The following is a 70,673-nucleotide window of genomic DNA, read 5'->3' on the forward strand; positions in this document are numbered from 1 at the left end:
GTAATGCACGCCGTGAACGCTGTTGTGCAGCGCCGACAACGTACAGGAGGCGATTGTGGTGAAGTGCTTTCTCAGAAATAAGAGAATGGGCCTGACGCGGGGTCACTATCCCGAATCAGCGACAATTTCAAGTGATTAGAGAGGGTTCGGATCGTCCGGCGCGGATGCAAGTTGCCTGAGGTGGATTAGCCATGACGAGCAGCACCCCGTATGAGACGACGATGGATCTGGTATGAGTGATGTACGAGAAGGCAAGATCCACCAAGACCTATCTCGGATCCACCCTTACCTGGATTTACTTAGATGGATATGGGATATACTATGTACCAGTGAATCGAGTGTGGATCCTATGAAGGAATGGTGGTAGGTGTCATCTGAAGGTGGATCTAGTAGCCACGACTAACGAGAAGTCAAGATCCACCGCGAGGTGTCCCAGATCCCATACTTCCAAGTCCGGATTCAAAGGGGTGAGGATCCCATACGGAGTGACCTGGATCCAGGATATGGGGACGGTGGATGCAGTGGATCTCGAACTTTCGTGGGACAATGGAGATCACAGACGGTCGCAAGACAATGTTGGATGATTGGAGAGCTCAGACCCATGACGAGTGTACACTTACAGTGAAGTGGATCCAAGCAACCTGGATCCGGATGAGTGTACCCATAATAGGGTGACCATAATGATTATGCCATGGATCCAGTGGATCTGAAGATAATACAGCTGGGATGATGGGTCAAGGAAAGAAAGGACATGCAGCCGAGCCTGGTAAGGGATTCAACAAGTAAACGACATAGAAGGTAGAAATCCAGGCAGGTATAGGTTTAAGTATCAATACAGTCTTCAATTTGCAAAGTAACACGCAAGTGCCTTCCTGTCCTCAAGAATCGGAACTACATTGGCCGTACGAGCTCCGTGAAGGAATTGCGAATCTAGTGTTGGTAGTGATAACTGGATAATACATTGACCAGATCCTACAACCTAGTGAGCTTTCCTGTACACGTGCAGATCCGACAGGTTAACCGAATTTACTACTTGGTCGGCTACACCCTAGAGGCTCTCAACTCTCAAGATCTCGTCACAGGAGGCGGCAAGTCCGACGCAAAGGAAACGCAAAGGCAAGGGACACACCCGCAAGGCAACCCTACGGCCAGATCCACGATCTAGGCCCTGGATCCATAAGCTCGAATATTCGCTTAGGACTCGGAACCAACCACGGACGCAGAGTGAAGATTTTCCACTGCTGCTCCACCCCATCCCCACGTCTCGCCAAGACACTCACGCTTCACCACTTGAACACTTCGGAAGTTACCGAGAGAGCAAGATCCCGCCCTACCGACGGGTACACAAGATGAGGAAAGGTCAGCAGAACACGGATCATCGGGGGACCCCCTCCGTTAGTCGGTGTCTGGGCGCAGTTGGTAAGTTGAATCCAGCAATCTCGCAGATTTTACTTGTCCCGCTACACCACAAAAGGGCGGATCTAGCCCATATCCAGGTGCACGCTGAAAGGGTGGATTCAGCCCAGATCCAGGTGTACGCTGAAAGGGCGGATCCAGCCCAGATCCAGGTGTACACTGAAAGGGTGGGTCTAGCCCAGATCCAGATGTACGCCGGTAGACTCTGACTGGATTCTTCAACCAACAAGAGAATGTTACAGACATATTCAAGTAAGGAAGCGTGGATTAAAATAGCTTATGCAAAAAGGCTAGCTCGACCCAGTTTCCAGTCGCTAGTTACTACTACGAAACGAATCCATGAAGACTGAAACTGGGGGCGTGGCGTGAAAGAACGATATGGATCAAGTGGTCTTGGGCTGAACATTGAAGAACTTGCCCACCAGACGCTGGATCTGGTGTCCTGGGTGTTGGCTCAGATCTCCCCGAAACTGGATGCGCCAAGGCTCAGCTTCATCAATCGCTTGCAGGGCCTCCAGCAGGTTCGTGGGCTCTGGGCGGTGAAGGTTGGGATCCTCCAAGTTGGCTTGACGGGATACAGATCCCGGAAACCAAGTTACCTTATCCCCGCGTCGGAAAAGGTGCAAGAAGGATGGATCCAATAAAACATCCACGTCACACCAACCGTCCTGGATCGCCAACACGAGGATCACGAGAACTTTCTTCCAAGCGCGACCGGCATGGCTACGTCTGTTACCACGCTGCTTGTTGAAGTTAAACAACCAGGTCGAACCCCGCAGTTGGGTGCGCGAGATAGGGAACCGGTGGGTGCCTTGGTCCCGCTACACCACAAGAGCCAGCAGTGAGTGAACCTAGAACTGCTAGAGCGAGTCTAGTACAACGGCAAAAACATGCGAAGCGTGACGAGGAGCTGCCTAGTACGGACAATGCGGTGGAGTACGTGGAAGCAAACGACGGGTGTTGGCAGCTACGATGGCAGTGGCAGGAGCTCGCAAATGTATCAAGTTGGACAGTTGTGCAAGGTTCACCATCGCAGGGACACAATGGATGCAGTATGATGACAAATTGGTAGACAACGCACCCGTTGACTAAGGCAAGGGCATTGGCGGCTTCCTCTTGGATATCATCGGAGTCTGGCGATTTAAGATGAACAGCGCCTTTGGCGAGAAGGTCACACTAGACGCGTGTATTGTGTCGGGTCGTGTGGAGGAATTCCTCCTCGGCGTCGCCTTTATGAAGAAGTACGGTGCGGTTATGGACTTCGTGAACAGTGAGCTACGCTATCGAGATGAAGGGCAATCCGTGATCATTCCGTTCAGGACCTGTGACGACATCGATGGAGCACGAGTGACAATCGTACGAATGGCACGAAAGACGCAGATCGAAAATAATTCAGTAACGCCGGTGGAAGTGGCGGTGTCCGCAAAAGACGGAGAACAGGGCATATTCATTCCGACGGTATACACAGGATCGGTGTTGCTGGCAGCGACAGTAACGACGATATGCAGTGGACGTGCATGAGTTTCCGCTGTTAATACGAATATGAAGCCAACGAGGCTGCCGAATAAGAAGCAATTCGGCGCGTGGATACCTATCAGTAGCGAGATGACAATATTAGCGATGGACGGTGCACTGGATGCGAAGAAGATGAGAGTGTAGCTCGACGAGGTGGGTGACACGGAGACACCGTTGGATGATGAAAGCCAAGTGAGCTGTGGATCCGAGGAGCCAGCAGCATGAGAACTAATAATGACGTTACAACGTGCCTACCGTCAATTAGCGAAAAATACAGGTGATTGTCCACCTGCAACTGCATTGGAAATGTACCGTCACATTGACACGGGGGACTCCGCACAGATTATGCTGAAGATAGGGCGTCAGGCGCAAACAGAGGACGCGGTTGTAGAAGAAAACGTGCATAAAATGCTGGGTGCAGGTGTTATTGAGGAAGGAAACTGTGCTAGGGGTTTTTCGGTGGTGCTTGTCCGAAAGAAAGATGGCAAAGTGAGGCTCTGTGTGGATTACTGGGCTCTCAATAAAGTCGCTTAGAAAGGCGTGTACCCTCTTCCAAGAATCGACGAAACGTTGGAAGCCTTGTGTGGTGCATTACTCTTCACTACTCTTGACCTGTGAGCTGGGTACTGGCAGATCTTAGCTGCGCCGGAGGATCGTGACAAAACTGCCTTCACGACCAAAAGAGGACTGTATAGGTTTGTTCGTATGCCATTTGGCTTAACGAATGCTCCTTCAGCATTTCAGCGAATGATGAACGGTGTTCTGCGTGGGTTGACGTGGGTAACATGCTTAGTTTACTTCGACGACATAGTAATTTTCACACGCGGGGGGATAGAGCAATATGTGCTGGGGTTGGCATGTGTCTTCGAGCGATTGTCAGCTGCGGGATTGACGATCAAACTGAAGAAGTGCAAGTTTGCGGCCAAAACAATGGAATATTTGGGCCGTCAATTGAGTTGTGACGGGGTACGACCACTATAGAGGCTAGTGATGGTCGTACAGGAGTTTCCTACACCTACAGATACAATAGAAGCGAAGCGATTTGTCCACTTAGCGGGGTATTTCAGAAGGTTTGTGCAAGGGTTTGGGACTCTCATGGCTACAATTACTAAGTTATTGAGGAAGAATGCGGAATGGGAATGGTATGGGGTCACGCACAAGAATCGGCGTACGGAAGGCTGGAGAAGATGCTTACGACAAGACCCTAACTCCTATATCCTGACTTCAGTCAACCATTCAGGGTAACAACAGATGCAAGCCAAACAGGACTTGGTGCGTGTCTTATGCAAGACCGTGGAGACGGCTGGCAGTCAGTTGGGTATGCAAGCAAAGTGAACAATGTAGCGGAAAGCAAGTATGGTATTACGGAGCTGGAGTGCTTAGCGTTGGTATGGGCAATAAAACTGTTTCGACCTTATCTCTACGAAAGACGGTTCACAATTATTACAGATCACTCAGCTTTGAAATGGCTGATGACCAGTCCAAACCTGACCGGCAAGTTACATCGCTGGGCACTCACTCTACATGAATTCGACTTCGAAGTTCAGTACCGACCTGGCAGCACGAATGTGGTTGCTGGCGCGCTTTCGAGAGCGCCTTTGGCTAAAAGGGTATTAGCGGTAGTAGGAAGAAGACGACGGTCGCGGCGACGTGCCGATGCCCACATGACAGATGCAACAAGGCACCGACCAGTCAAAGCAGCAGAGGAAGTTCAAGCAAAGAAACGCCGTCAGAATCAACAGGGGTGACAGATGCCACAACGACCTCAAATATCGAGTCCTTGCCAGTTGCAGAAACGCATAAGGGCCAGACAGACAAAGGCGACGGCGGGAACAACAATGCAAAGAAAGCGGTAGACGCGAACCAAGCTGCTACGGAGACGAGTAGTGTGGTGTCAGGAGCTGATGTCGACAAAAGGGGTGGAACGACCAGCGTAGGGGCGACTTATGGTGCTAGTATGATGACTACGGGTGGTACGTCGATACTGGCAACTAGGACGTCGTGGCGCAGTATACAGAGACGAATACTATAGCGCCAGTGACCCCGTGCAGTAGCACGACGAAGTGAGGAAGCCAGACGCCAAAGTGATGCGAATGATGTTGCGGACGTCGTGAAAGCGAGTGACACGATGTGTATTCCGAAGGACGTGACAGTAGATGAAGCACGACGATGTACAGTGAGGGCCATGAATAAAGAAGTCGACAATGGCGGCGGCGTAACTACGGGAACCAAAATCAACGGTGGTATTGCACAGGAATTACCAGTAGCTAGAGCGGTGAGTGAACCGAAAGCCGTAAGGACGCGAAGGAGAGGGCCAACGAATGAACGGGGAGTTGAGGTCGGCAGTGAACGACCGGCACTCGAATCACCATTAAATACCAGGAAGACCAAGGGGGAGACGACAACAGTATCTGCTAGAGACGGGTAAGGAAGAAAAGAAGTGGTGGGTTAAAGAAGCTAACCCCCTCAAATGCGGCCTCCTGGAAAGGAGCAAACCAAGCCAGCAACGATATCCAGCACATGTGGCAGCAGGCCTACAAATAACGTTAAGAGCGATAGCCCGAGCGTGTTCTGTGAGTACTGCAAAAAGAAGAATCACACCAAGGATGTGTGCCGCAAGAAAGCCCGCGACATCATGGCACCAGATGCTGATTCGTAAAAAACGGCCAGGCTCGGTAGGTTGGCAACCTACCGGGCAGCAAACTGTGGGAGATTTCGGCAGTCAGTCTTCTGCAGTGCCATCTTCTGCTGGTAGGCGAAAGTCAAGCAAACGAGAGCGGCTGGCTTACCAAACAGGCAAACTATACTGCTACTTGGACCAAGCGGCGCAGATTGGTTCGCGGTCCGTCCGATACGTCATTGACAGTGGATCATCCTTCAACGCTATTTCACCGTGGCTCGCACAAAACCTGAGCCTGGAAGTCACGTTGTGCTAGAAGCAATTGTCGGTGACCGTAGGCAATAACAAGCGCGTCAAGATATATCCGCGAAAAGCGACGCTGTCTATCAATATGGATTTTTTTTACCGTACAAGACACCTATGTACATCATGCCTATCCCAGAAGGAAAGGACGTACTCCTGGGTGGTCATGTATAGAAGAAGTTAACCCGGACATAGATTGGCCCACACGAACGATCTCTTCTTGGGGTCCGAGGTAGCCTCCAATCGCCTTCCGACAGTGCGTTCGAAATACGCCCGCGCGAGAGATGGGCGATTTCGCTCTCGCACTTCCAGACCCAACCAAACGCGCCGCGACGACTCGATTAAGTACTTCTACATATATAAAGATTACGTCCCTAGGTGTGGACCTACGCGTGTTGTGTCGGGGAAGTGGCTAAAGCGGCTGCTGCGTGCATCCGACAACGAGTTCTGCTTCATCATACAGCACGAAGCTACCGACAAAGCTGAGCGACAAAATACAGGACTGAGATGCGTTGAAAGGGCATCCCGCTGAAACACTTCTGCTCAAATACAAGGACCATGTAGTTCATGCTCAACTTCCCGAAGTTCCTCCGACGCGCGAAAATGCCATCAAGGCTGAAATCGAGCTCGTTGACGACGCTCCTGTGACCCAGAAGCAGTTTCGTCTAAGCAAAGACATGAAAGCGGTTATTTGTGGCTGAACTCAAGAGATGCTCGACGCAGGCATATTTCGCAGGTCGAAATTACCGCTCTCAGCGCCTACCTTCTGTGTGAAGAAGGCCGTAGGCTGGCGTATCGTCCACGATTTTCGCGGGATTAAGGCTAAGATTCGGTTGCCTGCTACTCTCCTTCCCCGGAAGAGAGATATTTACGCCGCCATGCGAGCCCGCAAAATGTTATCAGCAATGCATTTATTGTGGTGTTACTTTCAAGCTCAACTCCGCAAGCAAGACGCTCTCTACTCAGCATTTTTCACGCCCGATGGGCTGTTCGAGTACTTGGTGACGCCAATGGGTCTCTCCTGTAGCCCCGCAACGTTCAATCGGCTTATTCAAAACGTCTTTGCTAACCAACGTGCTTTCTGCAAAGATGATTTGTTTGTTTTTACGCCTTTCGACGACGTGGACGAGCACTTGGTAGCGTTGGAACAACCTCGAGCGATGCAACAAATACTGATATCTGCCGAGCTCGACGTGCCATCAACACAGCCCAGAAACCACTGGCAGCGTCCAAACAACAAAACCAATAGTAACTCTTCCGATCCGTGAGTAAATCATCCACGAGAGCCATTGCGTACTCCAGCAAGGTCGTAATAGCATTTACTGACTTGTAACCAATGCATAATCGAATATCCACTCCGAGTACAATCACGACCGGTGAAGTCCACGGACTGCTCGAACACGCAAATAAGCCTGCTCGAAGCAATCCCTTTAGCAACTTTTACAACTGTTCAAGGGAACGTACATGAGGTATCCGACGAGCATTTTGTTTGATCAGTACATGCCCTTGCGCATGCATGTCACATACTCCACCATACGCAGGAGGCGGCAGCGCGTTTCCACTCAAAATCCTTATTGACTCGTAGCTGCGCAGTATCTTCACCAACCTGGATGACTGATCTGCTGTATGACACCTTGCGCTCATGTTAGAAGCATCGTAGTTGAGATCCGTCGGGTCCACTTCAGTGAGATCGGGTAAAACGGCGAGTTAAGGGCGTTAATGCTGTAAAAGCCCCACCACCAAGAATGTCGAAATCGGCTCCGTTACGTTCAAATTCATCTGGCTCATTGAACTCAATATCATTACCTTCTTCGTCTCTCACCGATACTACAGCTAAATAACGCATGCTTCACGTTTCCACCTAGGTGTTAACCATAAAGGTCGATTCGAAGCTGACATCGACTTCGGCGGACGGTGGTTTATCCGATATCGCCGAGCTCATATTGTCGTCTGTGGAGGTATTGTCTTCGTCAGAGCGCTCGTGCACTCCATCGATGCCCAACACATCCGATCCAGCTCCAGCGATACCACCCCTCGGGTTCGTTTGGTTCAAAGCTGAGTTCGCCAATTTAGTCAACTCAGCGGTATCGACCGCTGCGTTCGGATTGACCAAATGTGGGTTCCCGACTTCATTTGTTGCGGTGCTGTACACGCGGACACAACCTTCTGTCGGTACCATATTGTGACAGCTCGATTACGCCCCGTTGCCGGCGGATCGTATATTGTCCGTGCTTCCTGCGGTGGACTACCAGTAGTTCAATCTGTAGAGTAGCTCGTCTCAATGCAACTCATACATTCTGTGGGGCCCTCGCAAAGGTGTCGGAGCTCTCGTTCCTATTTTATTTACTTCTCTCCTCAATTCATGTGACTCTGGCCTGTTGTGACTAGCCGTCGCGAACTCGCTCTCGGTGGCGTGCTGTCACTCACCTGACGCACCCTCTCAGCTTTAGCCCTATTGCCACGGTTCTTCCCTGGGCCTTCTTTCCCGGAATACACCGCTACTCAGTCTTATTCTTACACTCCTGCCTCGCCACGTGTCCGTAGCTTGTCGAGTGTCCACTCTTCGTGCTCCTGTCCTTCTAATCCGCCACCCGTGCAACTCTGTCCACGCAAAGCACCGACGGTTCGGGTCCCACTAAACCTTGCTAACTAAAGCCATTTGGGGTTCACGCCTCTGACGTCTATCCTACGGCTCGCAGCCACACAGTAACTCGGAGGGTCCTCTCCTCCTCGTCTAGTCGCCCTTCGCTGTCGCTGATACCCGCGTCCACCAGTGCACCGACCGATGATCGCCCGTCCAGTCGCACCTCTCCCGTCTCCTTCTTTCTTCTTGTGTGGATCCTCTGACCGCTTCGTGCACCCCACTCACTGCCTCGCACTTCTCCGTACTCACCGTTGTTTCGTTTCTGTGCTCGACTGCACAAATCTCAAAGTGAGTGTCAATCTGGCTCTGCTCTCCGTCCTCACGTCGCTTTCCTTCTGCACGTCGGGTTCCTGTTGCGATCTTTGGTCGCTCCGGATTGGCTCGTAACTCCCACGCTTCGCTTCTGGATACAAGATCGCGTTTGTGCGGTCTCCGCTCGCCACACCCACTGACGCCATGTAGTCGCTCACTTCACTGTCGCACCCACTATCTGTCGCGTGCTCTCTACTGCTTGACACCTCGGTAATCAACGTTAATGCCCTAGTACACGTCTTCCCCGTCCACAGAGTCTTCCACGACTCTGTCGCGGCTAAACAGCTCCTTGTATTGCTGTAGAACTAGGTCCGGCATCAACTTCTTGTCGTTCATCAAGCCCACCCGCCGATCGTGCTGGTCGCAACTCGTACTCAAGGACGTACTGTCCAGCTCTGTTCCTTCTCCACCAAGACGCCACTCGACTGCTCTTCTGCCGCTTGGTCGTCCACTGCGCTTCGGTCTCTTTGCTTACTTGGTACTGCAACGCTTGCTTGCCCAGATGCCGGCGCTGCTCATACTGCTTTATCTGCCACCGCGGCATCTCCCCCTTGCTCCCCATCATCTTCGTATGTCAGTTGGTCTTCGATATCCTCAGCCACTCGCCTGAGTAGTGTTGTAGGGAAGTGATAGGTCACTAGGGACGATACGTGGGCAATGTACCGCTCTTTCTCATCAGCTGTGTCTTCTCTTTCGATCAGGAAGTTGTCGTATCCTGCCGACTCAATAACTCGCATTGGCCTATTCACTAGTGTATGAATTTAGACGCGTTTGGTCCGCTTGGAGACCGAAACATCCAAACCCGGTCTCCTGGTTTTATCGTTCGTTTCGTTCGAGTTTTCCTATTGTAGTACTCTGCCTGCCGTTGCTGCTCCTTCGTTCTTGGCCGCTCAGCACACTCACTACTGTGTTTCATCGCTGCCTACAGTCTCCTGAGTTACGCTGTAAGCTCTCCCGCTCTCGTACGTCTGTGCTGCGTTAGTAATTCGTTCGGACTGCGAAGTTTTCTGCCCATCATTAACTCATTCGGCGACGGTTTGACTGTCGTGTGTTGCGCAGAGTTATACGCGTACGTCATTAAGTCGACCCATGTGTCCCAGTCACGTTGGGCTTCACTGCTCAGGTACGTAGTGACTCCGTGCGATGAAAGCTCTTAGCGAATCCTACCATCTGCGGTCTGTACGACACGGGGTTGATCTGTTGCGCCTGTAGAAGTTCTATCAGCTGCTCAATCACCAAGCCTGCTAGCGCTGGGGCTCCGTCTGTCAACAGCTCACGAAATGGTCCGAACTTGAGTAATACTTGTTGCATAATAAACTTGGCCACATTTTCTGCCGTGTGTTGCTTTACTGTAGCTGCCACCGCGGACCGAGTCACATACTCGACTGCAGCTATGACATAACGGTGCCCTCCGTCAGCGTGGGTAGTGGGCCTGGTACATCTAGCGCCCACCGATCTCCAACGTCACCTCCGTTAATACTTCTCATAGGCAGGATTACCTCACTTGGTCTTTTTTTTCTGCTGCCGCATTCTTGACAGCATCTCACTCATTTTTGCACCTCTTGCATTAGGTCAGACCACCAATATACTTCTGCAATTTTTGCGTAAGTATGTGTTGCTCAAAGGTGCCCAGCCCACAAACGGACTTCGATCCAGTCCAAGACCTAGTCAACGGCCTCGACGGTGACGTGTTTGCTAATGGAGAACCTGACCAATCTAATCGGGTCCCAGTATTCAAGCGGAGGTCATTCTTCGATGATATTTGTTTCGGGGGAGAGGCGTTTGACGCCTGCTTGGAGACGCTGACCGACTACTAACCCGGTTCACTGAGTGTCGGATTTGCGCCAGCTTTACCAATAGTATTTTCGTCCAACCCAAGGTCGTTTTTCTGTCGCACAAGATTACGCCGAGTGGCATACGCGCCGATACGAAGAAGATGGCTGCGATCGCCGAGTTCTCCTTCCCGAAATCAGAGACAGGGATGCAAGCCTTACTCGGTGCACTCAACTACTACGGTCGATTCATCCAGAACTTGGCTGTTTATGGAGCGGTACTCTACCAACCTAAGGAGACGGGCTTTGGTCCTGGGGGTGACTTGACGTCAGCAGAAGCGTTCTTCGCCGAGCTCAAAAATCGGGTAGCGGATGCTCCAATTCTTCGTCATTTCGACTCGGCGAAAGAAGTCCATATAATGTTGTACGCTAAAGACTAGGCACTGATCAGCACTATGATGCAGCCGCACGACGACAAGCTACACCCAGTTTGCTTTTGCGGGCGTGTACTCAAGGAGAACGAGCTCAGCTATCATCCTGCTGAGAAAGAAGTGGTCGCGCTGTTGCAGCTACGCAAGATATGCTACACTCTCTTGGCAGGGAAGACGCTTCACGTCTACACCCGCTTTTCAACGCTGGAGTGAGTGTTTAAGGCTAAATCGTTATAGGGTCGCGCAGTCGGTTTCGCAGTGATGCTGTCATTCCACGATTTGAAGGTGAAGCGGGTACGCGAACGTGATGTAGACTTCGCCCGGCTGCTCCAAGCGTCGATAACACCGTTTATCGATCTCGATGAGTCCTTAAGGCACCTCGTGTCTCCCTCCAAGAACTCTACGACAGTCAGAATGGACCCGGAGCTGCTGTACGCCCGGATACCAGCCGACTTCGCGGGATATGTATTTTCCTTCGATGGATCGGCGAAGACAGCCAAGTGTGGCGGGTAGAAAAGTTATTCGTGAATCCTGTGGCGCCTTCCGAATTGGGACATTGAGATCGCTGCGAGTGCGTACCTGTCGTCCACCACGGTCAACATCGCCGAGTATACCGGCATGAACAATGGGGTCTTGGCGGCGATTGGCCGAGGGATAACTGACTTAATTATCGTGGGAGACTCCCGGCTTGCAATCCAGCAATCCATGGGGGTGATAGCATGCAAGAAGGAGACGTTGCAAGTGGAGTTAGCACGACACATGGATCACACTAAGCGACTCAACTCGGTCCGGTATCGACACATAGCGCGACACTCTAACACAGCGGCTGATTCTCTCGCTACAGAAGCACTCGAAGCAAAGGCCGGACGGGTAATTCTCGGGACGGATCGGAAGACAGAGCTGAGAACTATTAACCGGGTGGCTGAAGTGCTGTATGCCACAGAAAACCCAGTGGAAGCCCCGATCGCCCACGGCAGTCACTCGTAGCCGAGTACGCCGAATTCGCTTTGAGGACGCGCTTGATGAAGGCTCAACGAGAGCTCGAACGGGAAGCCGGGATCATGAAGCTATATCATCTGAACCCGGAGAATCTGCATTTGAAAAGCGGTGGAGATGAATTCGGACAGGGCAACAGGGCGTCGACTCGGCGGACCGACCGTACGACTTCGAACGCTGAAGCAGGGTTACAAGATGAGTCAGCTCAGGCAGCTCCAAACGCCAACGACATGGATTCAGGGATAGTACAGACTGAGCGGAGACGACGAATCGCGAAGGCACAAGACGAAGAACTCGGGTGGGCCGATCTGAAGGCATACCTGAGAGGTGAATTTGAGGACCTTACGCACCGCCGAGCTCAGAATGCCGGCAAGGTTGCCGAAGTCTTCGTACTCAGTGAAGACGGTCTGATATACCGCCGAGATGAGATGCGCCGACGAGGCTATCTCGACGAACCGGACCTCTCATTGAGATTGGTGATCCCGTCAGCTATGATCGACGAAATATTACACAGCTGTCATAATTCAATCGAAGGAGGTCATCAAGGTATCGTCAGAACGTATCACAGGGTCAAGTCTGACTATTGCTGGATCGGTCTTTACGGTGACGTGGTGAAACATGTTAGGGCCTACGAAGACTGCAGTACCAGTAAGAGTAAGTCACAGCTGAGAGGTTACTCGCCTAAGAATATGGTGTCAGACCGTCCATTTCAGGTCGTGTCAATGGATTACGTGATTCCCCTACATCGAACTCGGCGGGGCAATACTGCGCTACTGATGTTCCAGGATCACTTCACGGGGTTCGTTATTGCTGAAGCTATGAGCGACACCGGGGCACTCGAAGCGACCAAGGTGTTTGAGGAATGTGTCTTCAGGCGGTTCAGAGCTCTATCACTGATACGACATGATCGAGATCCAAGGTTCATGAGCGAAGTGTTCCAAAAGTTCTCCGAGATGATGCAGTCCAGATCGAGGGCTGCGCTTAGTTACCGACCAAGCCAACGGTCAACAAGAGAGGTCGGTGAAGACAATGGTTCAGACTATACGGGTCTACGTAGAAGACCCTCTCCAGGTCGACTGATCCGACATCGCCGTGAAGATGGTACACGCTATCAACAATTCAAGAGACTCGACTCGGCGAGAGCCTCCTTTCTATCTAATGCATGGCTGGGATGCCAGGTCTACGCTCAAGGCTATGACGAGCTCAATACGACAGGGACAGGGACGCTCGGGTAACGCGGCGGATGCCGTCGAGTGGCGCCGAGAAGAAAAATGACAATGAAGTAGCCCTACGTCTAGCAGCCGAGTTCCAAGTGCGAGAAACAGCTAAGCGAGCTCGAGAACACAATGAAACACTGAGCAAGAAGGAGAAAAGATCCATTCCCAACGCAGCAAACGACAAGGCCGGAGTTGTAGAACCAGGCGATGAATCCGCTGAATCCTTGTTCAAAGAAGGAGACCAAGTCTGGTTGTTTATGGAGTGAGTCAAGTCGGGTCTGCAAAGAAGTAATCGCATTGATGACATGGACCATTCAAAGTGAAGAAGAAGGTGGAAGAATCTGCTTATGAACTGGAGCTGCCCGACAAGAGCGGATTTAGGTTCTACCCAGTGGTCCATGTATCGCGTTCACCGAGCTCGAAGAGACTCAGCGGTTTGATTTTGACGAGGAATAGCTGGAGCCCGACGCAAGTGCGAACCAATATGAAGTCGAAGTCAATCTCGACGATGCGTTGCCACTATCCACGAGTACGTCACGGTCACAGCGCAAGTTTAAGGCTAAGTAAGTCGGGTACGATGAGCCTACATGGGAGCCACTGTCGAATTTGTCCTGTGGAGGTCTCCTGTTTGACTATCTACGACAGAAGAAACGTGAAAACCGTCTGCAAATGGTGCAAGCTGTAGATGAGGATTAACAGTTATTGCACCAAATGTTACACCAACTTGCCGGACGACACAGGTTGAGCTGAGATGGAATGCTACTGCGTCGAACTTGCGTATACTGAATAAATTACGAGATGGATTCATGAACGATACCTACGGTGACGCTCAGTCGAAAATCTACAAAGAAGGCGACCCAGATTCCAATTGAGGCGAAATCGACGGAGACAACTGCGGGGAATTCGACGGACGCGACGATTGAAGGGTTGCGGCGGAATCGGTGTAGAAATCGCTCCCTGGGAAACCGGTGGAGGAGATGCAACATCTGCGGTCGTAGCGAGGATTATCATCGCCGAGCTCGCCAAGGCGACTGACGCCGAGGAAGACGGAGTCGGAACCTGCGCACCAAAACCCGACTCAGCTGACTTAGGGTGAGGCGGATCTACCCCACCTGGAAGAGGGGTGCAGAACAAAGACATACTCGGGGACGCACCGCGTAGGTTGGGACCATCGTCCGCCGAGTCGTCATCGGACGCGCTTTCGCTCTCCGAGCCGAGCTCACCCATGGTAGATCCCGCGAAGATGTGAATACCTTGGCGATTCAACCGAGGTGGGGCGCCCTGGGCGAATTGTGGAGGTGCTTGCTCAACCAAGTCGAAGTGTTCTTCGATAGCATCATCAACAACCTGGGGGTCCATACCGCGCGGAGTGAAATCCAAGAAGTACACGTTCCGAGCACGGAAACACGTATTGTACGGGTGAACAGCTGGGTTCGTCAGCTACCAACTAATCTCACCAGGGCTCGGCTAGATCCACGTCGTGCGCACACGGAATCCAATCACAGCTGACCGGGACTCACAAGCGGTTAACCGGAGAATAGTGAGGAATGGACGGATCAAAGTAAACCTCAGCATCCACAAGAGGAGCAGGCTGACCGCTGAGTTTCTGAGTGACCGCCGAGTAGAGCTGGTCGTAGACAGCGACAATCAATGACCGTATCGTGTCACTACGGCGCTTGCGCTTGAGTTTGTACACCATCCATAGCTCGTGCACTTCTGCGAGCTGAGCTGTCGTAGCTGTCGGATTCAAATCAGGGTGGATTCCCATCAACACGCTTGACTCGACGATCCAGTGGCGACGCTCGTAGAGGGCGACGAAGAAACGTGTCACTTGTTCAGACAAAGTGACTGCCCCGCCGAGTCCAAAGGACTGTCGCTACGAAGCTTCACCCACATATCTCCAAGAACCTGCATCACGGTACGAGGTCGAGCCTGCGAAGCCAGGCACCGCCTAGCTTCCTCCAGTACCGACGGGGAAAAGAAGAAGGGAAGCTCGGGAAACATCCGACGAAGGCGCTGACAGGGATGACTCGGATCGAAGACAGCCATGAAAGCTCGAATTCCTTTAAGAGAGCACGGTGTAGGCGGTACCCGACGCTTACCACCGACGAGTTCCAGCTGAGCCCCGCCGGTCAATGTGGCCAGTAACGTGTTCCAACAACGTGTGGGGTCGACATGCATAAACGGCACTTCGAGGATTTTGGCCATGTGAAGCGTCAAGCGAGAATCCGTGAAAACTCCTTGCGAAGCCCGGATCCGCAACGTCGCCAATGGGAGAGTGAGAGCGCGTGGTAGAGTAGCTCGAGCTAGTCGTTTGATACGCAACACAGGCGAGCTCGGCCGAGACGGAGCAGATACCACAAGGGCGACACTCGGCGAAGAAGCATCCAACGGAGATTGAGCCGGAGCCATGTCGGGTGTTGGCACTGACTGTCGATGCTTGTGGGGTCGGTGCTTCTTGTGATGTTTCTTGGGCTCCTTCGACTGGGAACCAGTATGACTCGACGAGGCATGACGCCTGCGGTGCTGGTGTTTCCCAGAAGCCGACGCTGGGGTGGAAGGTACCGCTCCGTCATCAGAACCAATTGATCGATGTTGCGAAGTACGACGATAACTCGGCGGCGAAGATTTATCACTCATCTCATCGTCGGAGCCGAATATTTTCGCATGATAGCTTCTCTGCTTGGCAGCAAAATTGACACCCTCTTCCGCCAAGTCAGAACCTGAAAGGCTACCCGTCGAGCTCTCCGACAGAGAACTGGGATCCGAGCGCAACCCAGCTGCAAAACACGCCGAGCCGGCGGACGGTGCAGAGCCTTTATCAGGCCCAAGGACCTCGTCGTCAGAAGCGTCAAGGTCCTCAAACAGCTGGGCGGTCATCGTGCTGGCAGTCGCAGCAGACCTCTGGACGAGGCGCCCAGAAGGTGACGTCAGCGCAGCCGAGCTCGCAGGGGAAGACGGTCTGGGAATACTGGCAGCCGAAGTCACAAGGTCCGTCGGTGTGGTAGACACACTAATACCTCGGGACAGAGCGACCTCAGCCGCGACGTGGGTGACCAAGAACCCGACGACAACCGAGTGTGCACAGCTCCCGTTGACGCGAAGCTTGGAGGAGCCCTCGACTGGGGAAACCCGGCTGAGCTGGGAGACTTCGAGACATGCATACGAACCCTCGCAACCGTGACAGGTCGAACAGCCAATCCATCTGAGGTCGGACTCGGCGCTCGGGTCACCTTAGGACAGGGCAGATCCGGAAGAAGATAGACCAAAACTCAACGGCAGTGAAGCCGTGACGTTGGAAGAGGCCACCGACGATGGTTGAGTGGCCGTGACTGATGACGTCGACAGATTACCAGAAGGCGGAAGCTCTGTGAGAGTCGACGAACCAGACGCAGGGACCGTGTCGTCATCAGGCATAGGCATGTCAAACTCAGCCTCGCTCGAAGCTTCAGCCTCACCTTCCGAGCGAGTGGAGACGGCTGGTTGTGTAGGAGAACTCAACTGAAGACGACGAACCTTCTTCTGCCGAGTCCGGCGTCGAGACTTAGCAGAACGAGATCTCTCTCCGTCGGACACGGCCTCCTGAGGAGAGCTCGAGCATAAGAGAGCACCGACGGCGTCGTGTCCCTCATCCCCTGGAAGTGGACAAGCATACGGCTGAGGCGGAGGCGGAGGCGGTGTCGGCGAACGGTGACGAGGACCAGCAGCAGTGGGAGAGTTCGGGTTCGCGTAACACCGAAGGCGCTGCGTAGGTGTCACGTCGGCCGACGGAGCACGACGAAGCTGAGCGAGTGTTGGCGTGGGCTGACTCACAACCGTCGCTGAGCTCGCAAGAACCGCAGCCGAGTTCACCGAAGGAGTCATAGAAGAAGCCGGAAGCTCTGAAGACGCAGAGCTCAGTGGTTGAACACTGGGGGCAACAGCCGGCCCAGCAGCATAAACCGGAAGCACCGCTGGGAAGTTCCGACGAGGATGGACTATCACCTCTAGATGTCAGGACTCGCCAGCAGGGATGCTGAGAACTTCGGAGAAGCGAGACTCCAAGATGCGACACAACCGGTGTAATGGGCCCAACTCCAATTACATAAGTAGGTAGATATTTCTTTAGTTATTACATAAGTAGGTAAAGTGGCACACGGGTAGCGTGTGCTAAGGTGTCATGATCTGATTGGTTGATAGTGAGGAGCCAGACTCACTTATTGACCAATCAGGTATAGACATGTGTTTGAGTGGTTCACACGAGGCCAGGGGTAGCCGCCCTGGTCCTAAATAAATCAGAGTTGAATTTGACACAAACCTAAGACTTGGTTTTACTATTGCAAGCTTCCTCCACACTATAGTGTAAGCTAGTGACGGTATCTCTTACCCCGTTACAGCCGGGCGTTCAGACGAAGGTGGGACGGATCGAGTCCAGGAACGTCCAACCCGATGCCAGCAGCAGCAGCCGTGCGAGGGTCATGCATCGGAAGAGTACCGTTTTGCCGGGTGATCCGCTTCTGCCGCAAAATCACTGCTCGCGGGCCAGCGAACCAAGTGAGCGTGCCGCAATGTTTGATTGCCGGTCGAGCTGTACATCTGCTCCGACTCCCGCAGCTGCTCAAAATGTTTAACAGCAATGCTCTGAAGAGTTGTATACGCTGCGTCCTTCTCGGTGATAGTCTAGAGGAGAGTTGCGATCTCGGCGTTTCGATCCAAGACTTACTGATGGTGGCGCCGGGCCTGATTCAACGCAGCCTCAACCTTGCCTTGATCCGCTTCGACAGCCCGAGCGAGTTTTGCTTCACTTAGAGCTACGGCCTTTTGTAGTGAGGCGAGGTGATTAACAGACTGCGTGGCAGCGACCTCCAGCCGAGACACCTGCAGCCTTGCCGACGATATTTGCGTTGACAGGTCAACGTTGTCAAGAGCTAGGGTGTCCAATCGCCGAGTCAACGCGCGATTCTCGACTCTGGCGGTCTGAAGGTCATCTCTGAGGTCCCCGATGACCTGAGAGTAATCAAGAGCAGTGTAGTGACCGCTCAAGCGTTCCAGCAGCTCATCAGCTGTAGAAGCGTGCAGGACCGCTCGTAGCTGTGCAAGATCAGAGGGTCCCACGGGGCGAGTGAACCCGTAGGCCATGAGCCTCGCCAAGAAGGTCAATTCTTCTCGGCATTCGTTCCCTTGCTGATTGACCAGTGTCGCGAGGGAGTCAAGACTCACTGGGGCAGCCGAGCTCGACTGATTACTGGCGTCCGAAGTGGTGTCGCCCGGCAAGATCGACGGACCAGGAAGGCGCGCGCGAGAAGACCCCGCCGACTCCACATCAGACTCATGGGAAGTTGTCAGGTCGACCAACCCGGCATCGTGCCGGCCGCTGACCCCACGAGTACCAACGTGGTGAGGAATCGACTCAGCGAACGCGCCTTCACCTCGACGGGGACTCGATGGAGAAGAGTTATGCCGTGGGATGTCCTGAAGAAGCAGACGAGGAGTGTGAGGAGCAGCCAGGTGAGCAATAACACAGCCGGCGTAAGTACCGAAGAAGGTGGTGGAGGACCGCGAGACCTCATTAGCCGAGTATGGACCAACGGTGCAGATCCAAATGAAGGAGTAAAACACTCACCAGCTCGGCTCGTATCATAACCGGGGCAGTTGTGGTGTAGGGATTTTCAGATTCGGCCATACATCAACCTACTTTAGACCAAGAATCGGATTGGCCTGGTAACCCAGAGCTTAGGAACAAAGGATCACGGTAAGTACTCGGCGATCTGTCCGGATGCTGATATCCGGATAGCCACTGAGGTCAACGGTCGCCGGAAGGGTCGGTAGGGATCCGAAACGACCACATTTCACTAGATATTGTATTGGAAGCGTATGATTTAATAGGGGGACCGAAAGGGGCCCACCCCGAAGATAACGGAGCAGAATTTTCTAGTCCAAGGCACGTGTACACTCTTCCGGTAAGTCCCTGCATAAGGCTGGATTATGCCTGCCGTTGATACCATAGCTTGTAGGATATTGACTGGTAGCGCCAAGAGATTATGTCGGTCCGGGTAGGACAAAAGTCTTGCTACGCGCGAAAGAAAGCCCCGCGAACTTGGCGGGCCGGTACGTCGGATAGCCCGGGTGCCGTGACACTAGCTGAGCAGCCTCTGCGCTCGATGACCTGTAAAAGCGCTCGCGCGATGTCGTCCATCATTTAGTGGAGGCACAGGGTTTCTGAACGAGCTCTGCCGAGCCAAACTCGGCGGAGCCTCGGAAGTACTCTGGCTTGGTTAGTCGGAGCTCAGTGGAAGCGAGCTACTCGTCTGTCCCGGCTGGGCCGAACCGCGAGGGGGCCACCCTCTGCGCAGGTCATACAAGCGCCGACCTAACTCGGCTATTTGTTGTGGTTTGTGTAAGGAATCCACATCTGACGGTATTTGTGTGTTCTACTATATCACATTCTGTTGAAATAACCATCGCTTGACCACCTCAGGCAGCTCGATGTCGACTTGAGACAAAAGATGTAGGAACTTTGAGGTGTACTCCTGCTGCGACTTTTTAGGATTAAGCTCGTACATCTTCGTGAGCGTCTTGAGCTTGAAATCCTTGTCACGATAGCGTGAGCGGGTACGCTCCTTGAAGACTTGCCAAGTTAGAGGGGTTGTCCCTTGCAAAAGCTTGACATTTCTGTACCAGGCTGGCGCATCAACGCCAAGATTGTCGGAGACCATGTCCGCGAAATTCGATGAGTTATTATGCATTTCTTCTTGGAACTCCGTATAATATCTCTACCTTCTACGTGTATACCTGCTAAATCCCCTATTGAAGATCCACAGCTCAAGGTCGTCGTCGTCACTACTCTCGTAGCGCGGGGGATCCGATTTCTTCCGTGTCGGCCTGGGGCGTGACTGAGCTTGTAAGATTTGTTCTTGAGTTTACGCCGTCTGGGCCAGCATTTGGCTCATTTGCGTTGACTGCTGCTGCGTGGTTTGGAGTGCAAACTGCAGCATCTGCGCCAGCATGTCTGGTGTAACGGTAGATTGCACCGTCGAACCTTGCGTCGCGGGCCCTGGTGCTTGTGGAGCGGACTATGCGGCTCCTGCTGTCGTCTGGGGAGGAGCTTGGGCAGTCGGTGGCACGTCCCATCTGGTTCCTTAGGGATTAGTTCGCGGGTGTTGATGCGGGCGGTCTTCAGAAGTTTCCGAATCCATCACTGACGGCAGTGTTCGCCTAATAGTTAATTACTGTCATGAACTCCGCCGATTTTGGAGCTCGGTTGATCCTTAGGTGGCGAGTTTAAGGACTAATAGATTCAATGGCCTTGCTCGCATCTTGCTAGTTGCGGCTACTATTAGGAGTTCCTTGGAACTTGGGTGAAGAGACTGGCTGATGTTGCGGATACTGGCTGGAAGTTGCAGGTAGCCGCTGACTCAGAAATAATTCACTATGGCTGAGTCATAGGTGCTGTCACACTTTAAGAACGATACCTTAGCCGATGCAAAGGTTTAACCTTTTTGATCCCCATGCATTCCCTATTAAAACTTTCGATACTTAAAGCGATGCATAGCGATTCCAATCTATACTTTCACGGACGTTTCTAGTGGTTATCCTGATCTCCTCATACAAGATTCCTTAGACTGGCTACCGTCGACGACATCCAGTAGCTTCCCTACGAGCGAAAACCTTAACAACTCAGCCCCTGGATACAATAACCTGTTCGCAAGATCAAATGTGAAGGCTGCTAAGATAGAAAAGAAACGCAGCTGATAAGCCAGGTATTACCTATTGAAATTTATATTCAATTTTAAAAATTTGGCAGTCTCTATAGTACTATTTACTGCTGGTTTGACTGTGGTGAGTGAATGGTCCATTTTTATGGTACATCCAGCGATAGGAATCCCCTTAAATAGGCATAAATAGCAGTCTCCCGACGCTATGACTACCGAGGGGGTTGTCTGCTTATAAGCACCGTACTACGTAATCCTTCTGGTGAGGTGCTTGGCTCGGACATGTTAGTAAGGACGCAAATAGCTCACTAGATGCACGAGATGCTAAGGAACATTTACGTAGGCTCCTTGTTCTCTTTTGGTGCCAACTCGAGGAGTTTCGCCAATTTAAATGGCATGTTAAAATAATCTGGTCCAACGTTCAATGACGAGTACTTAAGTACATGTACTGTACATGTACAGTAGTAAGTTGTGTGTGACCCAGCGTGGGAAGGCCAGTTGAAGCGAAAGCCAGATAATCAGGCGATATATTGTCTAAGCTCGCCACAGCAGCTGGACTCGGCACGTCGACCATGATCTGCTGCGGATTCCTGACTCAATTCGAGTCTTTCATCTCGCGAGCTGACCTGGCTAAAGTGCCGATTTATGCGCGAGGAAGCATGTCCACCAAGAGCGATGGCGGTTGAGACCTACGTGGCTGAATTTTCGTCTCTCCACAGTCGATTCCGAGCACTGCTGAGTATGCACCACCGGCGTACGGAAGCAAGCATAGTTCTGAGTGACGCGAGTCGGACGTCACACGTCAGTGAGCGCTTCTCGAACCCTTTTGCGTCGCTGTCGCTGTCTACCGAGGCGGTGGCGGGGCTCGAGACATTGGCACAAACGCTCGTGGCACGGAACATCGAGGCGTACGAACGACATTTGCATGATAATGGCCACAGTAACAATGTGGACAAGGCGCGTTGGAAACTTATGTACGAACAGGGGGGACTGCGGTCGTACGCAGAACGCAGCACCACTCAGTCATTTGGTTTCGGAGCAGCAATGGGAGCGGCTGCGGGGCATTTAGACCGACGAGCTCCCGTCTTCACACAGTCGTCGACGAGCACTATACCGTCGGTTTTAGTGGTCGGAGCGATCGAAGGAGAACTGGACGATACGATGTACGGATTCATGTGTCCGACACTGGATCAGATGCGCGTCAAGACTTCTTACGTGCAAGACGGTCTTGTGCGTGGCAGTGTGCTGGCTACACTTGTATCTCCAACTGTGGACGACCCGTTCACTTCGGTGGTCGTCAAGTGGATGGAAAAAGGTCAATCGAAACATGCTCGAGCGATGGTCAAGAACCGAGACTACGTTTATCTCGAGGCTACAGGTGTCGACTACCTTCGCAACGGAGAGCGAGTGGGCTACCAGATTGTGCACTCGATCCAATTCCCGGAGACCCCAGAGCGTTCATCAGCAATACGAGGCAATATGTCCATCTGCGCCTTCTACAGACAGAAGAACAGCGACGAAACGGATGTCTACGTCAAAGGATTCCTCAATCCTCTTTCTGGACTGGAGAACTCGATTATCACGCGGTCTATCGCTCGGACGCTGCTCTCCGTGTCCAGAAATGCTTATTGCTGCCACATGAAGAAGATCAAATGGGCAATAAGACAGCGACATCGATCCGACAGACGACCACAGGCGGTGGACATCGCGGTTGACGGCCCTTGTGTGACTTGTGGGAAAAAGCGCTCTGCTGTCTCCACTTTCCTCTCTGCTACCGCAAGTCGGATAACTGGGGGCAGAAATTTCCGCTGGCGACGTCGGTGTAAACTCTGCGAATGCTACGTGTGTCCGGACTGTCGCAGCTTGCATAAACTCACGTTCGTTCTCCCCGACCATCGCTTGGTGCAGCAGCAGATTGCGCTTTGTTACACGTGTCTGGAAATCGCCCTCAGTGTAAAAGCTGTCGATGTTGCTCGTGACGAACTGAAGCGAAGCCGCTGGTCGCTTTACGAATGGAGAGATACGTACGCCACCTCAACAAGCTCGAATCCAATCACGATCAACGAGCTCAACTAGCACCAAAACGTTGGTATCAAAATGCTTCACGGCAATAATAATAAACTCAAGTGCAAATCTATCAGTCGCTCCTCTGGATACGAAATGAGAGCGTAGAATTTTCCAAGTTGAGTTACCAAAACCAGCCCTGCTGCTGCTTGCGTTTCTCCTACATGACAACAACAAGAGATAGCAACATGCACGTCAGAAGCGCGGTACTTGTGCAGCTAGAATGCACGCCTACACACCTGAATGGCAGTGATTTCCGCTGGCGTAAAGTTGAGAACGGTCGCAATTGCCTTCTCCATGTGCTCCTTAGCCTGCATACACACGCAGTATTAGCTCAGGGTATCTCGACAGCGACGTTGTGTACTTGACTTACCTCGTCCTGGTCCGAGGCCATGTACTTGTACACTATATTCTTCAAGTACTCGTTTGTCTTGGTGGCGTTGGGCGTTTCGAATCCCGACAGGCTGCTATTGGACTCCATGCTCATGCGACGAACGCGAACTTCCTTGAAAGTGTTCGTGCGGCTCGCATCGCTGCTGCCAACACCGTTTTCTAGGTACTGCGCTTGGATGTCGTTCAACTCTTTCTCCTTCTGCTCCACGGCATTCAGAGCACGCTTTCGGTACTGCGCAAACTCTTGTCGCAGAGACTGCAGGTCTCCGTTGCCATTGTCGCCACCGCTACCAAACGCCCCCGTCATCAGCTTCAGTTCCTCCATATATTTTTCCAGCTCTTGTTTCTCCCGAACTGATTGCTCATATCTGCATTAAAGAACAAACAGAAACGTCAGGCGTGCCTTATCCGCACGCAATCATAACCAACAGCGCACCTCTCTCTCCACTCCATCGCTAGAACCGTTTCGCCCATCGTGCCGCTGAGCTTCTCATAGTCTTTCATCAGCTTCTCAAACTTCCGTCGCCAGTCGGATTCCTTGCAAACCAATACGGAAATTACGACACAAACATAAATCACTTGACACAAACTTTATTACGTACCCGCTTCTCAGCTTCCGCTTGAGCCTTTGTCAGCCGGCGGATCTGCGCCTTTGACGACTGCAGCTCTCCAGAAAGATCAGCCTCTGATATCTGTTCTGTCTGCTTCGCCATCACGTTCATACTCATCTGCAGATTCGGCGCAAATTCATGAGTACTGCATTAATTGGTTATATACGGACGGCCACAATAGCAAACCAACCTTGCGGATCTCTGCGTCCTTCTGCTTTCGCGTGATCTCCGAGCGCACTCGATAGCGACGAAATTCCTCCTGTACACGGTCCATCTCCTCCTTCAGACTCTTTTTCTACAGATGGACGAAACACAGTCACCCAGTATCAAAAACACGTTAGTATCACCAGTACAGCCACCAATCCAATCCAATATTAATATGGCAGCGACATACCACACGCTCCACTTCATACGGTGTCATGGAGAAATCTGGTAATGTCAGGGGTTCTCCCGTCGCACGGCTCGCGTATGTCTGGATGTCTTCTTCACTATGGAAACAGTGCCACGCAAACTCCTTCGAGTCGTCAAGATCGTTCTCGTTCGCGTACTCCACCAGGCACCAGAGCAGATTCCCATGAGCCACTTTGTGCAGCAATTGTCTTGGATCACGTGTGGATGCGTCCACAAACCAAGAGTGTCTGGCCTGTTGGCTCTTAACCAGCTCCTCCTGTAGCTTTTGTATCGTGCCGTCCTTCTCCGCCAGTTCCTGTTTGCTATTGTCAATGCTGCGCTTAGCCATCGCCAACAAGCGTTTTAACTTGTTCTCCTGTGTAAATGCACCAGTCAATAACACGTCAGTCAATTCTCAGGCCCTTCTTGAGTCTCTTGCTGCTCACCGTCTCCTCCATTTCCTGCATTTTAGCGTTCTTTTTTGCCAACAGCTGCTCAATACGGGCACCGCGTTCCTGCCATGCGCGTAGCTGCGTCACGACGTCCACTCCGCCATTGGAGTGCGGTGGGGAAGGCTGTTGTTGCGGAGGCGCCTCGGGTTCTTCAACTTGAGGGTCTGTCACAGCGTCGTACGGAGGTCACAAGAAGCCATATTCCCACCTTAGTGGCCATATAGATGCGTATACACAATTCCCCTTTACACTCTTACCTTCAACTGGCACCTCGGCCAGCGGCGACGCGTCTACGGCTTCCACGTCCATCGCGTGCGGTCAACGTGGCTTCTTGCGCTTCAATCCGCATCTGGTGTTACACAATCGATACATCAATAGCCCATCATATTTCATATGCAACAAAAATGTAGCCATTTGGAAAGTTTCATGGACGTAAAGACCATTGCAGCCAAGTATGGCGGACTACCAGCGCGTGTGGTGGCTCGGGCGGAGGAAAACTGGCGCGTAACGAGTGCAAAGAAGTCAGCAGCACTGGACGCGTTTGCTGGTCCTGTCGCGTGCATCTTGGTGGCGGCACGGGCGCTGGAGGAACGTGTGGACAAGAAGCGACTGGCAAAATGCGCAGGTGCCAATAGTAGACTGGTAGAGCCCACAGTGCGTAAGGTGGTGGACGCAGTGGGCGTTCGTACGGTGGTCAAGGCGTCACCTCCCGCGCTATGTATCAAGTTCGGCTGTGAGGCGCTGACAGAGATCGTACAACGAGTGCTGGATGAATATCGAGCGTATCTCGCGAAGCTTGCGGCTGCAAACCGGAAGAAGAGGAGCAAGCACCCTCTCGGGCCAGTGGTGGCTACGATGAACGGGCAGGATCCAGTGTTTGCAGCCGCATGTTTATTTGCAGTCAGTAAGCAGGCAAAAGTGAGCGATTGAGTGTGACGTTAGGACGATTTTGAAGAGCTACTGACGAAAATGTTTGTGATGTTTTAGATGAATGTGAACCAAGACAAGTTGCTGGAAGCTGTGTGTGGTAACGCAAAGGAGTTTGACGCTATCGTGTCTTCTATCGAGGTGCGGATAGATTTGGCTTGTTGGATGTGTGGGTCAACGACTTATTTATCTTCTGCTAACAGGCCCAATGCCAGGCTTCGTTGAGTGGCGCAATTTTAGATCGAAAAAAACGTCGTAACCTCGCAGGAGAGAGAGCAGCTAGAAAACTCACTGAACAGCATCGCACGGAGCAACTGGAAGAGGAGGAGCGTGCAAAACGACAGAGGACAAGCCTTGACGGTGGCGTGGCATCACCACCTAAGACATTGGCGCAACAGCGTGTTTTGCAACGAGTACGAGAGTCTCGTGCGGATGCAACAACGTCACGAGGTTCTGTGTTATCCAGGGACGGAGTTGCGGCTGCCACTCCTGCAGAGTATGCTGACTGGAGGGCAATGGCGCTGGAGTTTATGCGCAACAAAAAGGAGAAGGAGACGGAGCGGATGGGTGAAGCACAAGCAGAGAAGCTCGCGGTCGCGACCTAGTAACAAAAGACTTAGCCTCAAGACTGATGTAAACTTGCGGTTGCAAAACTATTCAAACACGCTAAATGCAGCCTTTGTCTATAGACGCTCTAAAGTTTAATTGCCTTTCCGACGGCAGGGAATCGCTTTGTAAACGAGTTGTCGGGGCCCAGGCGGAAGCTCCACTTACGCGTTGTCGAGTCCAACACAGCAAACTCTATAGTCATCAATAACGCAGGCAATAGGTTATAGCTATGATCAACAACCAAAGCAGCTAAAGATTGTGAGCCGGTACCGCTCAGGATCGTTTTGGTGACGTCTGCGTCAAGCGAGAAATCCTCTACAAGTTCCGTACGAGATACACCGGTGGTCGCCTTCGACAGCTGGAGAGTAAACGAGCAACAATTCGTCATTTCGCTACACCCATACACCACTCAGCAAGACAATTAAACGCACTGCTTTGATAATTTCATTGCGGCCGCGCACCGTCGTCTCTCCGCGGCACACGAAGGCACTGTATAGTAAAATAACACCGTACAAGTGTGAATCTCTGCCATGTGCCGATGCCGTTAACTTAATCAACAACGTACCTGGAGGGGAGAAGCCGTCCTCGCACATGTACAGCGACGTGCTTGAGAGCATCCAGCAGTTCTTCCTCATTACGACTGGGAAGAAGCTTCGCCAGCGTGTCGAAGTGCATGATCTGGTCGGTAGCGAGCAGTCGTAGCACGTCTGAAAATTTGGCGTCAACGGCATCAAGAAGACGACCAGTAACAGGGTTCATCGTTTCATCCTTGTCCTCCTCATCGTCGAGGTTCGTTCTGTTCGTTTGCAATAAAAACGATAAGTTTCTTATCGGTTCAAACAAAAACAAAAAACAGAAAATGGCACGTACTGTGCAGGGTTGGACGGAGCTGCTAGTTTCTCCACTGTGGCCATTGCACGGTACTGCAACGCCTTGATATATTCGTCGGGCGTCATAGTCGACATCACTTCCGCTTCCTTCTCGCTAAACAAGTTCTCAAACTCATCGTCAGCGCCAGCACTCTACAGCCATAGACACAGCACGTCAATACAACGATCCACTCCTTTAACCTAATCGAACATACGCTCTTGTCCTGTACTTGGAGCTCAATCCAGTTCTCGGCGTCGATCTGCTGCTTCTTGTACGCGTACGAGTTTTGAATAGCTGACATGGCACGTTCCGACTGCTTCTTCTTGAACTGGAACTGCACTTCCTTCATCTCGACAGGCGGTGGCTCCATTTTCTCCTCCACTTCCATGTCTTCCTCCTCCTCGTTAGCAGCGTCGTCGATGTGTGAGAGACTGGGGCGCATTTGCATAATTGCTGAAAGTGGCGTGAGGTGCAGTTGGCCCTGGCGAAAGACGCCCACGACGTAATTGGACAGCGCCGGCACACTGGACGAATGCAGCCGCAGGTGTTTTTGCTTAAGATATTCCTCCGCGTCCTGATCGAAGTGTTCGCTGCGTTGATCAACGGGAAAATCGATCTGCATCAACTGGTTATTGGGCTTGATACGCGCGCGACGCGGCGGCTCCGGCATCGGGCGGTACGTCGGCCGTAGTGGGAACTGCACCATGTAGCTGCTCGCCAGTCATTTCCGTCAGAATACAATTAATTAGAAAACACCAGTATGAAGACAGTGACAGCACTAATGGGCGCACAGGTTTTGACGCAGTTCATCGGCGAGATGCACAGGTATCTCGCGCACCACCGGGTCGTCGTCCATGGCCACCTTTCACTAACGTCCAATGGCTTTTGGTGTGGGTCAAGAACTGTTACAATTTTACCTCATTTTAGTAACAAAGACCAAAGACGGCCATTTTATTTGTTGCCACCGACGCTGAGGATGAGTGCGATTCCGTCCATTCCGCGCATTATCGACAGGTATAGCTCTCTGTGGATAGTCATATTGATAAAAGAAGGACTGCAATACGTCGTCATCGTGCTATTGTATCTTCAAGTTATCGGTAGCCGTCGCTATAGCGTGGGGAAGTCGGAAGATCTCACGCCACGGTTTCTTTCTTTGCCGCAGTGATAGCGACAGTGACGACGATGTCCCGCTCTCAGCTTTACGAGCTAAAGCTCTGAAGGTGAAGGAAGAGGTGAAGGAAGAGGTGAAAGTTAAAGTGAAGGCTGAAGTGAAGGCGGAGGTGCCGTCAGTGGCTAATGGAGTGAGCAGCACCAAGCGGCAGCCAGCATCCGACAGCGACAGCGACGATGACATTCCCATCATCGGCCTAGCTAAGCGCAAGAAGTTGAAGGTAGAAACGAAGGTCAAGACGGAGAGGGCGTCAGTATCGACTCCCAGTTCCCGCTCCACGCCGCGCAAGACCAAGAAGCGAGTAATAAAGGTGGGAGCTGGCAATATCTTCGTGACGAGGATGTTGAATTATAAACTGATTGAATATGGCCATTACAGATTAAGATCCGGCAGCAGGAGTGCACAGAGGAACTGTACGAGACGCTCAAGGGCCGACTGGTGCAGGAGCTGCTGTGTCGTTGGTGGTACGCTTTGGAGTGGCCTCCTGCACAAACTTCGTCATCAGTAGGTGAATTGACAGCAGTTGGAGCTCTCATTCTGGTGTACTGACATGGGTATTGGCTGCGTAGAAATTGCATGGCGTTCAAGAGCTTGATGGATATCCTGGTGCCTTCATCCGCGTAAAGGTCAGGCTTCTTCTGCTGCGACCTGTGAGATGTGGGTGACTTTTTATTTACAGCGCTCTTTGTCTTTATGTAGGGTGATGATTTAGGTTCAATCATAGACACTCGGTCGTCTGTCGGGAAGCCGTCGTTCCTGCACTTCTTCGCCATGTCTTCGGACGACTTGTTGAATCTGCTTCTCCAAGCATACGACAAGCAAATGGAAGTGTTAGTGGAGCACGAGGTTCGTCTAACGAAGTGCGTTTGTCTTAACGTTTTTGTGATAATACGCTAACATGTGTGTGTTGTTATTCCATACCGCAGGGTCCCAAAACTCCTCTCCTTAAGGAGCTACAGAAAGCGCGTGCATCTGCTGCCCGCATCAACCCTGAGAAGGCAGAACGAGGCGTACGGAAAGTGCTAAAAAATTTCGCTGAGCTGGAGCGGGAGATCAAAGAGGTAGCGCTGAAGGAGGCCGAAGAAGAAGAAGAGGACGACGATGACAGCGACGACGACGACACTGTCGAAGACTAGAAACGGTGCTGCAAAGAGGCAACTAGTAGTGCACTTGAACGCGTGGATAAACTATTAGTGCGAGGCACGCAGAACCTTAAAACAAAGCTTCAACAGTAAACAAAAGGCTACTACTGTACAGTAAAACCAGTACAGTACCATACTGGTACTACCAGTACAGGTAATTACTACTACTACAGATAAATACTACTTGAAGTAAGTACCGTACTACCGGAATATTTAATCACGACATGTAGTAGCATCTCACAAGTCCTACCGGTAGTAGTACATGTCAGAGCTACGTAGTAGTAGCTGATGATAAACGATCATGCAATGGCTTTATAATATACTACTACAGTACTACGTTGTACTACATGTAGATAGCAAGGTATCCTCCAGAACAACATTACATAATTGTATCTCCTGTATTCACTGGTCGGTGCTGGTGGTGTACTTGGTGACTTGCGCTTCTCGCATGCTAGAACCCTGTAGTCGCTTTATGATTCCATGATAAAAGCTAATCCAACTTGGCGCGGAGCGTGTTCCGGAAGTAGGCGTTGCCCACACCGCCGATACCGAAGGCAGGTCCGATACGGCCGACACGGGCTAGCACAGATTTGACGTATTCACGCTGGATGAAGCCCACACGTTGCGACATAGCGTGGCCGTTGTTGTTGTACAGATCAAGACCCAGCAGGTGCAGCGGTGTGGACAAGAATTGCACGGCTGCGGGACAGACGAGCTGCGCGAAGGTGTTGGCGCCAGACTTTTCCATTAGACCCTTGTCCTCGATCTTCTTGGCCAGCACCTTGGGGGCGTTAAATGACGCGCCGCAAGTCATGGAGTCGCGCACGGCAAAAAGGCCGATAGATGTGAGCGGAAAAGCTGCGGGTGCGATGACACCGAACATACGGGCGAAGGCGCGATCCTTGGCAATGCAGAGCGACATGTTGACGGCCGTGGTGCCGATAAATTTGGGCATCTGGTTGTCCGTCTCGGCGTACTCGCACACAGAGTCGACGACGTTGGCGGCGACGTACGTGGCTGTGTAAAGACCGAAGATGAGGTGGAACTCTCGCTTGCCAATAAAGCGCAGTGGGTGCTTAACAAAGTCAGCGCTGAGCTCTTTAAGGCCACGACCAAGTGGGCGGGCGCCGCTGGCGTTCTCGATAATGGCACGGTCCACGATGGTGATGAAGGGGGCCACGCCGAGCGACGCAGCCATGGCGGCGGCCGCGTCCACAACGAGCTGCTTGGCGAGCTTTACGGGAGTCTGAGGCTGGTCACTGGATGTCTCCGCCATTATGTCTCTCTGCAGGAAAATAGCAAGTGGAGTGCGACGATCTCACCGTGTGATTGCCTGTCCACCCGTAGTGCCGAAGTCTAACGTAGCTGCTCGAAGTCGTGAATGGTTTGTGGCACAAAGTTTGTTTTGTGTGACGTGGTGAGGGAGATGAGCAATCCTTACAAAAACCAAGTATAAACGTAAGCGACTGCCATCGTCACTGCGAGAATTTTCGGGACGTGAAAAACCTCGACTGGCTGTGTAGTACGATACCAGTAATTATATAATTGGTGCAGCACTATTTTTGCTGGCTTTCACAAAATCAAAAAGATAATATTTTAATGTTTTATTAGTGCTATTTGCGAAAATTAAATCCTGTAATACTAACAGGCAAAATTTCTTTATTTTTTGTTTTTTAGAAGGTAAAAATCAATTAAAATCAAACACAAATAAGAAACAAAAATATTACCATAATTGTTAAAAAGAATCGAAGTTGTGCTTGTCATTGCTTTTGTCGTTGGCACTCATTATTTTGCGGAGTGGTACCCGCAACCTTACTATAGTGCTTTAGACGATCTGAGACATGTAAGGTTGCGAAAACTGAAATTCAAAATTTTTAACGGGAGTATATTTTCTAAATTAACGTGTGATTCAGACCCATTTAAGTGCGATTCTCAGATAAATACGATTTCAAACTAAGTACGATTGCTTTGGGCCTCTCATTTCCAAAAATCGCGCGGCAGACTTTACGGCGCAGCGCGGACAGCGTGGAAGGACGAGTGGTCCAGCAGTGGGCAGGGAGCGGAAACTCAGTGAGGCAACGCGCAAAAGAGTGCCAGGATGGATGGCGCAAAGAACCTCGTCGAAAGGTGCGAAACAAACTCATACGCGAAGGTATCGCATGAATTATCTAATATTATTATGTGTTGTATTTCTATTAAAGCGCGGGGCCTGCGAGTACATAAGTTTGAGCTGAACTATATGTATGCCACCCTTGGCATGGAGCAGGACGACAGCAGCGAGGACGACTACAACGTCGACACGGAAGACTCTGAAGATGATGAGGAGATTTCCGGCGACACAGACGACCCCTTAAACCTCGGCGCGTTTGTTCAGCTTACTCGCAGTACATACTTGTTGAGACTAATACCGCGTGTTAATCGATTAAGTCGTAATGCACGAGCTGCAAACGCCAAGGACGGAAGGCTGCGCGGAAATCTATCCGGTATGTGTATGGTTGCTTTAAATAAATGTTGCTGTTTTAGTAAGGTTGCTTTCTTCAACTATGACTTATAGTTGTTATTTTTTAATTTTACAGATGGGAAGAAACGACGACAGTCTCCTCAGCAACGCTTCGTTAATCGACGGTATTCTTCGCATGAGTCGGTGCCCTCAAAGAAGAAACGTAAGGTGATGGTGGATGCAGGGTCATAGGCGCGAAGTGACGAGAAGGTGAAACAAGGCGACGCGCAAGTCATGCCCTACTCCAAACAAGACAAGCAAGACAATGGGCACGACGAGCAGGACGAATATCATTCGTATGGCGAGGGTCGTAACCAACCTTATGACCTTGTGAGTGCATCACGTCGAGGGTATAGGTCTCGAAAGCGTATCAGTAGGCCATTGAAAGAGATGAAGACCATGTTTCCGGACCGCAACGATATTGCAAATGTGGTAGCTCCGTTTCCATCCGGTCCCATTGTAACTTTCATAAATTTTTTCATGCAATACAAGAAGAACAATATGAAGTTTCGTATTCGGAGCTCTGAGTCTACAGTTCTACACAACAGGTATGTAAACACCGATTTTATCCTGCTCGAATCCCTAATAGGACTAAGCTACGTCTTTGGCGATATGCAGAACTAACGAAAATCAGATTCCAACGGAGTTTCATTGGAATCACAAGATCTATTGGTGTACTCATGATGTTTCTCAAGGCTCTCGCTCAAAAGGTCATCTCAATCGCAAAAGTCGCTTCTGGGGTGCTTGGCTGGGTTCACAGCAACTGTACCTTGTGCGGCTAACGGTGACTACGAAATCCATATTCAGAATGAGGTTCGCAAGTTTTAATATTTGGTGTGTACAAGAGAAGCGCACTAAAATTGTTGCACAACTCCAGACCCACACACACCCTCGACCACAGCAACTCAAGCTTCTACTTACTTGACAACAAGGACGCTATGTGGTGTTGGAATTCCCACGTGAACTCTAGCTACAAATGTAGTTAGGACGTTCCCACAACAATACGTCTACTAGGATAGTAAACGATCATTCGGGCGGACCTGAAGACCCCAGTTCTGCCCTTGCACGGGACAAACTGGACCTTGTAAACTACTTATATAGGCCAACCAGTAAAAATAAGAACACGCTACTAGCACGAGCAAAGCTAGCAGGTGTTTTGAATCCTCGTGGTCCCAACAGCGGAAGGGTACCAGGCACGGGTAAGCCTTTTACGAGATCACCGAGTGCTCAACACTCGGCTGGAAGAATAAAAAGGAGGCAATTCAAGCACTCCCAGTCGTGCAAATAGGCAACAATAAGCCGTCACGTAAAACCTCCCGATAATAATCGGCCAATACACAAAGTCTCTTGGCCTTGCCGGAGGAACCCTCGCTACAGAGCTTCGAGTTCACCGACAGGCATAACACACTCAAACAAGCTTGACCTGACGCTTACCTTGAAGCCGGACGTCGCTCTGTGTGCTTGAGTGGAAATTCTGTTCTGTATTTAAGCTTACCCTTTCGGGTCTATTCCTAATAAGAAGTCCTAATCAAGTATACAAATATCAAGTGAACAATGATCCGTTATGGATCTTCTTGCATGCCAAGCGTCGTCTGCGCCGTCGCATGAGCATCTTTAACGGTCCGCGCCCTGTCCCAGGCGGTGAACGTACCTTCCAAGGGTCGCTGGGTCTTCCGCGAACTCATCCCAACGCCACTGAGGTTTCGTACCGTAGATGGTCCGCTGAATGCGAATCCGGCCAGTCCATTATTAATAATAAGGACAGCCTGGATTCAGTGACGTATGGCCGTATCCGATACTTGTTGAAAGCTCGGGAGTGACGCCGTCGAGTCCCTTGCACCTTGGCGTCTCCGTACATCACCTGACCGAGGGTTCGTCGCTTGAACAACTTGGGCGGTGTCACGTCTTTGTCGACGGGTGATAATCCGCAACTACGGAGAAATCACTACACCACAACTGCCCCTGTCGCAATGGAAGCCACGGTACTGGTGCCCGTTGTGACATTTCTTCATTCTTCAATTTACCATCTCGCCACCGTATGTCCAAGCGTCTGAATCGAGCCGTGTCCGACGCTTTTCAGCGTCTCAATCCTCGTAGACGTCGCGAACGTGAACAGCTGGAGGTACGTCAGCTCATCCTTCTCTTGAATCATCGGCACCTTGCTCATCACCTCGCGTTACTCGACTTGTTTCTCAGGAGGGCAAGGCCGAGGGTTCGAACACCCCTCAGTCTGCTACACTTCCTCCGACAGCAGCGTCATCAACCGGTCCTCCGGCGCTTCCTGCCCCGGACCCTTCACTCCCTGCGGTAGCTCCTGCAGCACTTCCCGTCGTCGCTGAATCCGCGAAGATGGCTCCTGCTGCTCCTCCTGCGCCTGCTGGTGGTACACCACCACTCACCGAAGATTCGCTGCGCGCCATGCTGGCTGCAAGTACGGAGACATCGGTCGATCACATGATGACCTCGATAATTCCGTACTTGACTGCAATGGCTCGTCATCAAGTGCAGCTCAGCGTTGCGCCTCCTCTCCACTGCGATGTACACACTCAACGTCGCCTCGAGGCTGCTGTTGGTTTCGATGATGTCCTCGCTGCGGTACAACCTCTTCCTGACGCGCTGTCGGCATTACCCGAACGAGTCGCCGACTTGGAGCCTCAGTTGCGGTTTGCTCAGTCCGAGGCTGCTGCCGCCGTACGTTCGGTGGCACCCGAAATCATGACTCGTGAGAACGCGGAGGCGTTCCTCAAGGCTGCCAACGCTGAGATTGAAGCCCTTCACCACAACGTCAAGTTTCGCCGCGAGTCGAATGCCAAGAACGACGCCATGCTCGCCACTGTTCAAGCCACTATGGATCGACACGCAGAAGACTTGAAACGTCTGCACTGCGAGGTCCAAGCTCGGGACGTGTTTATCAGTACATTGCAGAAGAAGCTGGCTCGCGAACGCGAGGTGTACAAGTCTTTTATTGGAGCGAATACCGAGCAAACTCGGAAGCTCCACCTCCTTCTGGTAAAGCTTGCCCAGGGCAAGTATGCTGATAACGACACGCTCAAAGTCCTCGAGAACCAGCAAGACCGTAACACTCGCCTCCTCCAAGCGAAATGCACCCTCCGTGCACACGTGAGTCTGGCCGGGATGGATCCCGAGGTACTTCGTCTGGCTGTTGATGGTACGTTCCTAATGTCGCTCCTTCCACCGTGTGTTCAGCAACTAACGTTCGTTCACAATCTTTCGTGATAGGTCTGACTGCGGGTGAGCAGGACCTGGACGCGCTGGACTTGGATAAGGAGACGTTAGTCGCTTTGCGGCGCATCCAGTCTGCCACCGCGTCTTCGGACGATCCTCAAGCCCTTCCTGCAGCTTTGGCCAAGGCCGCTCACCAAGTGGCCCATAGGAAGTCCCATAAGCGTTTTAAACCAGGTGGCGAGGATTCAGACGACGAGATGGACGACTCTGACGAGGACAAGGCCATAATCCCAACGGACAAGGCCAGTACTTCGATGGCAGCTGCTGGTCTCGGTGATGCGCCACCTGCCGATACTTCAACTCCCAAGTCTGCTCGTAGATCGCTGTTCGGCCCGAAGGCGTGGAAGAAGGCGGCCCAGAAGAAGCGCAAGAAATCTCGTCCTCATTCTCCTGCCAAGTCGCCCCGACGTCATATGAAGACTCGGTCCAAGTCTGTACCGTCTTCTCCGAGCTCATGGTCGCCACCTCCTACACCAACGTCTTCTTCTAGTCCCGCCGTAGTCGACCTCAGCGGCGACCAGAGTGACGTGGACATGGGGAACGCTGATCCAAGCAGCATCCCTTCGGTTCATGAAACTGCCACAGAGCCTTCGGGTAAAGATGTGGAGTCTGGGGATCACAACGATGTTTCTGATTCTCCTGACGCGCCTTCGCCCCCGCCTCAGGGTCCTCCCAATGTGGCCAAGCCACCAGCTTCAACGATTTCTCCTTCTCCAGCCGACATACGTGCTGCTGAAGAAGCTCTGCGCGAGGCCGAGCAAATGCGACTCATGTTCGGCTCAAGTGATGAAGGTGAAGAGTCGGACCACACTGTCCCACAAGGCAAGTCTGCTTCGGCGTCTGTTGCGACGTCCAAGACAGTTGAAGTCTCGGGAGTTGTTTCTACAGCAGGGTCTGCCCCTGTTGAAGCTGCTCCACTAGCCTCCGTGTCTTCGAAGCCGGCTCCGACTATTCCGACGGCTGTCGTACCAAGCGTGTCTTCGCCCGACTTTTCGATGGAGATTGATGACGATGGAAATGCTGATGACGATCGTGGAAATGACGTGGATGAAAATGAACCTTCGGTGGATGATTCTCCTGATGCTCCCAGTGGTGGTGGTGATGTTCCGCCATTCAAGCACACTCGATGACGAAGATATTGAAGTTCCGAGATAAATTGGAGCAATCTTGGTCCAGCTCGTCCTCCGACTCCACCTCGGCCAAATCCTTCGCCGATGATGACTTCCCCCATCATAGTTGCCGGTCCGCCTCCTTCGCCACCGGCAAGTCACCCAGCACCAGCATCTTCTCCTCCTGTTCCGGTGTCTCCTCGTCCGCCTATTTGGACTCTCGATGCTGGACCTGGGCGCGTGGTTACGGCCACCTACACTTCGGTGCCGCGTCGTGGTGGTGCACCGTCGGTTGAGCCGTTGCCTCACCGAGTGTTGTCTGGTGGTAGCCCTACGGTACCGACTTCGTCCACCTTGCCACCGTGGGTTCTTCCGTACGTGGACATGGAGTTTACTGACGCAGGCGCCAAGAAGTGTTTCGAGCGACTCTTGAGCTTAACCCTTACCGAACCAGCTGGTGAGGTGACCGTGCGTACAACGTTGGAGGGTCTCCAAGCGTACTCGCATCCTGATCACCCGTACCAGCAGCTTCGGCAGCTCTATCATCTTCAAGCCTGTCTCTTCGACACTGTCGACTTCCATCCAAGCGTTCCCATCTCCAAGCGTGCTCCGATTGAGACCCGTCTCAAGATGATCTGGGCGAACCTTCGGGGTGACGGCGGTAAGCAAGGTGACCTCGGGTTCGCGTTGTGGGAGCGTCTCCACTGGCTTCCGTTGGCTGGTATTGAACGAGGTCTCGCTGAAGAAGCGAAAAAGGTTGGCCACGACAAGGAGCGCTTGAAGGAACTGAGAGCTCTGTTGAAGAAGCTCTTCAGTGAGCGCGACCGTCGTGCCGATCGTCTTCGTAACAAGTACCGTGAGCAGTACATGGCGTGGAGTCGTGACTCGGTTTCCTCTGGTACTTCTGGCGCGCCGTTCATTCGTCCCGAGTTGCTTTTGGAGCCGTCGAACCGTGGTACCCCATTGAAAACTTGTCGTTCGCACCTCGGACATCTGACTGGCTTTCCGAGGTTCCGGCTCTCGACGCTCGTCAGCCCTGGCGTACTGGATGGATGAATGCGCCGCATCAGCACCCGTACAACACCACGTACTTCCCGTGCCAGCGTAATCCGGAGCTCTTCAATCCTCGTGGTACGCGTTTCGTGAATGTGTACCGAAGCGTGGTCGTTGACCCGTCTCTCGATTCAACTGAACTTATTCCGACCTGGCGCTCGTTGTTTGACTCGCCACCGGCTACTCCACGTCCCGCTCTGACTGCTGCTCCTGTTGAAGCTGGTACCGAGGATTCGCAGGGTTCGGCTGCAGCTCCAGCTGCCGAGGCTCAGGCTCCTGATGAAGAGGAGAAGGAGAGTGGTGGCTCGACTTCGTTGGCACTCTTGGCCACCGCGGCCAGGCAATTGGAATCGATTTGAATCCTCGCTGCACGCTCCACGACATTCTCCAGCATCTCAGCTAGCTGTTGAGGTTTCCCGCGTGACTTCGTTTTCAGTGGTCGCTCCCCGGTCGGCATTCATGTTTTCTTTTTCTTAACCCACTTCCACAGCGTAATCATGTTCATGTTGTTCTTTAAATGCATATACAATTTGTTGTTGCAGTTACGTTTTTCGTCTGTTACCACAGGCTGCATCGCCCTGTGGACAGTTCACACGTGATCCAGTCACGCTAGTCTTCGTCCGCCACTTGCGCCATCTGCAGCCGATTCTCGCTCTTCTTGGCTCGCAAATAGTCGTACAGCAGACCTCCACATGACAAGTTGGATGCTGGTTCCCAAGTTGGATCTTCATAACCAACCCACTTGACTTTGAACTCGCGTACAGCACGCTCCGTGCTCGTCGACAGTGGTGTTCTGTCGTCGAGGATGGCCTCGACTTCATATTCACCGGCAACTTGATCTGGTTCCCAGCTGTCCTCAGGCAATAGTTCCTCATCGAAGTCGAGTCTTGCTTCATTAGTCGCGTCTAGTACCAACCGAGTGTTCGGCCGACTGTTGAATTCGTTGACGGCCTTGAGTCTTGACACATGCACTACTGGGTAAAAGCGATACCCACTTCGGTCAGGCAGTTCCAGCTCGTACGCAAACTCTTCCACCTTGCGCTTGATCCGAAAAGGTCCATGCCATCGGTGAGCTAATTTCTTCGTCAAGCCCGGTTTGACGCGTTCCATGTACAACCACGCCCGGCTCCCAATCTCAAAAAGAGATCTCGGTGGAGCTCTTGCAGGATCTTCCATCTCTTCCGAAGCTTCTGGAGGGTTCGCCGAGTGTTCGTTTCCACTTGGTTGAGGTACAACAGCTTATTACAGTCGACTCAGGGCCTCATTATGCTTTTTAGCCCTTCGCTCCTTTTCTACAGCCTGATAATCTTTGGCCATAGTGAGGGCGACCTCATGTTGTCGATTGATCTCGCGCCGCCACGCCAGTGCGTCAGACTGCTTGCCGAGTCCTCGTTTGAGTGATGACGACATTGCCCGCAACGTCGACTGCGCATCCCCACCGTGAACGAGGTAGAGCGGTGTTTCCTTCCTTGTAGTGTCTTGAGAAGTATTAATAGCAAATACCAGCTTCTCTGCGATTTCGTCCCAATCTTTCTGTAGAGGGTCTTCCGCGTACACCCGTACGGAACCCATCACCGACTTCACCGAGCGTTCCTGCTGTCCATTAGCCTGTGGCCGATAGCTCAAAGTCGCCCGTGATCTTGACTGCATCATCTCTGCAAATGCTTGGAAAACCTCGCTCATGAAGCGTTGGTCGCGGTCGTGCCTTATTAATGATGGGGCTCCGAACCATCGTTACATTCTTCGAGCACTTGGGCAACACTCAGTGCAGTCGTATCCGACATAGCCTTGGCAATAACGAATCCCGTGAACGAGCACTGAAATAGGAGCAACGCAGTGTTGCCCCTGCGAGATTTCGGTAGTGGGATCACAAAATCCATCGAGACGATCTGGAAAGGTCGTTCGGCTAGTACGTTGCCAGGCGAGTATCCACGAAGCTGCGGACGGCTTTTACTCGAGCTACAATCTGGACATGACTTCGCATGCTTCTTCACGTCAGCGTACAAGCCGATCCAATAATAATCGGACTTAACGCGATGGAACGTTCTCACCACACCTTGATGTCCTCCTTCCAGCGAGTCGTGACAGTTCTGCAAGACCTCTTGAATCATCGTTGTCGGTACCACAAGCCGCATCTTTGTCTCCTCTTGCCAACCGTGGTCGTACCGCCGATTCAATCCAAGATAGTGAAGCACGCCGTCTTCTGATAACACGAACCGGTCAGCGTACTTCCAGGCATCTCGAGCTTCTTTGTAACTCAGCTCTTGTGCTTGGCCCTGAAGCACCTTCTTGATGTTAAACCACTTCTGCTCCTCGTCTTGTTCCACCAGTATCCGTCTGCGTCGTTCCCGCTGTATCGCTACCGGGTCAACATCTTCCGCATCGGGAAATGCCGCTGGTACAGTCTTGTGAGGATGGTCTGGCAAATCTTCGCCGAATGAATCTTCGGTGGACGTCTCTCGTCGTTCTTCATGCTGTTCTTGAGCTTTCGAGACCTTCTCCAAGTGTTCATCCGCAAACCTGACGCGTTTCTTAGCTTTCGTCTGTCGCCGAGTCATCACTGCCATATTACCATAATCACACTCTGGTGAGCCGTAATCAACCACGAAATTTTCGAAAGTTTTCCACTTTGAAGACTCGCTGCCTGACAGTACATGTATTTGACGCTCTGCTCCACGTGACGAAACATCTACCGAGTCTTCATCCGGTTCGTAGATCATTTCCTGGATGCGATTCAGCGACGCCAATTCCGACTTGCGAGTTTCAGCCAAGATGACCCGGCTGACCTTTGATTCCAGCGCTTCAGTGGCTAACGAATCCGCGGCAGCGTTGTATTCTCGTACAACGTGAAGATATTTAACTGATCGAAGCTTGGCCGTGAGTTCCTTGTGAGTATTCAGCAGCGCTAGCAAAGTTTCCTTCCTGCATGCGATCACCCCTAGTGATTGTTGAATCGCGAGCCTTGAGTCACCAACGATGACTAAATCCTCGGCACCGTGGGCAATAGCAGCCTTGACACCGTTTATCATTCCTGTGTACTCTGCCTCATTCACCGTGGTGGCCGAGAGGTAAGCGTTTGCAGCAATCACTACCTTCCACTCAGGAAGGCTCCACAGCACCCATGAACAACTCCCGTAGCCACCGTACTTCTCTGTCTTCGCTGATCCGTCAAAAGACATGACGAATCCGCTGTAATTACGGGAAAGCCTGGCGTACAGCAACGCGGGGTCCATTCGTATAGTCGGGGAACCCTTGTCTGGAGGTGCCACCGGCGCGAGCGAGTCTTCCAGGTCGACGAAGCTCGTGATGCTTGACTGCAGTAGCTGCGCGAAGGCGACATGTTTCTCTCTCACGCGCTGCACCTTCAGGCGCCACTGCGAACTGGACCGCGCGTCCGAAGAGAGACTTCGACTTATGCACCCACTCTAACGTCGAGAATCGTGTATAGACATGTAGCGTCTTTCCTGCCAGCTGGACGTAACAGATCTTCAACAGCAGAAGTAACGCCAAAACTTCCTTCTCAGCAGGATGGTAGTTCATCTCGGCCTCCTTGAGCACCCGACCGAGGAGCCTTACGGGGTGTAACTTGCCTTCATGTTCTTGCATTAGCGTAGTGCTCAACGCCCATTCATTCGCAAAGAGCATGACGTGAACTTCTTTCGACCGATCGAAGTGCCTGAGGATGGGTGAATGTGAAACACTCGTCTTCAAATTTTCGAAGAAACGACGTGTCACAGAAAGGCCACCTTCAACGGCAAAGTCTTCAACCTTGAGCTGGTACAGCGCCGCACCGTAGACCGCGAAGTCTTGAATGAAGCGGCTGTAGTAATTAACCGCTCCAAGAAACGACTGCATGCCCTTCTTGCTTGTTGAAAACTGTTGAGGTTTAGTACTGCTCGTTGGTGCTTACAGTTAGTGTAAGACAAAACCACAACAGAAAAGGAAAGAACGAACTCATTTTTCAATACACTACGAGACACACATGTGGCTTTTGCCGCCAAGCTACAGCTTCTTTCTTCTCCTCATTCGTGCTGCGGCTGAGAGCCATTGCTCTTCTGGTTATGAGCCCTAAGTTCCCGCTAGCAAAGCACAGTTACGACTAAGAAGTAATGGCTGAGGTGAACAAGGTGTCTACGCACGACAGGAAATCCATCCCGCCGTTTGACGGTGCCGACTTCGAGATGTGGCTTGAACGGGTCAAACTCAAGCTACAACGCAAGCATCTGTGGCAGTATTGCATCTCGGATGTTACTGAGCCTGAGGAGAGCAAACAGAGTGATCATGAGGACTGGATTACTAAGACGGCTCGGACTAAGGAGATTCTGTACGAATCGATGACAAATCAAATAATGAAGACAGTCAAGTACGAGCGGACTTCGTATCGTGTAATGGAGCGTCTGAAGCGGCGATTCATGGGGAAGAGCTACCTGAAATTCGCTGAAGAAAAAGTGAAATTAAGCCGCCTCCGTCTTGAGTCCAAAGGAAATTTGCCCGATCACCTGAGCGAAATGCGGCGGATTAAGGAGACCATCTCGGTGGTTGGCAAGTCTGTAGATGAATACGATAAACCGGCTATTCTGATTGGCTCACTACCGCGCGAATACGACAATGTTGTCCAAACGTTCTTGGCGAGCCACACATCGCAATAGCCGGACGACCCACCAAACTACGAGCAGCTTGAACAAGCCCTGGAGGCAGCTTATGATCATGACCAAGTGCAGAAGAAGCAAGGAAGCAAGGGAAATGAAGATGACAAAGCTCTTCTTGCTGGAGGAGGTCGTGGACGAGGAGCTGGACGCGGCCGAGGACGCGGACGGGGTGGCCGTGGTACTCGTGGACACGAATTTGGCGGCCGTGGTGAAAGAAGTCGAGGAAGCAGCCGTGGAGCTGGCCAAGGACATGCCAGTGGTGAGCATAAGCGAGGTAACGGTTGTTTTCATTGCCACGGAGACCATTTCATGCGTGATTGTCCATATCTTGGCAAGCGTCCTCCGACAGACGGTCAAGATGATGGATCTGCGCACAAGCGCAACAAATCGAGTACCAAGACCGGCAGTAAGAGTCGCAATGATAATGAAAGTGATGAGAACGCTTACGTCATTATGACTTTGATGAAATTGGAGAAGAATGTGGCTGATCTTGCTCATGATCGATGGTATTTGGACTCTGGAGCCACGAGCCATATGACCAACCAGAATATTGACTTCGTGTCATTTACACCGTTGAGGTCAATGGTGCGGTGTGGCGGAAAGAATTGGCTTGAAGTTGTTGGCATAGGTGATGTGAAGAAGAATTTTGTCACTCCGACTGGGAGATATTCTTTGCTGCTGCATGGAGTAAAATACGTTCCAGAGTTGCAGTGCAGTTTATTCGCAGTGGGAAAACAAGCTTCGCGTTTGCGCTAGCACCTACAGAGCGAGTCCGATGTCACTTTGATGAAGAGGACTACGCAGATGTACTGTTGCATTCGAGCAGAATAAAGGCGCACAGAGATGAAACCAATCTCTTTCGTCTTCCATTTGAGAAATCAGCAGAAACCGCTATGGTGGCAGTGGGAAAAACTCACCATGTAGAGTTGTGGCACGATCGATTTGGGCATCCAGGACGCAATGCTTTCAATGCACTATTTCGGCACGCACGTTGGCCGATGAAGAGACTCGATCTGCGCGAGCCGGATGATTTTCAATGCGAGTCGTGCATGAAAGGAAAGATGACTAGAAAAAGTTTTCGTTCTCGTGCAAACGCGCCATCGCGTGAGTGGCTAGTTGGTGAACGTACTCACTCAGATATCTGGGGTCCATATGCAGTGGAATCATACTCTGGTAAACGATATTTTGTACTGTTCATCGACGAAGCAAGTCGCTTTGTGACGTTGTTCTTCTAGCAGAGAGATCTGAAATTTACGAAAAGTTTGAGATCTACTATGAGCAAGTCAAGACCCAACTTAACGTTCGCATGAAGGACATTCGAATGGATAATACTCGTGAATACGGGAAGCTGAGTGATATCTGCAAGAAGAAGCATGGCATGACCTGCTCTCCTTCCATCAAGCATACGCCGGAGCAGAATGGCGTAGCAGAGCCAATGGTGAGGACCGTAACGGAGCGAATGAGATGTCTGTTAAATCACTTCGCATTACCTCAAGAGTTGTGGGCGGAGGCAGCAGTGACTGCAGCTTACTGTGTGAATATTATGCCTAACATAACGAGGGATATGGAGGTGCCGTATTCGATATGGTATCGAGAAGTGCCATCATATTTGCAACTGCGTACGTTTAGGTGTGAAGTGTTGGCTTATGTGGACAAAGTAGAGAGGCGAAAGATGGATGCCAAAGCGCGTGAAGCCATTTTTGTTGGATACAATCGTGAAAAGCGTGGATATCGCTTGCTGGACAGCAAGACGCGAAAGGCTTTCTACAGTCATACCGCGGTCTTCTATGAGAATAAAGCAGGCCGAATTCCAGCAGTTGAAATTTCAACGTTGATGACGCCGACGACGACGTCTAGTGTGTCAACCCAGCAATATCTGGAGTTAGATGACGCTACCATGAAGAGCATACCGGCAATGCTGGACGAGATGCACGAGTCCGATCCTGAAGACATCGAGCTCAATCCTGAAACCAACAATACCAACCAGAACCTGGCAGGTGGGGCAGTTAATGAAGGAAATGCCAGAACTGGTGGGGCTGTTGGGGGAAGGGCTACTGGAAAGAGAAAATGCAATGATGTAGAACGTGGAAAGTCTCATCAGAAACGAGTGAGATTCGAGAAGGAACAGCCGTCAGTCGAGTCTATGGCAGTGCGCGGCACTGAACAGCAACATGCTGCAGTAAACCACCTGCGAGCTGAGTGTGTGGCTGCAGACATACCTGCTTGTGGAGAAAAGCACAGCAAAAAGAAAAATCGACGCAAGCGAGGCCGGTGCGCGGCGCCGACAGTTGCCGAGTCAGGGCAACATGCCTCTAGCGATGTAGCTGAGTCAGAGCAACATGAGTCACGTAGTGAAATACCAACCAAGAAGCCGACTTCTTCTCTGGAAACTCGCGAGATGAAGACCGCGAACCCGGAGATGCTGCAACGAAGTGGTGACTCTTGCACGGAGCGTTTAAAAACCTCCTCATGCAGAGCATTGCGAGAGTATGTGGCGCCAGAAGGTGTTCGCACTGAGGACTACCTAGTAACGCGGAGTGGCCGTGTGAGCAAACCACCTTCATGGTATGGTGATTGCATCTACGTTGCGTATTTACACACGAATTCAGAGGAGTTCGAAAGTGTGTCTCTAACATTGAAAAAGGCGCGAGAAGACATGCAGCGAGAAATGGCAAAGGCACAAGCATTTGCATGGTGGCGGGACTACTGCTGCCTGACCTCGAGCGCAATACAAGAGCCCGAGACATTTGGAGAAGCGATGAAGAATGAGTTTTCCGCGCAGTGGAAGAGTGCTGCACAAAACGAGTATGATGCGTTGATGAAGAACAGTACGTGGGAGCTGGTTCCACGAGCTAGCAATATGAAAGTATTGAAGAATCGATGGGTGTTTCGTGTCAAGTATCTTGCCAATGGTGAAATCGACAGATTCAAAGCAAGATTAGTGATCAAGGGCTTCATGCAAGTTTACGGAGTTGACTATCTTGAAGTTTACTCTCCTGTGGTGCGACTGGAGATCCTCCGAGTATTGCTGACGCTTGCAGCTGTGTGGGACTATGAAGTTCACCAGATGGACGTCACGACAGCTTTTCTGAATGGGAAGATTGATGTGGAAGTTTTCATGGAGCAACCAGAGGGATTTAAGGTGCCTAGTAAGGAGAACTGGGTGTGCCGTTTGCTCAAAAGCTTGTATGGATTAAAGCAAGCGCCACGTGTGTGGTTCCAATTGCTGAAATCCTTTCTGGAAGAGCAGGGTTTTACACTGTTGAAGTCGGAGGCCTGTGTGGCTGTCAAGATTATTGATGGGCAGCTAGTGTTCATCCCTCTATACGTGGATGATCTAATCCTATTTGCTTCTAATATGAACCTCATCAATGAGATGAAACAAATGTTCTTCGAGAGATTCGAGATGAAGGATCTTGGAGAGCTGCACTACATATTAGGTTGGGAAGTGACTCGCAATCGCAGTCAAAGGACGATTTTCATCAGTCAGTGCAAGTATGCTATGTCTGTGCTGGAACGGTTCGGAATGGAGAAATGTAATGGATGTAAGACGCCGTGTACAGCAGATTTGAAGTTGACAAGAAGTATGTGTGCTGCTGATGCAGACGAGAGAGCGCTGATGAGTTCGAAGCCGTATCGATCTGTAATCGGAAGTCTGATGTACTTAATGATGGGGTCACGCCCCGACTTAGCATATTTAGTACGAGAATGCAGTCAGCTCCTGGAGAATCCTGGCATACTACACTGGCGAGCAGCCAAGCGAGGTCTCAGATATCTTCGGGAGACGCTGGATTGGGGCATTCGCCTCGGTGGACTTCAATGGCAAGGCCAGGAATTGGATCGACACCTACAAGCCTTTGCTGATGCTGACTTCGCGAATCGGGTGGACGATCGCAAGTCTATTGCAGGGTATTTTACGAAGTTTTGTGATAGTGCAATTTCGTGGAGCAGTCAAACTGAGAAAACTGTGGCACTACATACAACGGAGGCTGAGTATATGGCTTTGAGTTTACTTGTGCAAGAAGTTGTACATCTTCGGCAAATGCTGAAAGAACTGCAAGTGCAACAAAAGGCACCTGCGGATATTTTTGTCGATAATGAAAGTGCCAAGAAATTGGCAAACAATCCTGAATTTCGCAGCCGTACGAAACACATTGACGTTCGTCACCATTTCATCAGAGAGCGCGTCAACACGAAGGAAGTTGTCGTGTCACGTGTTACTGGAGTCGACAACGTGGCTGATGCTTTCACAAAGCCTCTCTCGAGGATAGTGTTTGAGAAACACAGAGACGCAATGGGACTAATGTCAAAAGAGCGGTTTGAGGAAGCCAAGTGCACCGACGATCAGTAGGTGGGGCTGTTGAGGTTTAGTACTGCTCGTTGGTGCTTACAGTTAGTGTAAGACAAAACCACAACAGAAAAGGAAAGAACGAACTCATTCTTCAATAAACTACGAGACACACAGGTGGCTTTTGCCGCCAAGCTACAGCTTCTTTCTCCTCCTCATTCGTGCTGCAGCTGAGAGCCATTGCTCTTCTAAACGAAAGCTCGGTGATGGCCGCAAGCTTCTTGGGGTCCGCCCTGATACCTTCTGGCGAAATTTTATGCGACAGATAGTCCACCTTGGGTTGGCAGAAGATGCTCTTGGTGAAGCTAATGCTGATCCGACACTGTGCAAATCTTGTCAGCAATCGGTCCAGCGTCGCCAGGCAGCTGTCGAAATCCTCGCCACCGAAGCAAATATCATCCACAAACGACCGTCGTCCAAATACAGGTACCAGCGATGATTCGTCCGGTTCCCCGTTCGTAAACATGTCAGCGACGGGGCTGTTGACGAGTTGTAGTACAGGGTCCGTCTCTACCGGTGCTTCGCGGTCTGCCGCGAACTTCGTTTGAAACGAGCCCTCGGCGCTTGGCCCACGGCGTCCTTGGCCTGTTCTTCAGCTAAACGCATCTTCTCCGAGTATTCAAACCAGTCTCCTTTAGGTTGAACGAACCCCCAGAGTGCGTTGTCAATAATACGCTGGTAGATCATCGGCGCGTTTTTTAATCCAAAGGGCATGCGTAACCACTCGAAATGTCCGAGTGCGCAGACGGACGCCGACACTTTACGCGCTCGCAAGGTCATCATGACCGACCAGAAGCCGCTTGCTGCATCCAGCGAGCAGAACCATAGGTAGCGCTCGAGATCTGTTAACAGGTCGTCGACTAGCGGCATTGCATACTCCATGATCGCGGTGATAGCATTCACCATCTTGTAATCAATGCAGAGCCGGATGTCCAGCCCGTTCTTTTTCATCACAATCACGATCGGCGATGCCCATGGACTGTCTGAAAAGACGATCAGTCCTGCACGCAATAAAGAGCGCAGCAGCTCGTACAGTTTGCCGACAAATCGTAGCGGCACGCGCCGGGCACGCTGTTTAATTGGAGCGTGCCCCTGTGTGTCGATATCGCATACCGCGCCGTAGGCTGGCGGCGGCAGTGCGTTACCACTAGCGATCAGAATCTGCTCGTGGTTCTTCAGCGTCGCGACTAGACGTTCTCGGCGATCAGTCGACAACTCAGGATCAGCAACATTAGGCGCAGTGTAGTCTATTGTCGTGTTGATCTCTTCGGTCAGGTCCGGCAGGAATGCCAGTTCCTTCGCGTAGTCTTCCAAGCCAATGTTGTTAACTGGGTGTTCGTAGAAATCATTTCTCGTATCCTCCGTTGCTTCATTTCCTTCAGTCGTTAAGACTCGAGCAACCGAGATGTGCGTTCCGTCCAAAGTCGCTACCGACTCATCCCTTGACTCAACGTCGGTATCCGCTTTGATTTCAACAGTCGGTACTGGGTCCATCTCCTTCCCATCCTGGTTTCCCATCTCTGGGCCATCTGCCGAGTCGTCGTTCGCAATATTGAATGCGCGGGCTACCGACAGATTGGGTTGTTGACTTTTGTTCAGCTCCTCGGTCTGCCGCTGTCCTGACAGTTCGGCATTCGCACCAATCTCGCAATGAACACTCGGTGCCGTACTCAACAACTTCCGCGCGATGCCTGCATCCTCTGGATCAACCACCGATGTCTCGTTCGCAGATTTGGTGGCACACAAGGCCGGGACAACTTCGTCAAAACAGGTGACTCCATTTAATCCAGTGCTGTTACTTGTCGCTTCCGTGGTCACCCCTGACTGGACACTAACACTCGTTGGCGTATGTACCACGTTTACCGGCCTCAGTAGTTCGTGTGTACGCACTACCGAGGCTTCGTTCGCGTTATTGCCTCCGCCATGGATTGTCGTGTACGTGTCTAAAGGTTCTTCGGAAGGCTGACCGTCGGCCGGATCCCCGGCTGTCACCCCAGACGCCAGACAGGCTTCCACACGTTCACGTTCTTCCAGGATCAGTGCCCAGCGCTCGACACACGTCAGACGATCACTAGAATCCACTAGCGAGTCTTCTAGAGGTCGTGCTAGCACCCCACTGGGTTCTGGATAGTCCGGTCGATCAACTGCCGAAGGCTGAGTTGCAAGCCATTGTTCGTAGATTTCACATTCACGCTGAAAGAGCTCGCGGTCTCTACAACCTTCGTAGGCCAACACTTGCCAGTCTTGGTACTTCTTGGAATCCAGACGCACATAGCTGTCACCTCGTGGCAAATCCCCATCTGGAATCCACATCGCGATCGAGTCGTGTGCTGGTAGGTACACAGTTCGATCAGACACGTTGGTCAACCGAATGCTCTGAGGCCGTCCACGTCGAAACCTCGTCACTGACGGGATTAACTTGTTTGTTCGACGAACCCACAGTACGTGTTCTTCCAGCCCGACATGACGCTTCGCTAGTCGATATTCTCGCCACTCGTGCGCTTGAATGTCCAAACGCTCATGTGGCCCGGCGCTAACATGGGAGCCGTATTCTTCGCTGTCGATCATGTTCTTGATCTTGATCAGTGGGATTTGAACTTCGTGCGGTAATTGCGCTGCGCCGTGAAACAGGTCCAACCGGATTCCAGCTGGGATCATAAAGTAGGTCCCGAACACCACGTCGACGCCTGCACTATGCGCCATTACCCACATCTCGAACTCGTACACCATCTCCCATCCAAGCGTCATCTTGACGCACGCTCGTCGCGTCGTATACACCTTTCCTTCGTTAATTCCTTGAATGTCAATGCGGCGTCCGTGATCAGGTACATCTCGGAGTCGCAACTTCTTGGCAAAGGCATCAGTGATCACACTAACGTTCGCTCCTGTGTCGAGGAGGATCCTCGTTCGCTGGGCGTTCACAGCGCCTTGCACCAGAGCTCTCATTCTGATCCGTCGGTCGAATTTCTTGGCCGACCACCACCCCTGTCTCTCGCCAGGGTTCAACTTCATCATCTTGGAGTGACCCTTGGGCTCGTCTCGCGCTGCTCTCGAAACCAAGCCGAACGAACCCTCGCTGGTGCCCTTATCAGCATCAGTACACTCCACTCTCTCTCCAACACCTCCACCGAGGATTCTACTCCTCTCCTTTTCATTTTCCGTCGCGCTCACACTTGTTATGTATTTATCAGGCCATTCACTCTGCCCCATGAAAGCAAAGATACACTCCGCTTCCATTGAAGGCTCGGTAAGCTGTGGCAGCCCGATAGGGATCAACCCAGTTGTAGTTGGTGGGCTGCCTAGTTTAAATGACGTTCTTGGACGACGGCCTTAAGCTCTGGCGGGAGTTCCTCCTTCGTGCCTTTAGTGCGCACGAATTTGGCAAGGTCTTGGAAGTTGCGGAAAAGTTCGCATTGTCCAGCATTTGGAGTTGTTTGCAAAACTTGCGTCGCTTGTTACAGTAGTGGGCGGAGTGACTTATGCCACCGCACACCGCGCATGGCCCGTACGGTGGGCGTCGGTTGTCGCGGTTGAAGTCACGTCGACCGCGTTGGTCCTGATTGAACCCACGGTCACCACTTCGGCGATCTTGATTGAAGCCATTCTCTCGATCAGGCGTGTTTCCACGCGGTTGAGGCACCGAGTATTCAAACGAAGATCCGAGCGCTTACAACGGTGTCCAAGACGAGTACAACGACTTTCAGCCCGATAATACGGAAGTTGATTTCTCATTGGATGAAATGACCTATACCTCGCCGCTGCTAACGAAAATGAGCGCCGTGCAGCTGCTGAAGGCACCTACGCACGTTCAGACAACCGTGGCCAAGCGTGACAGTGAGTACCGATACTCCAAGAGTCGTGACGCGCGACGTGACGATGGGTACGCCCGCAACAATCGGCGTGATGACCGTCGCCGCGATGACAACCGAACCAAACCAAGAGTGACGCTCATTGAAGCCACGGTAGATGACCTAGCTCGTGAATGTCGGCGACTCGAGCGTGGTAGAGACTCTCCGCGAGCTTGTCATCATCGCATGTTGCCAGGAACTGCTGTACGTGTTCTTTCGCGTCGCGACCACTCTTCTCGAAGTGTAAACGGGCGGTCCGAGCGTAGCCATTCAGCCTGTTTATGTAGTCGCACATATGTTCATTACGTTCCCGCTTGGCGGAGTTCTAACGCGACAGTGCCGTCTGAGTGAACTGCGAGCAGTAGTAGCGGATGAACGCATCGCTCAGCAGCTTCCACTTGCGCTTCGTCTTCTTCGGGAGTTGACGGAACCAATGAATGGCTCCGTCCCGGAGACTTAGCTCAAATGGAATGCACCATTTATCGGCATCTGTGTGGGTTCCAGTCATTTCATAGACGAACCCACGGAGCCACTGCATACAGTTCTCGCTTTTGTTGCGAGAGCCTGAGAACGGCGTGATGCGATCCAATGGTCGGTGCGACGCTATTTCAATCCTCGGTGTCGGGTCCACGTCGTTCAGCGTCGCTAGCTCATTCATCTGGCGCATCAACTCGAGTTGAGGATCTTCCTCGTCGAATGTACGCACCAAAATGTCATCGTCACTGGACGCACCATCGCTGTCGACTTGACGACGTTCGGCACCACCTTTGGGAGCTCGTGCACCGCCTCGGCGACCGAACGAACCCTCGTTACCAGCGTAAATACGTTACATACGGCTCTCCGAACGTGGCGTAACCATGTGCGAGTCTTGAAAATACGGTGAAGCTTCGGTAGTGCCAAAGGCACCACGCTCAGCTCCACGCTTGGTCGGAGGAGTACGAACGAGTCGTTGGGGCGTCGGCGGCAGTGGAATCTTGGACGGATCTTCATCTTGAATCATCGGTCGACTCACAGGCTGCTTTCCGGCATTGATGCCAACAGCGCCAAACGCCTTCCGAAGCTTCTTCTTCCATTTCTGGAGAGAAGCTCCGGCTTCATGTGGACTCCAATCCTGGAGCGACATCGTCGATGGGTACGTCTCGTTCTCGAAGCCCAGCGACAACAGTAGCGAAACTGAATCCTCGGCGACTTGGCTAGTCGAAACCGAGTTGACTGGGTATTGAAGTTCCTGCGCAAGCGCAGGCCAGTCGGCTTTTTTCTTGGGGATGGGCTTGAACAGCTGCATCCACTCATCATTCTGCATCAGCGCTTGTACGCGGTCGAAAACGCGCTTGGCGGCTGGTGTATCACCGTTGATAGGTGGGCGAGGTGCTTTCAGCAGTGCTGAATGCTTTGCACTCGCCACCGAAGGTTTAGAACCCTCGGTCCCATCGTCATAATCTTCGTAGGCGGGTTCTAATCCCGCAACATCATCGAGCTCGTCGGCGAGTTCCTCGAAAGGGACCTGGTCGCCCCGCTCAGCCCCGATGATAGCCGTCTCCGGCGTCGCTGCGCCTGGCTCTGGAGCCGGCGTCTTGTCTTCGTAATCTTCACAATCATGGGCGTCAGGGCCGATGTCGGCCTCGTCCTCGAAGCTCACCGAAAGCTCGGTGGCGGCTGCAAAGCGTGGAGCCGACACGTCCGGACTTGAACTCTCGTTGCGAGCTTCGCCAGACTTGGCAGGCGTAGATGATACGGTCGGTTATCCTTTCGGTATTCTTCTTGTTTTCTTGTTCTTGCTCTTCTTCGGTTGGTAGTTCGTAAACGGGAAGGCCATACAAACAGGTCACAATGGTCACAATCTGTTCCCGGGTCGCGGCACCAGTTTTGGTGTTGGAATTCCCACGTGAACTCTAGCTACAAATGTAGTTAGGACGTTCTCACTATAATACGTCTACTAGGATAGTAAACGATCATTCGGGCGGACCTGAAGACCCCAGTTCTGCCCTTGCACCGGGACAGACTAGACCTTGTAAGCTACTTATATAGACCAACCAGTAAAAATAAGAACACGCTACTAGCACGAGAAAAGCTAATCGGTGTTATGAAGCCTCGTGGTCCCAACAGCGGAAGGGTACCAGGCATGGGAAAGCATTTTACGAGGACACACAGTGTTCAACACTCGGTTGGAAGAATAAGAATAAAAGGGATGCAATACAAACACTCCCAGTCTTGCAAATAGGCAACAATAAGCCGTCACGTAAAACCTCCCGATAATAATCGGCCAATACACAAAGTCTCTTGGCCTTGCCGGAGGAACCCTCGCTACAGAGCTTCGAGTTCATCGACAGGCATAAAACACTCAAACAAGCTTGACTTGACGCTTACCTTGAAGCTGGACGTCGCTCTGTGTGCTTGAGTGGAAATTCTTTTCTGTATTTAAGCTTACCCTTTCGGGTCTATTCCTAATAAGAAGTCCTAATCAAGTATACAAATATCAAGTGAACAATGATCCGTTATGGATCTTCTTGCATGCCAAGCGTCGTCTGCGCCGTCGCATGAGCATCTTTAACGGTCCGCGCCCTGTCCCAGGCGGTGAACGTACCTTCCAAGGGTCGCTGAGGCTTCCGCGAACTCATCCCAACCGCCACTGAGGGTTCGTACCGTAGATGGTCCGCTGAATGCGAATCCGGCCAGTCTATTATTAATAATAAGGACAGCCTGGATTCAGTGACATATGGCCGTATCCGATACCTGTTGAAAGCTCGGGAGTGACGCCGTCGAGTCCCTTGCACCTTGGCGTCTCCGTACATCACCTGACCGAGGGTTCGTCGCTTGAACAACTTGGGCGGCACGTCTTTGTCGACGGGTGATAATCCGCAACTACGGAGAAATCACTACACCACAGTTACCACTGGACGATCAAGATCGTGAGGCTATGAAGACTTTAGCGAACGCACGCTTTTCTTCCAAGAATATCACCAACCTTTTGAACGAGCTCATTGGTATGTAGCGTTGACTGTGTTTTATGGAGGGGGTGTCTATTTAAAACTTAAATTTGAGCTAGCGTTTTGCTGTATTTTTATCTTTGATAGTACTAGGCTGCAAGATAACCCCACATCAGACTCGTAATCTCATACGCAGTATCATGGGACGCGATTCCGCCGAAGATCGATTATAGGACATGTTGTACGCGCTTCGACAACTGGATGGGAGCGATGTGCTCGTAATGCAAGACCAAATGGGTGCTACGTGCGGGGTTGTCATGCAAACCCAGGTGCAGAAGCTGTTTTTCTAGCGCTGGGGTGAGACCTTAGCGATAGACTTCACTCTTAGGACGAATAATCTCGGATATCACTTGGGTGCGTCGTCATTATTTATGGCAACTTTGTTTCTATAGCAACCTTTCAGCAACATTATCTAGTATATAACGATATTGTTTTAACTCTACTTTTTATCGCTGATGTGGTATGGTACACAGGCAAGCTGGTCGTTTCAACAGCTACAGGAAGAGGATTCCCAGTAGTCGACTTCATCAGCCTTAACGAGGCTGCGACAATACCAAGAATCTTGGAGTCCTTCGAAGAAAGCAAAGCTGTGGTGATTGACAAGGAGTTCGTGGAGTGGAGGGTTCTGAAGAACGTGTTCCCTGAAGCCACGATAATGTTGTGCCAGTTTCACGCGATCACATACTGGAAGGTCATGAAGCGTCCTGTGCTTCGCTTGAAGGTGTCGAAACAGGAGAAATTATTGAGACGAATGACCAAGCTTCTCTACAGGTATGGATGCCTTTCAAACTAGAATAAAATTCCATTATATGACTCACGCATTTTAATGTAGCACAACGCAGATCCGGTACAACCTGTCCTGCGTGGCATTACGGCAGTACTGGAATGAAAAAATAAAAGCCTAGATTTCTTTGCCTACTTCGAGAAAAACTGGAGCTCCTGTCGTGCGATGTGGCCAACTTTGCCAGGGGAAAAGTGTTTACCGCTGGAAATACCACGACAAACAGGATCAAGTCAAATTGAAACCAAGTATATATGCTGCTGGGGCATAAGACAAGAATTGACAAGACGACCGCCGGTCTGTTGCAGCACCAGATGACTATTGCGCAGGAGACTGTATTTACAATTAGCCAACATCACTCAACGACGCGGGTACCAAAGACTGTCGCGAAATTTCTGAGAGCCGTGGCCACGAGATTATCTACTAGCGTGTTTGACGTGGTGAAGAAGGAATGGGAGCGATTTGTCAACCTGATGGATGGTACTACGTGCAGGTCAGTCCCAGGGAGTGTTTCTGTAACGGGGTACAATCTAGTGTACCCCAGGTTACATAAAGAGTGACCTGTCACTCTTGTCAACACCGGGTACACGGTGCCAGGTGCTTTAGAAGCCTGTCAGGGCACGACTACTTAGATCCACTTTGGGTAACCTCTAGTTTGTATATGACCCAAGCTAAGCTACTTACAAAAACACCAGTCTTACATCTACTCTTCTAAGTAGCAAACCGTTCCCTCGAGGCCGGAAACACGTGTAGCGTTCACTTGGGTAGTAAATACCCTTAAGCACTTCCTCTGTTCAAGGTGCTGTGTGACCACGTCACACTTGGTAGCACTCGTAGTCAATCCTACACCTTCGCGGGTAGATTTAACTACCCAAATCCTCTGTGCGGAGCCACGATGGACTGAAGTGAGTTTCCTCGCTTGACGGACTCACAGTACGAGTCTGTTCGGAAGATGGGAGGAATCTTTGGACAAGATGTCCTCCGCAGCTTGGCGGTGGAGACGCCTGCCGAGCAATACGAACGCATGGCTGCGCTTGAGACCTACGAGCGTGGTCTCATCGCTCACGTCCGCGAGAGTTTGGAGGCATCGATGGTCGGTCCCCAGGCAACCAGGCCTAAGCCGATAGGGCTGAAGGTCTCTGCGTTTGAGGGGAAGGAAGGAGAGAACCTTCACTTCTTGGTCCGTGAGGTGGAGATCGCCATGAAGGCAGGTCTCATCTCGGACGAGTCACTTCGGGTGGCTTTTGCCCTGTCCAACCTTGGTGAACGTGCCAAGCACTGGGCATACACCAGGGAGACGGCATCTCCTGGATGCTTTGCATCCTGGGCTCAGCTGTGTGAAAGCTTCGAGCCGCGTTCCTACCGGCGAACAGCGAGTTACGCCAGTGCTCACGCTTTCTTGCTTGTAAGCAAGGTAAACTTGAGCTGCAGGTGTACGTGCAAGAGATGTGTACGCTGGTGACATCTCTGGCAGGGAATCCTCTGCCTGAAGACATCAAGACAACAGTCTTCATGGACGGCCTGAAGGTCGGTCCTGCTCGCACCCAGCTATTCCGGGTGCAAGCGACAACTATGGAGGAGGCGATTCGAATCGCCCTCCAAGAAGAGTACAGCCACAAGCAGGCTGGTACTCCTCGGGAAGAGAAACATCGCCATGATGAGGATGGCTTTGCTCGGGAGGCGGAACATCGCAGCAATGACACTGTTGCTCCTGCTGTCACGCAGCATGATACCGGTGCGTACAGCGAGCCCGTGCCCATCGACTTAAGCTCGATCGAGAGCTTGGTCCGCTGCTACAGGTGCGGCGGACATGGATACTACCAGCGTATATGTCCCTCGCCAGTCCTCGGGAAGAAGACAGCCCGTGGACCCAAGGTCTGGTGGTACAGGCCACGTCCAGGTGAACGGAGGCTCCCCGGTCACTAGTAGAGGCGGTATGCCTTACTGAAGAGTGCTGAGTCTTCGTGGTGGGTGTGCAGGTTGTGCGCACCACGAGCCTTAGCCCAGAGAGACGTGGTTCTCTCAAACAGGTGAAGGGCAGTGATGGGCTGCTGGTAGTATACTCGGTGTACGGGGGTACGGTATCCCTTGAACGTTTGATAAGTTCTGGGGCGTTGATACGCCGCCGATCGTTGCTTGGCATCGCGACACCCGACTACACTCTACGTCAGGGTGGCGGTCATAGGCTGATCATTGGTGGACTAGCCTTTGGTACGGTGAAGGAAGTACCAATGGTCCTCACGGACCTGAACGTTTGGATTCGATGAGCTCGCGCACCGCGGTGCCGTTCGCAGTTATCGCCATGAACAACATGGCTGTGCCGAACATAAGGCACAGCCCGGACTTTGGTGTGGCGAGGCTGGGAAGGGCCTACTAGTCCAGGTCTATGGCGGGGCCTTGGTGAGTCGCGTTCTCACCTCCGTGATGCCGTGGGCGTCTGATGCAGACCGCCAGGACGCAGAAGCGTCACGGAGCTGTCAACGCACCGACAGCTCTGCGTACAACAAGACCATGCTTTGCTGCGGCAATGCCACGGGCATGGGTATTTTGCCCGGCGTGTGGACCTACTACACTACCTGCGACCAACGCCGAAGGTCGTCACGCCGTACGGGTTTCGACAGTTGTTATGCCTATAAGCGCTAACCAGGTGGGTAACGCAGAACCACACGGTCGCCAAGACCTTAACTGAAGAGGAAGGCATTGATCATGCTTCTTGTGTGGGTAGCACAGTACCACACGCAGTCGTCCAGACTATAACTGAAGAGGAAGGCATTGATCATGCTTCCTGCGTGGGTAACACAGTACCACACGAGGTCTCGAGTGCCTCTGATGTCGTCAACAAGACATCACGACGTGGGTAGCGAAGTGCCACGTCCCGTCAGCCGCCGCAAGTCGGGTCTGAACCTTGTTCAAGTCGACGTCGCTTCAAGCGACTCGGAGGCCAGGGCCCGGACTCCTCTGACTTGGTCGGTGGACACCAACTTTGTCCGGTGCATGGGCGGGTTTGCCACACCAGCCGATCCCAACATCGAAGGTCGTCGCGCCGTATGGGCTTCGACAGTGGTGGTGCCAAAGGGCATTCACCAGGTGGGTAACATAAGTTCACATTGCGGGTAACAAGTTCCGCAAGCAGCGAATCTGCTTTAGGAGACCGACATTCGGTGCTCCGAGCGTGTGTAACAGAGTTCCACGCAAGGCCACTCAGACTATAACTGATAAGGAAGTCGCTGTATGCGCTTCCGTGTGGGTAACAGAGTTTCACACATCAAAGCGGGTAACACAGTTCTGTGGTGTTCTGATTTCTCCAGAGTTGCGGACAATCGCCCGTCAACAAAGATGCGGCACCGTCCAAGATGCTCAAGCGACGAACTCTCGGTCACGTGATGTACGGTGACTCCAAGATGCAAGGGACTCGACGGTGTCACTACCGAACACTCAGTGAATCTTGGATACGGTCCAGATGTCACTGAATCCAGGCTGTCCTTATTATTAATAATGGACTGACCGGATTTGCATTCAGCGGCCAAAAGAACTGACCATCTACGGTACAAACCCTCGGTGGCGGTTGGGATGAGTTCGCGGAAGACTCAGCGACCCTTGGAAGACACGCTCACCGTCTGGGACAGGGCGCGGGCCGTTGGAGATACTCATGCGACGGTGCAGACGACGCTTGGCGTGCAAGAAGATCCATAACGGATCATTGTTCACTTGGTATTTGTATCTTTGATTAGGACTTCTTATTAGGAATAGACCCGAAAGGGTAAACATAAATGCAGAAAAGAATTTCCACTCAAGCACACAGAGCGACGTCCGGCTTCAAGGTAAGCGTCAGGTCAAGCTTGTTTGAGTGTGTTATGCCTGTCGGTGAGCTCGAAGCTCTGTAGCGAGGGTTCATCCGGCAAGGCCAAGAGACTTTGTGTATTGGCCGATTATTATCGGGAGGTTTTACGTGACGGCTTATTGTTGCCTATTTGCAAGACTGGGAGTGTTTGTATTGCATCCCTTTTATTCTTATTCTTCCAACCGAGTGTTGAACACTGTGTGTCCTCGTAAAATGCTTTCCCATGCCTGGTACCCTTCCGCTGTTGGGACCACGAGGCTTCATAACACCGATTAGCTTTTCTCGTGCTAGTAGCGTGTTCTTATTTTTACTGGTTGGTCTGTATAAGTAGCTTACAAGGTCTAGTCTGTCCCGGGCAAGGGCAGAACTGGGGTCTTCAGGTCCGCCCGAATGATCGTTTACTATCCTAGTAGACGTATTATAGTGAGAACGTCCTAACTACATTTGTAGCTAGAGTTCACGTGGGAATTCCAACACCAAAACTGGTGCCGCGACCCGGGAACAGATTGTGACCATTGTGACCTGTTTGTATGGCCTTCCCGTTTACGAACTACCAACCGAAGAAGAACAAGAACAAGAAAACAAGAAGAATACCGAAAGGATAACCGACGGTATCAGCTACGCCTGCCAAGTCTGGCGAAGCTCGCAACGAGAGTTCAAGTCCGGACGTGTCGGCTGCACGCTTTGCAGCCGCCACCGAGCTTTCGGTGAGCTTCGAGGACGAGGCCGACATCGGCCCTGACGCCCATGATTACGACGATTACGAAGACAAGACGCCGGAACCAGAGCCAGGCGCAGCAATACCGGAGACGGCCACGCTATCATCGGGGATGAGCGGGGCGACCAGGTCCCTTTCGAAGAGCCTCGCCGACGAGCTAGACGACGTCGCGAGACCAGACCCGGTCAATGAAGAAAAAAATGACGATGGGGCCGAGCCTTCGTTGGCAAGTGCAAAGCGTTCAGCATTGCTAAAGGCACCTCGCCCACCTATCAACGGTGATACGCCAGCCGCCAAGCGCGTTTTCGGCCGCGTACAGGCGCTGATGCAGAATGATGAGTGAATGCAGCTGTTCAAGCCCATTCCCCCGGGACAGTCCGACTGGCCCGCGCTTGCGCAGGGACTTCACGGTGTGCGGTGGTATAAGTCACTCAGCTCATTACTGCGACAAGCGAAGCAAGTTCTGCAAACAACTCCACGATGCTGGACAGTGCGAACGTTTCCGCAACTTCCAAGACCTTGCCAAATTCATGCGCACCAAAGGCACGAAGGAGGAACTCCCACCTGAGCCGAAGGCCGTCGTTCAGGAACGCCATTTAAACTAGGCAGCCCGCCAACTACAGCTGGGTTGGTCCCTATCGGGCTGCCACAGTTAGCCGAGCCTTCAATGGAAGCAGAGTGTATCTTTGCTTTCATGGGGCAGAGTGAATGGTCTGATAAATACGTAACAAGTGTGAGCGCGACGGAAAATGAAAAGGAGAGGAGTAGAATCCTCGGTGGAGGTGTTGGAGAGAGAGTGGAGTGTGCAGATGCTGATGAGGGCACCAGCGAGGGCTCGTTCGGCGTGGTTTCGAGCGCAACGCGAGACGAACCCAAGGGTCACTCCAAGATGATGAAGTTGAGCCCTGGCGAGAGACAGGGGTGGAGGTCGGCCAAGAAATTCGACCGACGGATCAGAATGAGAGCTCTGGTGCAAGGCGCTGTGAACGCCCAGCGAACGAGGATCCTCCTCGACACAGGATCGAACGTTAGTGTGATCACTGATGCCTTTGCCAAGAAGTTGCGACTCCGAGATGTACCTGATCACGGACGCCGCATTGACATTCAAGCAATTAACGAAGGCAAGGTGTATACGACGCGACGAGCGTGCGTCAAGATGACGCTTGGATGGGAGATGGTGTACGAGTTCGAGATGTGGGTAATGGCGCATAGTGCAGGCGTCGACGTGGTGTTCGGGACCTACTTTATGATCCCAGCTGGAATCCGGTTGGACCTGTTTCACGGCGCAGCGCAATTACCGCACGAAGCTCAAATCCCACTGATCAAGATCAAGAACATGATCGACAGCGAAGAATACGGCTCCCATGTTAACGCCGGGCCACATGAGCGTTTGGACATACAAGCGCACGAGTGGCGAGAATATCGACTAGCGAGGCGTCAAGTAGGGCTGGAAGAACACGTACTGTGGGTTCGTCCAGCAGACAAGCTAATCCCGTCGGTAGAGGTTTCGACGTGAACGGCATCAGAGTATTCGGTTGACCAATGTGTCCGACCAAACTGTGTACCTACCAGCACACGACTCGATCGCGATGTGGATTCCAGATGGGGATTTGCCGCGAGGTGACGGCTATGTGCGTCTGGACTCCAAGAAGTACCATGATTGGCAAGTGCTGGCCTATGAAGATTGCAGAGACCGGGAGCTGCACCAGCGGAAGTGCAAGATCTACGAACAATGGCTCGCAACTCAGCCTTCGACAGTCGAGCGACCAGACTATCCAGAACGCCGTGGGGTGCTAGCAAGGCCCTTAAAAGACTCGCCAACGGACTCTGGGGGTCGTCTGACGTGTGCAGCGCGCTTTAGAAGATGATTATGGAGAAATGTGAACGAATGGAGGTCTGTCTGACGTCTGGGATGACAGCCGGGGACACGGATGATGTCCCATTTTCCGGAAATCCTTCAGACACTTGTACGACAGCTCGCGACGGAAGCAGTAATGCAAACGAAGCCTCCGCAGCGCGTACACACGATTTACTGCGCTCGGTAAACACTGTACATACGCCAACGGGTGTATGTTTCGAGTCTGGGATGACGACGGGAACGACAAGTAGCAGCACTGGATCAGATGGAGACATCAGTCTGGGCGATGTTGTCCCGGCCTTGCGCGCAGCCAAATTTGCAAACGAATCATCGGTGGTTGGTCCAGAGGATGCAGACGTTGCACCGAAGGTGATGAACACGGAATTGAGTGTTCGTTGCGAGATTGAAGTCATGCTGGACTGTCAAGACAATTGTCACCCGAGACAAAGAACAGAAGTCACCGGCCCAAAATGGCGGCCGCCTAATCTTCCAATATTGCGAACAAAGACTCGGCAGTTGGTCCAGAGATGGAAAATTAGGCGGTTAAGGAGACGGACCCAGTGCCGAGCGCTCAAGTCAAAGCGGATACAGACGCTGCGTCGAGGGAAGAGGCCGTCGCGGCTTTGAATGAGACATACATGTCGGTTGCTCGCGTGTTAACAACCGAAGGAAATGAAGCAACGGGGGACACAAGAATTGATTTCTGTGAGCACACAGCTAACAACATCGGTCTGGAAGACTACGCAAAGGAGATGGCCTTCCTGCCAGACCTCACCGAAGAAATCAATACAACGATAGACTACAATGTTGCTGATCCCCAGCGGTCGACCTATCGCCGAGAACGTCTAGTCGCAACGCTGAAGAACACGAGCACATCTTGATTGCTAGTGGTAATGCACTGCCCCACCAGCCTACGGCGCTGTATGCGATATCGACACGCAGGGGCATGCCCCAATTAAACAGCGAGTCATGCACGTACCGCTACGATTTCTCGGCAAACTGCACAAGTTGCTAAGGGCTTTCTTGAGATCAGGATTGATTGTCTTTTCAGACAGTTCATGGACATCGCCAATCGTGATTGTAATGAAAAAGAACGGGCTGGACAACCGGCTCTGCATTGATTACAAGATGGTGAATGCCATCACCGCAATCATGGAGTTTGTAATGCCGCTAGTCGACGGTCTGTTGACCAATATCGAGTGTTACCTACGGTTCTGCTCGCTTAAAATGCTGCAAGTGGCTTCTGGACCGTTATGATTACCTTGTGAGCGCGTAAAGGGTCTGCGTTTGTCTGTGCACTGGGACACTTCGAGTGGTTGCGCATGCCCTTCGGGCTAAAGAACGCACCGATGATCTACCAACGCATAATTGACGATGCGCTCAGGGGATTCGTTCAGCCCAAAGGAGGTTGGTTTGAATACTCAGAGACGATGCGCTTTAGCTGAAGGACAGGCTAAGGAGCGTCGTGAAGCAGGCATCGATGGTTCGTTTCAAACGAAGTTCACGGCAGACCGCGAAGCATCGATAGAAGCCGACCCTGTATTAAAACGCGTCAGTAGTCCGGTCGCTGACATGTTTCCGACTGGGGAGCCAGACAAATTATCGCTGGTCAGTGTTTGGTCGGCGGTCGTTTGTGGATGATATTTGCTTTGGTGGCGAGGATTTCGACAGATGCCTGGCGACGCTGTACCGATTGCTGGCAAGATTTACACAGTGTCAGATCAGCATTAGTTTCACGAAGAGCATCTTCTGCCAGCCCAAGGTGGCCTTTCTGTCGCATGAGTTTTGCCAGAAGGTATCAGGGCTGACCCGAAGAAGCTTGCAGCCATCACCGAGTTTTCGTTTTCAACGAGCAAGCGGGGCAAGCAGTCGCTCCTTGGAGCGCTTAACTATTACAACCGCTTTATCCAAGACTTTGCTGTCTACGGTGCGGCGCTGTACCAGCTGAAGGATGAAGATTTTGCGGATGGTGGTGACATTCTGTGGCACGTCGTTCCTTCGAAAAGTTGAAGGCGAGTGTATCACATGCACCTATCCTCGGGCACTTCGATCGGTCGAAGAAGGTTCATGTCATGCTCTTTGTGAATGAATAAGCGTTGAGCACGACGCTTATGCAAGAACACGGAGGCAAGTTACACCCCGTACGATTCCTCGGCCGTGTGCACAAGGAATCTGAAATGAACTACCATCCGGCCGAGAAAGAAGTTCTTGCGTTGCTATTGCTGTTGAAGATCTGCTACGTTCAGCTGGTAGGAAAGTCGCTACATGTCTGTACACGATTATCGACGTTATATGGGTGCATAAATCGAAGTCTCTCGTCGGACGTGCGGTCCAGTTCGCAGTGCTGCTTTCGCAGTGGCACTTAATGGTACAGCGCGTGAGAGAGAAACATGTCGCCTTCGCGCAGCTGCTGCAGTCAAGCATCACGAATTTCGTTGACTTGGAAGACTCACTCGCGCCGGTGGCACCTCCGAGAAAGGGCTCACCGACCATACGAATAGACCCGGCGTTGCTTTACGCCAGGCTTCCCCGTAATTACTGTGGATTCGTCATGTCTTTTGACGGATCAGCGAAGACAGAGAAGTACGGCAGCTACGGAAGCGGTTGAGTTTTGTGGAGCCTTCCTGAGTGGAAGATAGTGATCGCTGCAAACGCTTACCTCTCAATCGCCACTGTAAATGAGGCCGAGTACACAGGAATGATAAACGCCTGCTATTGCGTACAGTGTCGAGGATTTAGTCATCGTTGATGACTCAAGGCTCGCGATTCAACAATCACTAGGGGTGATAGCATACAGGAAGGAGACACTGCTAGCACCGCTGAATATTCACAAGGAGCTCGCGGCCAAGCTTCGATCAGTGAAATATCTTCATGTTGTGCGAGAATACAACGCTGCCGCGGATTCGTTAGCCACAGAAGCGCTGGAATCAAAGGTCAGCCGGGTCATCTTGGCTGAAACTCGCAAGTCGGAATTGGCGTCGCTGAATCGCATCCAGGAAATGATCTACGAACCGGATGAAGACTCGGTAGATGTTTCGTCACGTGGAGCAGAGCGTCAAATACATGTACTGTCAGGCGGCGAGTCTTCAAAGTGGAAAACTTTCGAAAATTTCGTGGTTGATTACAGCTCACCAGAGTACGATTATGGCAATATGGTAGTGATGACTAGGCGACAGCCAAAAGCCAAGAAACACGTCAGGTTTGCAGATGAACACTCGGAGGGGGTCACAAAAGCTCCTGAAGAACGACGAGAAGTGTCCAACGAGGATTCACCGGTGAAGTTTCGCTAAACCATCCTCCCAAGACTGTGTCAGCGGTATTTACCGACGCAGAATATGTTGACCCAGTAGCATATACAACGTGAGCGACGCAGAAGGATAATGGTGACACAGGATGAGAAGCAGATATTGTCAAACATATAAAAGGTGCATCTGGGCCAAGCGGAAGAGCTGAGTTAAAAAGAAGCTCGAGATTCCTGGAAGTATGCTGACCGGTTCGTGTTATCAGAAGACGGGGTGCTTCACTATCTTGGATTGAATCGTCGGTACGACCACGGTTGGCAAGAGGAGATCAAGCTGCGGCTTGTGGAACCGACAACGATGATTCAAAAATCTTGCAGAACTGTCACGACTCGCTGGAAGGAGGACATCAAGGTGTGGTGAGAACGTTCCATCGCGTTAAGACCGATTATTATTGGATCGGCTTGTACGCTGACGTGAAGAAGCATGTGAAGTCATGTCCAGATTGCAGCTCGAGTGAAAGCCGCCCGCAGCTTCGTGGATACTCACCTGGCAACGTACTAGCCGAACGACCTTTCCAGATCGTCTCGATAGACTTTGTGATCCCACTACCGAAATCTCGCAGCGGCAACACTGCGCCGCTCCTATTTCAGTGATTGTTCACTGAATTCGTCATTGCCAAGGCTATGTCGGATACAACTGCGCTGAGTGTAGCTCAAGTGTTTGAAGAATGTGTGTATCGACGGTTCGGAGCCCCATCGTTGATCAGGCACGACCGAGTCCCACGCTTCATGAGCGAGGTGTTCCAAGTATACGCTGAGATGATGCCGTCAAGGTCCTGAGCAACGTTGAGCTACCGGCCGCAGGCTAATGGACAGCAGGAACACTCGGTGAAGTCGGTGATGGGCTCCGTACGAGTGTACGCGGAAGATCCACTGCAGCAAGACTGGGACGAAATCGCCGAGAAGCTGGTTTTTGCTATTAACACTTCTCAAGATACTACGAGGAAAGAAACACCATTCTACCTGGTTAACGGGTGGGATGCGCAGTCAACGTTGCGGGCGATGTCGTCATCACTCAAACGAGGACTCGGCAGGCAGTCTGATGCACTGGTGTGGCGACGCGAAATCAATCGACAACACGAGATCGCCCTCACTATGGTCGAAGATTATCAGGCTGCTGAGAAGGAGTGACGGGCAAAACCCATAATGATGCCCTGGGTCGACTGGAAAAAGCTGCTGTACCCCAACCAAGTGAAAACGAACACTCGGCGGACCCTCCAGAAGTTTGAGAAGAGACAAATCACCCTGTAAGAGCCCCACCGAGATCTCTTTTTGAGATTGGTAGTAGGGTGTGGCCGTACATGGAGCGCGTCAAACCAGGCCTGGCGAAGTAATTAGCTCATCGATAGCGTGGACCTTTTCGCATCAAGAGCAAGATGGAAGAGGTTGCGTACGAGCTGGAGCTGCCAGACCGAAGTGTGTATCGCTTCTACCGAGTAGTGCACATGTCGAGACTCGAGGGCGTCAACGAATTCAGCAGTCGACCGAAGGATCGTTTAGTGCCAGACGCGACTAATGAATCAAGATTCGATTTCGACGAGAAGGTGTTGCCTGAAGACAGCTGGGAGCCAGATCAAGTTGCCGGTGAATTTGAAGTCGAGGCCATCCTCGACGATAGAACAGCACTATCGACGAGCACGGAGCGTGCTGTACGCGAGTTCAAAGTCAAGTGGATTGGTTACGAAGATCCAACTTGGGGGCCGCATCCAACTTGTCGTGTGGAGGTCTGCTGTACGACTACCTGCGAGTCAATATAAACGAGAACCGGCTGCAGATGGCGCAAGTTGCGGACGAAGCGTAGCGTGATCACGTATGAACTGTCCACAAGGCGATGTCGCCTGTGGTAACAGACGAAACAAGCTACTGCAACAACAATTTGTAAATGCATTTGAAGAACATCGTGAACATGATTACGCTGTGGAAGTGGATTAAAAATAAGAAGACATGAATGTCGACAAAAGTGCGACCACTGAAAACGAAACCTCGCCGGACCCCTCAACGGTTAGCTGGAACATCGGAGAACGTGGTGAGACATGCAGCGAGAATTCGAATCGACTCCAATTGCCTGGCAGCAGCGGCCAGGAGTGTCAATGAAGTTGAGTCCTCACTCTCCTTCTCCTCCTCGTCAGGAAGCAGAGCCTCGGCGGCTGGAGCCGCATCCGAAGCCTGTGAGCCCTCGGGGCCAGGGAGTAGCTGTCGGAACGGGATGTGGAGTACCCGGTGGCGAATCAAAGAGGTCACGCCAAGTCGTAATGAGCTCGGGTGGAGCCAGATCTGGATCGACAACCACGCTGCGGTACACATCCACGAAACGCATGCCGCAAGATTTGAAAAACACGGGGCTGCGCTGGCATAGGAAGTGCGTTGTGCTGTATGGATGTTGGTGCGGCGCCTTCATCCGTCCAGTACGCCAAGGCTGACGAGCGTCAAGGGTCACAGTTTCGGACAGTCAGTCAGATGTCTGAGGAGCGAACGATAAGTTCTTGATGGGGGTACCACAGCTTCGATGGCTCCAAGAGCAGCTCGGGACGAATGAACGGAGGATAGGAAGAACCAGAAGAAGCCGAGTCACGACTCCACGCCATGTACTGCTCACAGTACTTGTTGCGGAGACGATTGGTACGCCGGTCGCGCTCACTGACGAATTTCTTCAAGAGATCTCTCAGTACCTTCATGGGTTGTTTGTCGTGGTTGACTTTCTTGGATTCCTCGACGAGGCCTCGCTCAATACCCGCCAAAGGAATCCAGTGGAGAACGCTCCCATAATGCGAACCCGACGTCACCCTGCTTGCAACCATCACCTCGAAGATACGCCCAGATCATCTTGAGACGGGTCTCGATTGGGGCACACTTGGAGATGGGGACGCTTGAGTCGAAACCGAAGGCGTCGAAGAGACACGGCTGGATGATATAGAGTCGCCGGAGCTGCTGATAAGGATGATCCGGATTCGTGTAGTCGAAGAACACATGGAGGCTTTCCAACGTTGTACGGATGATGACTTCACCGGCTGGTTCCGGAAGCGTCATGCTCAGAAGACGTTCGAAACACTTCTTTGCACCCGCATCGGTGAACTCCATGTCCAGATATGGAAGAACCCACGGTGGCAAGGTGGACGAAGTCGGCACGGTAGGGCGAGATCCAGGCAGCACGTGGTGAGGCAACGGCTCAACCGACGGTGTGCCGCCATGATGTGGCACCGACGTGTAGGATGCCGTAATCTTGCGCCTGGTCCCAGCATCGAGCGTTCGGGAAGACGGACGAGGAGATGCCTGAGCAAAAGGAGAAGACGGTTGCGCGAGTGAAGCTGTCGATGGCGGAGAAGATGGAACACGCAATAAGATCGGGGAGGTCACCATTGGAGGCGTCGGAGGCCGAGCAGGACCAAAACTGCTCCTGTTGTCATCAGAATACTCGATGTCGTCGCCATCAGCTGGACTTGAATGCTCGGTAGGTGGTGGAACATCACCGCCACGACTTGTATCACCAGAAGAAATATTCACCGAAGGATCATCATCATCCCCGTCATCTCCACGATCATTATCATCATTACTATCGTCATCAATCTCCATCGGAAAATCAGTCGAGAGAACACTTGGTACGGCAGCCGTTGGAATGGTCGGAGCCGGCTTTGAAGACCGGAGGCTTGTGAAGCAGCTTCAACAAGGGCAAGCCCTGCTGAAGAACCCACTCCCGACACTTTAGTCGTCTTTGAACTCGCGGCAAACGAGGTAATAGTCTTTCCCGATAGGACGGTGTTGCCCAACTCATCATCTTCGTCATCCGAGCCAAACATAAACCGGAAATCATCTGCCTCACGCAAGGCCTCTTCATCAGCGCATATATCCGCTGGAGAAGGAGAAATCGTTAACGCAGATGGCGTGGCCGCGTCATGGGCACCCTGAGGTAGAGACGAAGGCTGGTCAGACGGTTCGGAGACATCGTCGTGAGCCCCAGAACTAACAGCTTTACCCGAAGACTCAGTGGCAGTACCGTGAGCCGATGGGACCCCACCCAAACCAACGTCAACCTTTTCTACGTCACTCTGATCACCACTGAGGTCGACAACAGCAGGGGTCGGCTGGCGCGAAGGTGGAGAACGCGGTGCAATAGAGGACAACGCTGGCTTGCGAGGTGGCGACCATGAACGAGGAGACGACGGCACGGACTACGACCGAGTCTTCGAATGACGCCGAGGCGACTTGCCAGGAGAGCGAAGGCGCGTCTTCAGGCGTCTCTTCTGAGCCGCCTGCTTCCATGCATTCGGGCTAAACAGCGAGCGACGTGAAGACTTAGGGTCGACAGGTGGCGCATCACCGAGACCAGCGGCTGCCATAGACGTACCGGCTTTGTCGGTCGGGATGGGAGCCTTATCTTTGTCGGAGTCGTCCGACTCGTAGTCTGACGCTTTACCACCTGGTCGAAGACGCTTAAGAAGCTCCCCATGAGCCACTTGGTGAGCAGCTTGCGCTAAAGCTACCGAAAGATCCTGGAGGTCAGGCGAAGACGCGGCAGCAGACTGTATATGTGACGGGGTCACACAGCACCTTGCGCTGGAGGAAGTTGGCTTCCGAGAGTATACAAACGCTCAGTGAACGGCAGTTTAGAGGTCCCCTTTACCTAAAGGAAGCGAAGAGACCAATTAAAGGTAGGTTGTAAACTGAGTATATTTATAGGTAGGCTAAGCTTGAGTTAAATATACAAACTTTAAGTCACGTATATAAAAGCAGTGCCATCAGCCAATGGTTGGCCTCGGACGACTCTGGTACCGTGTACCAAATATCCCGAAGTATGACGTGTCACACATCATGTAACTAGGGAACACTTAGAGATACGTACCCCGTTACATCCTCCCCCACTTAGGTTCGGTTTACCGACCAATCAGAATGAAGAAGTGTACGTCACAAACTTTCATTCTCAAAGTCGAAAACCATCGACTTGGCCGCGCGAGCGCGCCGGAGGCTCACTTCACAGTTAACGCCTCGAGCAGCAGTCTGTGCGCTTTTCTTCTAGGTCTCCACTTCGACCGCTATCATGCCCCATGGCACTGCGAAGAGCGGTGCGAAGACACGCTCCAGAGCTTCTGCCGGTAAGGCGCAAGCCAAGAGCGCTAAGCCACACGGCAAAGGCTCAGCACTCCAGAAGGCTTCTTAGGTGGCCTCGGAGGCGATCGGCGCAACTGGTGACGCGGCTGTGAGCAAGCGTGCGAGCAAACGCCGCAGTCTGTCACCCTCGGCCTCCCCAGACAATCGGCCGAACCCTCGGTTCGCTGAACGTGAGTTCGACTCGGCCGGTGAGGACGAGGCCGAGTCCGGGAGCGCTCACGATGCTCTTGTGGGCTCCGCGGGAGGGCAAAGCCCAGTGCCCAGCGAGCACAAGGACGACAGCGTGCGGCCGCTCTCTAGTGATCACGGTGATCACAGTCCCAGGACGTATGTGCGCTCTGGGCGTCCGGCCGTCGAGGCTAAGGGCACTCCCAAAGCTGGCGACGACGAGGAAGAGAAACCTCGCAAACATCTCTCGCGGGTCTTGCGCATGCTAAGGCTGCGAAAGCCGAAGGCGCCAAGCCCTCTAGAAGCGTACGGCGTCGAAGTCTCCACTCCGCGAGGAGAAGGAGACTGGGTACTTGTAGTGGGCCACGCCATTACATAAGTAGGTAGATTTATATTACAAAAGTAGGTGCAGCAGCACACGGCTAGCGTGTGCTGAACTGCCGTCATCCTATTGGTTGATATATGGGGAGCCAGACCCATTATCAGCCAATAAGGGTTTGACGTGTATTTGAGTGGTCAGGGCAAGCTGCCCTGGATCTAAATAAAAACAGAGTTGATTTTCCTTCAGACTAAGCACTTGGTTTCACTATCGCGGAACTTGCACGCTTCCTCATTATTACGTGTAAGCTAGTAACGGACACTCTAGGCCCGTTGGCCTCATGAAGAGAGCTCTGGGGCTGACCTCTTTCTCGAGATCCTGGTCGCTCCTCGTGGGCTTGTTGGCGACCACACTTCCAAGGGCGCTTACAAACGTGCCCTGGTCCAGAAGGAGCTTTGTTTGCCGCCAACTTGGAGGCGGCCCGGTGCGTGCTTCTCAAGCCGCACCGAATCCCTACGAAGAAATTCACGACTTGTCGTAAGAAGCCCGAGAACCGGGGTGGTCTCTACCCTCTTTGGGTCTACCCCTGGGTTCTGCCCGAGAACTGTCAGCTGGAACTCATGTGAGGACATGTTCTGGGCTAGGGGGGAGTCTCTCAAGTACTCACCCTCCGTGTTACGGGAACTCCGTGAAGATCAGCTGCTGTCCCGCATCCTGGACCAGCGTGATATTCGTGGCTGCTTCGCCCACTTGGTCAGCAAGTGCATGCTGCCGAGGGACATTCTGAAGCGCGCGGCTTCTAGCGCTCACGATGAGCGCAGTACGGAGTGTCGTCAACGTCCGTACCCCGTTCGGACAAGAAGCTTCGGGCTACCTATGACGCTGCCGTCGCTTCGGTTCCCAGATTGCGACAGCCTTCGGGCAGTCAATCAGGAGCCGTTCAATCGGCTCCCACGAGTTCTCGGAGTGGGCATAACCCCTCCACTACACGAGGAGCTGTTGCTTACCGCGACACCATTGCTCCTGGAGAATCCGCTCCACATGGTAGTGGACTTCTCCATTCCGGTCAAGCAGGGGCGGCGGTGCCTTCGTACGAGTACGAGTACTCGGCGCCTCCCGAACGTTACTCTCGACCGAGCGCTTCTCCTGCGGGTCCGACGCAGGGCCCTGAGGTTGACCGCCTTCGTCAACGCGTCCTCGTGCTTGAGATTGCACTTGGCCTTGGGACTGGCGGGGATGCTGCCGCCCAGGCCGGGAATCAGGGCGAGCTCGCTCGTCTTGCGAGCCGCCTGGACCTG

At 52.2% G+C, this 70,673-nt stretch overlaps 8 protein-coding genes across 8 annotated transcripts; 5 read left to right on the forward strand and 3 right to left on the reverse strand.

Moving 5' to 3' along the window:
- Positions 1–21,530: 21,530 nt before the first annotated feature.
- On the forward strand, positions 21,531–22,993 carry PITG_09422 (uncharacterized protein; the record flags this gene model as incomplete). Its single annotated transcript, XM_002903029.1, has 1 exon — positions 21,531–22,993. One exon carries the CDS (start codon positions 21,593–21,595, stop codon positions 22,991–22,993), a length of 1,401 nt encoding a protein of 466 aa, XP_002903075.1.
- A 322-nt stretch (positions 22,994–23,315) lies between these two features.
- PITG_09423 (uncharacterized protein) lies at positions 23,316–25,177 on the reverse strand (the record flags this gene model as incomplete). The annotated part of the gene is made up of 7 exons (XM_002903030.1): positions 23,316–23,661; positions 23,811–23,911; positions 23,977–24,102; positions 24,176–24,280; positions 24,380–24,751; positions 24,822–24,991; positions 25,085–25,177. The coding sequence occupies 6 exons, from the start codon at positions 24,840–24,842 to the stop codon at positions 23,316–23,318; spliced, it is 1,071 nt and encodes a 356-aa protein (XP_002903076.1).
- A 76-nt stretch (positions 25,178–25,253) lies between these two features.
- On the forward strand, positions 25,254–26,444 carry PITG_09424 (uncharacterized protein; the record flags this gene model as incomplete). The annotated part of the gene is made up of 3 exons (XM_002903031.1): positions 25,254–25,745; positions 25,815–25,895; positions 25,958–26,444. The coding sequence occupies 3 exons, from the start codon at positions 25,254–25,256 to the stop codon at positions 26,357–26,359; spliced, it is 975 nt and encodes a 324-aa protein (XP_002903077.1).
- Positions 26,445–26,448: 4 nt separating this feature from the next.
- On the reverse strand, positions 26,449–28,089 carry PITG_09425 (DNA-directed RNA polymerase III subunit RPC5-like protein; the record flags this gene model as incomplete). The annotated part of the gene is made up of 7 exons (XM_002903032.1): positions 26,449–26,555; positions 26,634–26,721; positions 26,795–26,852; positions 26,929–27,140; positions 27,230–27,385; positions 27,448–27,943; positions 28,025–28,089. The coding sequence occupies 7 exons, from the start codon at positions 28,087–28,089 to the stop codon at positions 26,449–26,451; spliced, it is 1,182 nt and encodes a 393-aa protein (XP_002903078.1).
- Positions 28,090–28,209: 120 nt separating this feature from the next.
- On the forward strand, positions 28,210–29,540 carry PITG_09426 (uncharacterized protein; the record flags this gene model as incomplete). The annotated part of the gene is made up of 7 exons (XM_002903033.1): positions 28,210–28,247; positions 28,396–28,477; positions 28,550–28,714; positions 28,783–28,908; positions 28,974–29,030; positions 29,104–29,250; positions 29,331–29,540. The coding sequence occupies 7 exons, from the start codon at positions 28,210–28,212 to the stop codon at positions 29,538–29,540; spliced, it is 825 nt and encodes a 274-aa protein (XP_002903079.1).
- A 496-nt stretch (positions 29,541–30,036) lies between these two features.
- Positions 30,037–30,822, reverse strand: PITG_09427 (uncharacterized protein; the record flags this gene model as incomplete). The annotated part of the gene is made up of 1 exon (XM_002903034.1): positions 30,037–30,822. The coding sequence occupies one exon, from the start codon at positions 30,820–30,822 to the stop codon at positions 30,037–30,039; it is 786 nt and encodes a 261-aa protein (XP_002903080.1).
- Positions 30,823–31,579: 757 nt separating this feature from the next.
- PITG_09428 (uncharacterized protein) lies at positions 31,580–32,545 on the forward strand (the record flags this gene model as incomplete). The annotated part of the gene is made up of 3 exons (XM_002903035.1): positions 31,580–31,673; positions 31,748–32,029; positions 32,123–32,545. 3 exons carry the CDS (start codon positions 31,649–31,651, stop codon positions 32,236–32,238), a joined length of 423 nt encoding a protein of 140 aa, XP_002903081.1.
- Positions 32,546–41,563: 9,018 nt separating this feature from the next.
- On the forward strand, positions 41,564–41,895 carry PITG_09429 (uncharacterized protein; the record flags this gene model as incomplete). The annotated part of the gene is made up of 2 exons (XM_002903036.1): positions 41,564–41,778; positions 41,814–41,895. The coding sequence occupies 2 exons, from the start codon at positions 41,564–41,566 to the stop codon at positions 41,893–41,895; spliced, it is 297 nt and encodes a 98-aa protein (XP_002903082.1).
- Between the last annotated feature and the right edge of the window lie 28,778 nt (positions 41,896–70,673).

This window comes from Phytophthora infestans, genomic scaffold (genome assembly GCF_000142945.1).
Source record: "Phytophthora infestans T30-4 supercont1.15 genomic scaffold, whole genome shotgun sequence".
NCBI lineage: Eukaryota > Oomycota > Peronosporomycetes > Peronosporales > Peronosporaceae > Phytophthora > Phytophthora infestans.